The sequence below is a fragment of the Scardinius erythrophthalmus genome, assembly GCF_964197995.2.
Source record: "Scardinius erythrophthalmus genome assembly, chromosome: 7".
In the NCBI taxonomy this organism is placed as follows: Eukaryota; Metazoa; Chordata; class Actinopteri; order Cypriniformes; family Leuciscidae; genus Scardinius; species Scardinius erythrophthalmus.
The window spans coordinates 44,875,504-44,947,592 of NC_138227.1; positions in this window are offsets into that span (position 1 = coordinate 44,875,504).

The following is a 72,089-nucleotide window of genomic DNA, read 5'->3' on the forward strand; positions in this document are numbered from 1 at the left end:
CTAACTCGAGCCAGTCCGGGCTCCTCGTCCGCGGCAGGCAGGTCTTCTGCCTCGGCTGCTCTTCGCTATAATGCGGCTTGTAAAGGTAGCCACAAACACCTGATTCAAGCATCAGACTTCCGAAATCCTCTTCTTCTATATCATATTGAGCACTCTCCTCCGCTATTGTCATAACTTTACATCTGTCTCCACAGCGCCTGTTAGCTTAGCTTCAAACAAGATGGAGGATATTGCTTTCAGTTTCAGAGAGTAAAGTCCCACCCACTGATCTGTAATAGGTCTGTAGCGTGAGCGGGTCCCGCCCCCTGGGAAAGATGAGGATCTAGTGCTTGTAGTCTCAACAGAAATCCCCCCTCTTACACTTCCTCCTACAGTGACGCAAAATGACGATTTTTGCGTCAGTGTGGGAGGAAGTGTAAGAGGTAAATAACGGATTTCTCCCGTCTCAGGGGAAAATGAGAGAGTGTTGCACGACCATTCAATAGTATGACTGGGTTTCTAACAATGCAAAGCTTAGTGCAAATGGGTGAAGTGTCCCTTTAATGTTCCACATTTATTGTATGTCATTATGTCAGTATCTGTATTTGCTTTCTACCATGTACAAATAAAAATATCACTGAAAGTTTGCTGTGCAATTGTAACAATGAGCACTCAAACACACCAAACCAACAATTACTAAAAACACACACAAAAACTGATTTTGCACGGGCATTTTGCAGTAGTTGTTTAAAGGTGCATTAAGCAACTTTTCATGTTAAAAATACCCGTTTTTCTAACCCATACATGCTTAAACAATTGCCTGATGGGCTGAATGAGCCCTTCTATGATCTCTGCGATTGCCTCTATAATCCTGTACAGTAAAATAAATAAGAGGGATTCGGGACGGAATCGACTGGGCGTGACGTCATGCGCGTTCACGCTCACCTAGCTATGTCTGGCAGGTTTGTGTATTCGCCGCCATTATCCGCATCACTGAAGACAACTCAAGCGACTTTGGCAAAAGTAGAAGATGGATTCAAAGAGACCGGCTTCTAGTAAAAAAAAAAAAAAAAGATCATTCTCTGGTTTCTCCGGCTCTCTGCACTGGCGCCTGCACAAACTCGCTAGATCGGAAATCCAACATGGCGGCCATATGCAACTAGCCCATTTCTCTAGTGTTCTTGGAACATGAACTAGTGAATCATGGAGCTGTAATCTGTGCTAATAAAACAGATGTTTCTAATCAATATTTGTTGTTTGCAGAAAAACTGACAAAAGTGAAGAACATCTTCAGGAAAGAACTGAAGGCTGTGAAACAGTCCATCCAAACCCTCAAAGACAAACTGTGTCCTCTTGTGGCTGAGCAGGAATCACAGGTTCATCCAGGCACATCCAGCGAAGAGCCGCCAGCTGGCACAGATGCAGATGGTGAGTCTCACACACACACTGAGTGAGCACAGCTGGCCACTCCCCCTCTCACACACACACTGAGTGAGCACAGCTGGCCACTCCCCCTCTCACACACACACTGAGTGAGCACAGCTGGCCACTCCCCCTCTCACACTGCGCACTGAGTGAGCACAGCTGGCCACTCCCCCTCTCACACACACACTGAGTGAGCACAGCTGGCCACTCCCCCTCTCACACACACACTGAGTGAGCACAGCTGGCCACTCCCCCTCTCACACACACACACTGAGTGAGCACAGCTGGCCACTCCCCCTCTCACACACACACTGAGTGAGCACAGCTGGCCACTCCCCCTCTCACACACACACACTGAGTGAGCACAGCTGGCCACTCCCCCTCTCACACACACACTGAGTGAGCACAGCTGGCCACTCCCCCTCTCACACACACACACTGAGTGAGCACAGCTGGCCACTCCCCCTCTCACACACACACTGAGTGAGCACAGCTGGCCACTCCCCCTCTCACACACACACACTGAGTGAGCACAGCTGGCCACTCCCCCTCTCACACACACACTGAGTGAGCACAGCTGGCCACTCCCCCTCTCACACACACACACTGAGTGAGCACAGCTGGCCACTCCCCCTCTCACACACACACTGAGTGAGCACAGCTGGCCACTCCCCCTCTCACACACACACACACTGAGTGAGCACAGCTGGCCACTCCCCCTCTCACACACACACTGAGTGAGCACAGCTGGCCACTCCCCCTCTCACACACACACTGAGTGAGCACAGCTGGCCACTCCCCCTCTCACACACACACTGAGTGAGCACAGCTGGCCACTCCCCCTCTCACACACACACTGAGTGAGCACAGCTGGCCACTCCCCCTCTCACACACACACTGAGTGAGCACAGCTGGCCACTCCCCCTCTCACACTGCGCACTGAGTGAGCACAGCTGGCCACTCCCCCTCTCACACACACACTGAGTGAGCACAGCTGGCCACTCCCCCTCTCACACACACACTGAGTGAGCACAGCTGGCCACTCCCCCTCTCACACACACACACTGAGTGAGCACAGCTGGCCACTCCCCCTCTCACACACACACTGAGTGAGCACAGCTGGCCACTCCCCCTCTCACACACACACTGAGTGAGCACAGCTGGCCACTCCCCCTCTCACACACACACTGAGTGAGCACAGCTGGCCACTCCCCCTCTCACACACACACTGAGTGAGCACAGCTGGCCACTCCCCCTCTCACACACACACACTGAGTGAGCACAGCTGGCCACTCCCCCTCTCACACACACACTGAGTGAGCACAGCTGGCCACTCCCCCTCTCACACACACACACACACTGAGTGAGCACAGCTGGCCACTCCCCCTCTCACACACACACTGAGTGAGCACAGCTGGCCACTCCCCCTCTCACACACACACACTGAGTGAGCACAGCTGGCCACTCCCCCTCTCACACTGCGCACTGAGTGAGCACAGCTGGCCACTCCCCCTCTCACACACACACTGAGTGAGCACAGCTGGCCACTCCCCCTCTCACACACACACTGAGTGAGCACAGCTGGCCACTCCCCCTCTCACACTGACACTGAAGGCTTGTTCGACTTCATGCAGCTCTGCGCAGACCGATCGGCGGCTGACTTAAAGCAGTGCATGCCGGTTAGAAATTTTGTCCGACTTGATACAGCGCCGACGCCACGTGACTGTGACGTATGCCATCAAAGTACCGCGAGAGCGATTCGAGAGTAGCCGGAGAACTCAGCCAGCGCAGCTTCTCAAGAGCGGCTGCACTGGGCTGCAGGAGGGCTGATGACGACACAGCTGTTCCACCATTGGCCGGATTCACTGCATGACAACGATCACGTGTGTTTCGTGTTTATTCGAAAACCTTTAGTTCCTCTAAAGCTCTCAAATCAGTTTATTATAACAGTGAACACTCTTTTCATGTTGTTGTCATGTTATATTGTGTCATGTTTATCAAATTAAAACTGCTTAAAAAACGTAGACTCCACTTCATTGATAGTAGCTTATGTTGAACTTTATTCTTGTTCAAACAGACGCTGGATGAAGCAGTAGGCTACATAAAGTATTGAATTAAAATGTCTCTGAAACATCTGTGCATTATTTGGCAAATATTGCATTTATTTCACTGCAGCTGTGGTAAAGTATGCAAACACCACGTGAGCGGTCACTACGGGAACCAGAAAGTGTCCGACTTCACGTCTCCGTTTGCAGCTCCTCCCCGCCTGCACGCGGCTACTCTCGCCGATCGGGTGCATCCAGCCGCAGCCGATGTCGAACACACCTTTTGTGAGCACAGCTGGCCACTCCCCCTCTCACACACACACTGAGTGAGCACAGCTGGCCACTCCCCCTCTCACACACACACTGAGTGAGCACAGCTGGCCACTCCCCCTCTCACACACACACTTAGTGAGCACAGCTGGCCACTCCCCCTCTCACACTGACACTGAGTGAGCACAGCTGGCCACTCCCCCTCTCACACACACACACACTGAGTGAGCACAGCTGGCCACTCCCCCTCTCACACACACACTTAGTGAGCACAGCTGGCCACTCCCCCTCTCACACACACACTTAGTGAGCACAGCTGGCCACTCCCCCTCTCACACACACACTGAGTGAGCACAGCTGGCCACTCCCCCTCTCACACTGACACTGAGTGAGCACATCTGGCCACTCCCCCTCTCACACACACACTGAGTGAGCACAGCTGGCCACTCCCCCTCTCACACACACACTGAGTGAGCACAGCTGGCCACTCCTCCTCTCACACACACACTGAGTGAGCACAGCTGGCCACTCCTCCTCTCACACACACACTGAGTGAGCACAGCTGGCCACTCCCCCTCTCACACACACACTGAGTGAGCACAGCTGGCCACTCCCCCTCTCACACACACACTGAGTGAGCACAGCTGGCCACTCCCCCTCTCACACACACACTGAGTGAGCACAGCCCAGGACCAGAGACAGAGAGGGTCGACGAGAGCAGAGGAGCTTAACCCTCTGGAGTCTGAGCGGTTTTCTGGGCCCTTGAGATGTTCTGACATGCCCTGACATTTGTGCTTTTTTCAGTTGCTTATAAACATATTAATGGCAAAGGTGTAAATTCACTCTATAAAGCACAAACAGGGCTACCATAATATGTGAGCCACGTGTATGTACATGTTTTAATTTTTGAGAGAATAATGTTTATGCGTGGATATTGAAAAAACTAAAAACTAAAATTTCTGAAATAAGGCCACAAAACACATAGTAAATATGTGTCAATAAGACTTTTGACCAATGGATGTCGTCGCCTATAGTTTTTTCTTCAAAATTATGTGAAAATAGTCTTGCTTTATCGTTCAAATAAAACCATACATTGATTTAAATTGATGTAAAACAGGTTTTGCTTGGAAAGCCAATATGCGAGGGGGCGTGAACAAGGAGTGGTTTTCACCTGAATTACCACCCACTCTGCATAATGATGAGCCATTCACACAGGTGTGAAACTGGCTGAGCCACAATGCTTGGACAAAAGATATTTAGAAGAAGACTTATATTGACCATTTAAGATTTTGCTTACATCTATCTTGTACATATGTTGTGCTATTTTATTAAAAAGGTAATAAAAAACAATAATTACAATTTCAACAATATTTCAAGTGTACTCTTTCTTTGTAAAAAAAGAGAAAGATTATAGGCCTACATTTTATCTATGTATTCATTACTTTGAAAATAGCCAACATTGGAACAGCTAACATCTTAGTTGATGACTTTATTTTTGACAAAAATATTAGGCTATTTTATATATAGAAATTGCTAAACAAAAGCTTATTTGACGAGGCAGTATATTCTACAGTAAAAACTGTACCCAAATCTACTAAACAAAATGTTGTCTTTCATATTTCGCCTGACTGTAAAGTTGTTTTCATGAAATATTAGGGCATATAAATGTTAATTTGCAGTTTACGTTGCTTATACAAATAGCCAACATTTTATTTCAACATATTTCAGTCGATTTTTACTCATCTCAGTATAGCAATACAGTTTGCTAAAACATCATCATTCGTTGACGATAGGCTTATTTACTTTAAATCCAGGAAAGTTGTTAATGAAAAAATTATTAAAATTAAGATACAATTGATACAAAACGAAATTCGTTTTAAAGAAAGGATTTGTACTTTCTGTTTTGAGGTCTCTGTGAAAGTTTGAAAGTCTTTTAGTGTTTTTTTTTTTTAGAGCTCGCGTCCATAATGGAGAAAAAACAGAGCGCATGCCGTTCATTCGTCAATAAACAGAAACCCGAGAAGGAAAAACTTACTAGTATTCCTCAGCTCCTATTCCTCGTATTCCTCATTATTCCTCACAGCGCTGCAAGACGGTGTAAGCAAGTAATGTTCTGAATAAACTTGTGTTTTGGTTTTCTCGAGCTGATGGGGGCGTTCACAGGATTGCGCGGATTACCTCAGCCATTTGCGTTTGAATAGCGCACGCTCTCCGTGGGCGGAGTCACATTACATTTGAATTAGCTCTAATTAGGTCGACTGGAATCGCTCTCTTTTAATACAGATTTCACAAGATGAGAATATTTGTTTTTTATATAAATTACTTCATTTAAAAGAAGAGATTTCAAGCTGCATAAAGACATATATCACGTGTATGTGTGAGAAGTATTCACTGAGTTATGGTTCATTTTCGGACGCGTTTCAGAATGGACTACACGAACAGAGAGAAGGCAGAACTCGCTTCGTGTTTATTTTTCTTTATTTGTCGAAAAGCACAACACTATGTTTTTATTGTGAGTATACACAAAAATAATACACATTTAACAGAATCGATTGATGTATAGAACTCCTATGGAAAATCAAAGTCAACAGAGTATTCATGAGTTTCTTTTACACTGATAAAAAAAAAGCGAGCTGGTATCGCCGGCGATACCGTCGACCTCAGGGGGTTAAGTAGCGTTTTCTCTGAGTTCCCTGTGTATCCTGCTCCCTGAAGCGTATAGTTTAATGTTCCACATGTATTTTATGTCATTATGTCAGTATCAGTATTTGCTTTCTACCATGTACAAATAAAAATGTCACTGAACTTTTGCTGTGCAATTGTAACAATGAGCACTCAAACACACCAAACCAACAATTACTAAAAACACACACAAAAACTTTTGCACGGGCATTTTGCAGTAGTTGTTTAAAACAACTATTAAAGATCATTCTCTGGTTTCTCCGGCTCTCTGCACTGGCGCCTGCACAAACTCGCTAGATCGGAAATCCAACATGGCGGCCATATGCAACTAGCCCATTTCTCTAGTGTTCTTGGAACATGAACTAGTGAATCATTGAGCTGTAATCTGTGCTAATAAGACAGATGTTTCTAATCAATATTTGTTGTTTGCAGAAAAACTGACAAAAGTGAAGAACATCTTCAGGAAAGAACTGAAGGCTGTGAAACAGTCCATCCAAACCCTCAAAGACAAACTGTGTCCTCTTGTGGCTGAGCAGGAATCACAGGTTCATCCAGGCACATCCAGCGCAGAGCCGCCAGCCGGCACAGATGCAGATGGTGAGTCTTCAGTTATTACCACCCTGATTCATGGCCATTTCAGCCTGATGTTTCTGGTGTTAGTCTTCATTTTTCCTTCTCTACTCCTGTTGGCTCCTCAAATATGCAGTAAAAAAAATGTAAACACACATAAAAAAAACATATTTATGTAGTGAAGTCTGATATTTGAGAAGCATCACTAACTTGGTCAATTCTTTCTCTGCTTAAAAAAACAAACATTTTTACTGAACTGTACTGTAATTGTGTCTTATGGTGTGACATAACAAAAAACTAAGAAAAACAATACTCCTAATAATATACAAATAACTGGCCACTCCCCCTCTCACACACACACTGAGTGAGCACAGCTGGCCACTCCCCCTCTCACACACACACTGAGTGAGCACAGCTGGCCACTCCCCCTCTCACACTGCGCACTGAGTGAGCACAGCTGGCCACTCCCCCTCTCACACACACACTGAGTGAGCACAGCTGGCCACTCCCCCTCTCACACACACACTGAGTGAGCACAGCTGGCCACTCCCCCTCTCACACACACACACTGAGTGAGCACAGCTGGCCACTCCCCCTCTCACACACACACTGAGTGAGCACAGCTGGCCACTCCCCCTCTCACACACACACACTGAGTGAGCACAGCTGGCCACTCCCCCTCTCACACACACACTGAGTGAGCACAGCTGGCCACTCCCCCTCTCACACACACACACTGAGTGAGCACAGCTGGCCACTCCCCCTCTCACACACACACTGAGTGAGCACAGCTGGCCACTCCCCCTCTCACACACACACACTGAGTGAGCACAGCTGGCCACTCCCCCTCTCACACACACACTGAGTGAGCACAGCTGGCCACTCCCCCTCTCACACACACACACTGAGTGAGCACAGCTGGCCACTCCCCCTCTCACACACACACTGAGTGAGCACAGCTGGCCACTCCCCCTCTCACACACACACACACACTGAGTGAGCACAGCTGGCCACTCCCCCTCTCACACACACACTGAGTGAGCACAGCTGGCCACTCCCCCTCTCACACACACACTGAGTGAGCACAGCTGGCCACTCCCCCTCTCACACACACACTGAGTGAGCACAGCTGGCCACTCCCCCTCTCACACACACACTGAGTGAGCACAGCTGGCCACTCCCCCTCTCACACACACACTGAGTGAGCACAGCTGGCCACTCCCCCTCTCACACTGCGCACTGAGTGAGCACAGCTGGCCACTCCCCCTCTCACACACACACTGAGTGAGCACAGCTGGCCACTCCCCCTCTCACACACACACTGAGTGAGCACAGCTGGCCACTCCCCCTCTCACACACACACACTGAGTGAGCACAGCTGGCCACTCCCCCTCTCACACACACACTGAGTGAGCACAGCTGGCCACTCCCCCTCTCACACACACACTGAGTGAGCACAGCTGGCCACTCCCCCTCTCACACACACACTGAGTGAGCACAGCTGGCCACTCCCCCTCTCACACACACACTGAGTGAGCACAGCTGGCCACTCCCCCTCTCACACACACACACTGAGTGAGCACAGCTGGCCACTCCCCCTCTCACACACACACTGAGTGAGCACAGCTGGCCACTCCCCCTCTCACACACACACACTGAGTGAGCACAGCTGGCCACTCCCCCTCTCACACACACACTGAGTGAGCACAGCTGGCCACTCCCCCTCTCACACACACACACTGAGTGAGCACAGCTGGCCACTCCCCCTCTCACACTGCGCACTGAGTGAGCACAGCTGGCCACTCCCCCTCTCACACACACACTGAGTGAGCACAGCTGGCCACTCCCCCTCTCACACACACACTGAGTGAGCACAGCTGGCCACTCCCCCTCTCACACACACACTGAGTGAGCACAGCTGGCCACTCCCCCTCTCACACTGACACTGAAGGCTTGTTCGACTTCATGCAGCTCTGCGCAGACCGATCGGCGGCTGACTTAAAGCAGTGCATGCCGGTTAGAAATTTTGTCCGACTTGATACAGCGCCGACGCCACGTGACTGTGACGTATGCCATCAAAGTACCGCGAGAGCGATTCGAGAGTAGCCGGAGAACTCAGCCAGCGCAGCTTCTCAAGAGCGGCTGCACTGGGCTGCAGGAGGGCTGATGACGACACAGCTGTTCCACCATTGGCCGGATTCACTGCATGACAACGATCACGTGTGTTTCGTGTTTATTCGAAAACCTTTAGTTCCTCTAAAGCTCTCAAATCAGTTTATTATAACAGTGAACACTCTTTTCATGTTGTTGTCATGTTATATTGTGTCATGTTTATCAAATTAAAACTGCTTAAAAAACGTAGACTCCACTTCATTGATAGTAGCTTATGTTGAACTTTATTCTTGTTCAAACAGACGCTGGATGAAGCAGTAGGCTACATAAAGTATTGAATTAAAATGTCTTTGAAACATCTGTGCATTATTTGGCAAATATTGCATTTATTTCACTGCAGCTGTGGTAAAGTATGCAAACACCACGTGAGCGGTCACTACGGGAACCAGAAAGTGTCCGACTTCACGTCTCCGTTTGCAGCTCCTCCCCGCCTGCACGCGGCTACTCTCGCCGATCGGGTGCATCCAGCCGCAGCCGATGTCGAACACACCTTTTGTGAGCACAGCTGGCCACTCCCCCTCTCACACACACACTGAGTGAGCACAGCTGGCCACTCCCCCTCTCACACACACACTGAGTGAGCACAGCTGGCCACTCCCCCTCTCACACACACACTTAGTGAGCACAGCTGGCCACTCCCCCTCTCACACTGACACTGAGTGAGCACAGCTGGCCACTCCCCCTCTCACACACACACACACTGAGTGAGCACAGCTGGCCACTCCCCCTCTCACACACACACTTAGTGAGCACAGCTGGCCACTCCCCCTCTCACACACACACTTAGTGAGCACAGCTGGCCACTCCCCCTCTCACACACACACTGAGTGAGCACAGCTGGCCACTCCCCCTCTCACACTGACACTGAGTGAGCACATCTGGCCACTCCCCCTCTCACACACACACTGAGTGAGCACAGCTGGCCACTCCCCCTCTCACACACACACTGAGTGAGCACAGCTGGCCACTCCTCCTCTCACACACACACTGAGTGAGCACAGCTGGCCACTCCTCCTCTCACACACACACTGAGTGAGCACAGCTGGCCACTCCCCCTCTCACACACACACTGAGTGAGCACAGCTGGCCACTCCCCCTCTCACACACACACTGAGTGAGCACAGCCCAGGACCAGAGACAGAGAGGGTCGACGAGAGCAGAGGAGCTTAAGTAGCGTTTTCTCTGAGTTCCCTGTGTATCCTGCTCCCTGAAGCGTATAGTTTAATGTTCCACATGTATTTTATGTCATTATGTCAGTATCAGTATTTGCTTTCTACCATGTACAAATAAAAATGTCACTGAACTTTTGCTGTGCAATTGTAACAATGAGCACTCAAACACACCAAACCAACAATTACTAAAAACACACACAAAAACTTTTGCACGGGCATTTTGCAGTAGTTGTTTAAAACAACTATTAAAGATCATTCTCTGGTTTCTCCGGCTCTCTGCACTGGCGCCTGCACAAACTCGCTAGATCGGAAATCCAACATGGCGGCCATATGCAACTATCCCATTTCTCTAGTGTTCTTGGAACATGAACTAGTGAATCATTGAGCTGTAATCTGTGCTAATAAGACAGATGTTTCTAATCAATATTTGTTGTTTGCAGAAAAACTGACAAAAGTGAAGAACATCTTCAGGAAAGAACTGAAGGCTGTGAAACAGTCCATCCAAACCCTCAAAGACAAACTGTGTCCTCTTGTGGCTGAGCAGGAATCACAGGTTCATCCAGGCACATCCAGCGCAGAGCCGCCAGCCGGCACAGATGCAGATGGTGAGTCTTCAGTTATTACCACCCTGATTCATGGCCATTTCAGCCTGATGTTTCTGGTGTTAGTCTTCATTTTTCCTTCTCTACTCCTGTTGGCTCCTCAAATATGCAGTAAAAAAAATGTAAACACACATAAAAAAAACATATTTATGTAGTGAAGTCTGATATTTGAGAAGCATCACTAACTTGGTCAATTCTTTCTCTGCTTAAAAAAACAAACATTTTTACTGAACTGTACTGTAATTGTGTCTTATGGTGTGACATAACAAAAAACTAAGAAAAACAATACTCCTAATAATATACAAATAACTGGCCACTCCCCCTCTCACACACACACTGAGTGAGCACAGCTGGCCACTCCCCCTCTCACACACACACTGAGTGAGCACAGCTGGCCACTCCCCCTCTCACACACACACTTAGTGAGCACAGCTGGCCACTCCCCCTCTCACACACACACTGAGTGAGCACAGCTGGCCACTCCCCCTCTCACACACACACACTGAGTGAGCACAGCTGGCCACTCCCCCTCTCACACACACACTGAGTGAGCACAGCTGGCCACTCCCCCTCTCACACACACACTGAGTGAGCACAGCTGGCCACTCCCCCTCTCACACACACACTTAGTGAGCACAGCTGGCCACTCCCCCTCTCACACACACACTGAGTGAGCACATCTGGCCCCTCCCCCTCTCACACACACACTGAGTGAGCACATCTGGCCCCTCCCCCTCTCACACACACACTGAGTGAGCACAGCTGGCCACTCCCCCTCTCACACACACACTTAGTGAGCACAGCTGGCCACTCCCCCTCTCACACACACACTGAGTGAGCACATCTGGCCACTCCCCCTCTCACACACACACTGAGTGAGCACAGCTGGCCACTCCCCCTCTCACACACACACTGAGTGAGCACAGCTGACCACTCCCCCTCTCACACACACACTGAGTGAGCACAGCTGGCCACTCCCCCTCTCACACACACACTGAGTGAGCACAGCTGGCCACTCCCCCTCTCACACACACACTTAGTGAGCACAGCTGGCCACTCCCCCTCTCACACACACACTGAGTGAGCACAGCTGGCCACTCCCCCTCTCACACACACACACTGAGTGAGCACAGCTGGCCACTCCCCCTCTCACACACACACTGAGTGAGCACAGCTGGCCACTCCCCCTCTCACACACACACTGAGTGAGCACAGCTGGCCACTCCCCCTCTCACACACACACTGAGTGAGCACAGCTGGCCACTCCCCCTCTCACACACACACTTGGTGAGCACAGCTGGCCACTCCCCCTCTCACACACACACTGAGTGAGCACAGCTGGCCACTCCCCCTCTCACACACACACTGAGTGAGCACAGCTGACCACTCCCCCTCTCACACACACACTGAGTGAGCACAGCTGGCCACTCCCCCTCTCACACACACACTGAGTGAGCACAGCTGGCCACTCCCCCTCTCACACACACACTGAGTGAGCACAGCTGGCCACTCCCCCTCTCACACACACACTGAGTGAGCACAGCTGACCACTCCCCCTCTCACACACACACTGAGTGAGCACAGCTGGCCACTCCCCCTCTCACACACACACTGAGTGAGCACAGCTGGCCACTCCCCCTCTCACACACACACTGAGTGAGCACAGCTGGCCACTCCCCCTCTCACACACACACTTGGTGAGCACAGCTGGCCACTCCCCCTCTCACACACACACTGAGTGAGCACAGCTGGCCACTCCCCCTCTCACACACACACTGAGTGAGCACAGCTGGCCACTCCCCCTCTCACACACACACTGAGTGAGCACAGCTGGCCACTCCCCCTCTCACACACACACTGAGTGAGCACAGCTGACCACTCCCCCTCTCACACACACACTGAGTGAGCACAGCTGACCACTCCCCCTCTCACACACACACTGAGTGAGCACAGCTGGCCACTCCCCCTCTCACACACACACTGAGTGAGCACAGCTGGCCACTCCCCCTCTCACACACACACTGAGTGAGCACAGCTGGCCACTCCCCCTCTCACACACACACTGAGTGAGCACAGCCCAGGACCAGAGACAGAGAGGGTCGAAGAGAGCAGAGGAGCTTAAGGGCCAATCTCATTTCTCTGTCTTACCCCTTCCCCTACCCCTTTGTCTGCGTCTTCCCCTTGCCCTTCGATACCGAGTGAAGGGGGGTAGGGGGAAGAACGTTTCTCTAAGAAATGAGACACCACTCGATTACCGTTTGCGTCATCTTCCCTTTCCGCTAGCTGGCTGCTGCTAACGTTACGTCAACAGAGGCGATACGCGTTGACATAAACAAACGAAGATGCCGTCGTCTCGGGTTGTGATATCGATTGCCTGGTCTCTCTTTATCTTTGCACGCTTGTGTGCCATCAGTCAAAGACATTGTTTAATTGTATTTAACAGCGACGCCGGCGACACCATAAGCAAAACATTAGCAAACGGCAAATAGCGCATAGCTGCTAGCTAGCGGTTAACTAGTGATTCAAAACAAAAACATTACAATTAAAACCGCTTGAACGTTTTATTAAAGGTATCATAAAACACGAGTGTCATTAAACTGCTGAAAATACATACATTTGTGCGACTCACTTCTGAGAAATTCCTACCCCTCTCTTTCAAGTGTGGTCCTCCGCAGACTTCGTTTCAAGGGCTATGTAGCCCTACGCCTTGGCCCTAGCCCTTAGTCAAAATGAGAATTGGGACACCACTTCCACTCACATGAACGCGCAAAACCGAGGGGAAGGGGTAAGAGTAAGGGTTAAGACAGAGAAATGAGACGCAGCCTTAGTAGCGTTTTCTCTGAGTTCCCTGTGTATCCTGCTCCCTGAAGCGTATAGTTTAATGTTCCACATGTATTTTATGTCATTATGTCAGTATCAGTATTTGCTTTCTACCATGTACAAATAAAAATGTCACTGAACTTTTGCTGTGCAATTGTAACAATGAGCACTCAAACACACCAAACCAACAATTACTAAAAACACACACAAAAACTGATTTTGCACACAAAAACTTTTGCACGGGCATTTTGCAGTAGTTGTTTAAAACAACTATTAAAGATCATTCTCTGGTTTCTCCGGCTCTCTGCACTAGCGTCTGCACAAACTCGCTAGATCGGAAATCCAACATGGCGGCCATATGCAACTAGCCCATTTCTCTAGTGCTCTTGAAACATGAACTAGTGAATCATTGAGCTGTAATCTGTGCTAATAAGACAGATGTTTCTAATCAATATTTGTTGTTTGCAGAAAAACTGACAAAAGTGAAGAACATCTTCAGGAAAGAACTGAAGGCTGTGAAACAGTCCGTCCAAACCCTCAAAGACAAACTGTGTCCTCTTGTGGCTGAGCAGGAATCACAGGTTCATCCAGGCACATCCAGCGCAGAGCCGCCAGCCGGCACAGATGCAGATGGTGAGTCTTCAGTTATTACCACCCTGATTCATGGCCATTTCAGCCTGATGTTTCTGGTGTTAGTCTTCATTTTTCCTTCTCTACTCCTGTTGGCTCCTCAAATATGCAGTAAAAAAAATGTAAACACACGTAAAAAAACATATTTATGTAGTGAAGTCTGATATTTGAGAAGCATCACTAACTTGGTCAATTCTTTCTCTGTTTAAAAAAACAAACATTTTTACTGAACTGTACTGTAAATGTGTCTTATGGTGTGACATAACAAAAAACTAAGAAAAACAATACTCCTAATAATATACAAATAGCATGAGAGAGATTTATCTTCATTGTTAGACACTTATTTTCATATAGTGTTTATGTAGTGTAGGAATGGATTATGACACATGGTTGTGCCCTGGGCATGGATGTGTCTAAAGGGTTCCTGTCATAGTTTTAACAAATATGCCTTGCATAATTTGTAGAACATTTTTTTTATTAAAACATGATAACATTTTTATTATAATTATAACAAAATATATTAAAATATCTTCCACTTAAAAAAATAATAGCACCACGTTACATAAAACAACAAATTATAACGAATAGGCCGTAACGTTTGCCAGCTCTGGGAGAGACTGCGACATCAAACATATATTATCATCTATCTATAAATTACAGAAACGTCAGTCTGTCTGTGTGTCTGTATGTCTGTGTGTCTGTCAGTCTGTCTGTCTGTCTGTCTGTATGTCTGTGTGTCTGTGTGTGTGTGTGTCTGTCTGTTATTCGCATATCTCTCGAACCGTTAGTCCGATGGATTTCAGACTTGACAGGTGTCTCGCTACGGGCACGAGTAAGTGCAGTGCCAAGTTTGACTTTGTTTGGATGAGAAATGCAAAAGATATCGTTAAAAATACCAGTAAAAGTCAAGTCAAGTCAATTCAAGTTTATTTATAGCGCTTTTCACAACATAGGTTGTATCAAAGCAGCTTCACGGTAATAAATAAAAAAACAATACATCAATGTTTGTTTATAGTGGAACGTCCACGTTTGGTAATGCTGATCAATGGTATCGTTGATTGATTAATTAAATTAAATATCCCCAAATATTAAAAGAAGCCCCAAGAAGTAGGGCTGCACGATTAATCGAAAAAAAATCACGATCTCGATTCAAACATAAATGCGATCTCATTTCTTAATGATGGCGATTCACTTCCGTGTATTTCTTTTTCCATGTATTATTTTATTTTATTTTATGATAATAATAATAATATTCAAGTTGTACCGCAAAAGTGTGTGTTCAGTGCTGTTCGCGAGTGTCACGAGTCACCCCAGCAATCAACTACCGTCTACGTTTCTGTGGTAAATTGTAACCTACAGCTCCGGCACTGGGATTCAAGCAGCTTGTTTAAGGTAATGGCGAAAATCATTTTAGAACAGCAGCGAAAATGTAAAAGTAGGCTATATAAACTTTAATATATCCTTTTATTGAAACGGGTGCTTTGCTGTGCTTTTACTTTCACTTTTGCCACAGAGACCCTTTTATGTCCTATAAATGTGTCGTATGTTTGATAATCCGCGCAGATTTCAGTTGATGATTCTGTTTAAAGTTATTAATAACAAATCATGAATGAAAGATAAAGAAAAGAGCAGAATGTGCATTATATTGAAAAGAAATATTAAAAGCCCGATAAGTCGCGAAAGAGAACTGAATTATACTGACTGGATGCTGTGCGCGCACTCCGAGCGCAACGCGGACAAGCATAGTAGCCTTTGTCCTCGGTTGCGTGCCTAAATGGCCAAATAAACACAAATGTATAAAACTGCCAAGTCGAGTATTCCCGTACACACAGTAGATAAGTACTATGTACATCAAACCCCCCGCAAGGTAACACCACTAATCTCTACAATCACCTCAAACGTCACCACAAAATACAGTATGAGTTAGCCATGAAAGACAAGGGAGCCACACCTCAAAATACCACTAGTGTTCTTGGCCAAGAACCTTTAAGGTTCTGTGCCAATTGGAGCAAAAAGCACAGGTTCTTTATTATTGTAATGTTCTCTTATGTTCAACAACATAAAGCTATTAAAATTATTCACTTTAAGGGGTCTAAAATAAAGAAAAGAGACAATTTTTTGTTACTCCTGCACTTTATTATACCTGATGTCCTTTGTTTTTTTTTTTGTTTGTTTTTTTGTACTTGAGTGCAATACATTTTGGTTAAAAAAAAAGAGAATCGTGTAAGAGAATCGTGATCTCAATTCCCATGGAGAAAAATCGTGATTCACATTTTACCAAGAATCGTGCAGCCCTACCAAGAAGGTTGTGGTTTAAAAATAAACATTCTGACATAAACACTCAGTCAGCTACACTGTTTACTTCTGCATATTATAGTTTGGTTCCAAACCGTGATAAATCCATTTTGATTAATTTGAGTAAAAATGTGCTTTCTTTACCAAGAAAGTGGCAAGATGAAAACCACTATTTTCTGTTTCAAACTTTCACATAGCATCTTTAGGTTAAAATAACAGAAAATAATTTAAATCCAGATTTTGATTTTCAAAGATCTATTATAAAACCGGATTATTTCCCCCCAAAAATGCTATAAATTCATGACACTTTTTTTTTTCAAAATGCAATTAATCCATTGAATCAATATAAAAGTATAAAAGTTATTTTTTATTTTTGATATTTTTTGACGGCGATCAGCTCACAAAAACTGATTTTGCACGGGCACTTTGCACTGCTCCCTGAATCGACGCGCTTATTCATTTGTGGATGTAAACTGAATCTGTAAGTCAGCTATGCTGTTTACTTCTGTATATTATATATCATTCTGGTGCGCTTAACGTTATCGCTACTGCGTAATAGTAGCCTATGCTATTCACCAACTAAACATATCCTATTCAGTGCGTTCACGGGCATCATTTGTAGTAGCCTATTCACTTTGTGAGTTCACTGTGTGCTTTCTTCCATGCACAAATAAAAATGTCACTGAACTTTTGCTGTGTAATTGTAACAATGAGCACTCAAACACACCAAACCAACAATTACTAAAAACACACACAAAAACTGATTTTGCACGAGCATTCGCATATCTCTCGAACCGTTAGTCCGATGGATTTCAAACTTGACAGGTGTCTCGCTACGGGCACGAGTAAGTGCAGTGCCAAGTTTGATGTTTTTTGGATGAGAAATGCAAAAGATATTGTTAAAAATATCAGTAAAAGAAGCACTTAGAAGGTTGTGGTTTAAAAATAAACATTCTGACATAAACACTCTGTCAGCTACACTGTTTACTTCTGAATATTATATTTTATTCACGGCCATCATTTGTGGTAACCTATTTACAAACTGTTTGCTCAAGCGTAGCATTTTTTCGGAGTTCACTGTGTAGCCTCTGTAAGTCACCTGCGCCGTTTACTTCTGTATATTATATCTATCTATAAATTACGGGAACGTCTTTCTGTCTGTGTGTGAGTGTGTGTTATTCGCATTTATACCATGGGCTGTTTAAATACTCGATTCTGATTGGCTGGAAGGTGTGCAGTAAAACCGTTTAATGCACAGGTAGTTCCAGTCAGTTTGATTACAGTTTCGAATTTAATCCGCTACATTGGTAACCATAGTAACACAGATACACTTGCAAGCAGAGTGAGAGACGCATATGAAAACGTTTAGGTAGGCTAAATGGATGATTTTTGCATATCGTTTAATTTGTATGGTGAATATGGCAACTCTGAGAAATGGGCCCAGGCACAAGACGAAATAGAAGACTTGGAGAAGACGTTGAATGACAAAAAGCGGCACAAAGAATTAACAATAAATAAATGACATGATTAGTTCAAATAAAGATTGCCTTGTCACTGTCAGTGTTGCCTGTCATTCATAAATAATTGTAATAAATCCATTAAAGAATCATTAAGTTAGCTATATGCTTAAGCAACGAGGGGACTGTAGCTGCTAGACTTTAAAGAAGAGATCGACACACACAGGTAACGTTAACTCGCGCACGCATCTCTCTCTCTCTCTCTCTCTCTCTCTCTCTCTCTCTCTCTCTCTCTGTTCCTTCTCCTTCAGTTCTCTGTCTCTCTCTTTTAATAATGAATTTAAATAAATGTGAATTCATTCAAATAAAAGCAATCCGATGGCTCTACTTTATTTAAAGCGGACGGAGTGCAAGAACTGACGAGCCTAAACTTAAGAAATAACCGTCATTTCTACACGTCTGTTAAAAAATTACACTGTAAACATCAGTTACAGCTTTAACTTATTTTTAACTTGGCAAATAACCAAGGTATAAGCGGGATAATCCACGGCTAGCCATGCATTAAAGGATTTTAATGCACGACGTAGAGGCGAAGAATCACCCGACGCGAAGCGGAGGGTGGTTGCCTCTACGAAGTGCATTAAAATCCTTGGGATTATCCCTTACATCTCTCGAACCATTCATGAGTAAGTGCAGTGCCAAGTTTGATGTTGTTTGGATTAGAAATGCAAAATATATTGTTAAATATATCGCTAAAAGAAGCACACACTGGCTTTTGCCGCTGTAACGAGGTTTGTTGGTACGGGAAGAAGGAGGCGGGAACCGGCGAACATTCAACATATTTTAATAAATAAATCCACAAATACAAAAATGAAAGTAAAAGCCAGCAGCCCCTCACGGACGACTGCTGGCAACACAAACAGAAACAAAACATGAACTAAAACACAGGCCTGTCCTCTCTCGCTCTTCACTGTCGTCGCTCCTCCTTTATGCCTCCGCTCCTCCGTGAGAGATGCGAGACCGGTGCGTCTCACAGGTGTAGCTCATCACAATTACGCCACCGATCTCGCGCCGTCCTCCCACGGCCCTCGACCTCGTCCTGCTCGCCACATACCCCCATCGCCCCTCGCAGGCCGGGGGGTACCACCGAGGCTGCGCCTACTCCCCCTCCCCCCCTCCCCGGGGGGACCGATCACGGCGGCTGCGGTACCTGGGGGTATGGACAGACGAGGCGAGAGTACAGGAGACGGAAGCATGAGGAGCGACAGAGACGAGAGAGGGGAGAGAGGAAAAAAAAAAATTCTTGATCCGGTTCCCGGACACACTGCCGCTCGGTCCTCAACCAGCTGAGAGTCACTCGCGGTGCCATGCGATGGTACTGGACATTCGTTGGGGGACGGCTCGACGCCCTTCCGCCTCCTGGCGGCCGGCGGTGACTCCTCTCGAGGGCAGCCGGCAGCGAGTTTCCCGTTCCCTGCTCCGCCCCCATCATGGCCGACGGCAACAGGCTCCGGCCCACGGCGAACGGGAGCGACTCCTCCGCTCCCTCTTGACGGCAGCCACCCCTCCTCGATCCAGGAGCACGGTGTCGAGCTCTCTGTCCCACCAGATCTTCCATCGCTCCAGCACCATCGCCTCGGGCAGCAATCGGCGGCCGACGCTCCCTCGTGCTGCCCGACCTCCTCAGCACCGCGATTCCTCCCAGCAGCGAGGGCTCTCCGACAGCGTGTCCCTCCCTCTTCCCGGGTTTCGGCACCAGTGTAACGAGGTTTGTTGGTACGGGAAGAAGGAGGCGGGAACCGGCGAACATTCAACATATTTTAATAAATAAATCCACAAATACAAAAATGAAAGTAAAAGCCAGCAGCCCCTCACGGACGACTGCTGGCAACACAAACAGAAACAAAACATGAACTAAAACACAGGCCTGTCCTCTCTCGCTCTTCACTGTCGTCGCTCCTCCTTTATGCCTCCGCTCCTCCGTGAGAGATGCGAGACCGGTGCGTCTCACAGGTGTAGCTCATCACAATTACGCCACCGATCTCGCGCCGTCCTCCCACGGCCCTCGACCTCGTCCTGCTCGCCACAGCCGCTCTAGCCGCTAGCCGCTCCCCCTCTCACACACACACTGAGTGAGCACAGCTGGCCACTCCCCCTCTCACACACACACTGAGTGAGCACAGCTGGCCACTCCACCTCTCACACACACACTGAGTGAGCACCGCTGGCCACTCCCCCTCTCACACTGACACTGAGTGAGCACAGCTGGCCACTCCCCCTCTCACACACACACTGAGTGAGCACAGCTGGCCACTCCCCCTCTCACACTGCACACTGAGTGAGCACAGCTGGCCACTCCCCCTCTCACACACACACTGAGTGAGCACAGCTGGCCACTCCCCCTCTCACACTGCACACTGAGTGAGCACAGCTGGCCACTCCCCCTCTCACACTGCACACTGAGTGAGCACAGCTGGCCACTCCCCCTCTCACACACACACTGAGTGAGCACAGCTGGCCACTCCCCCTCTCACACTGCACACTGAGTGAGCACAGCTGGCCACTCCCCCTCTCACACACACACACTGAGTGAGCACAGCTGGCCACTCCCCCTCTCACACTGACACTGAGTGAGCACAGCTGGCCACTCCCCCTCTCACACACACACTGAGTGAGCACAGAGTGAGCACAGCTGGCCACTCCCCCTCTCACACACACACTGAGTGAGCACAGCTGGCCACTCCCCCTCTCACACACACACTGAGTGAGCACAGCTGGCCACTCCCCCTCTCACACACACACTGAGTGAGCACAGCTGGCCACTCCCCCTCTCACACTGACACTGAGTGAGCACAGCTGGCCACTCCCCCTCTCACACACACACTGAGTGAGCACAGCTGGCCACTCCCCCTCTCACACTGACACTGAGTGAGCACAGCTGGCCACTCCCCCTCTCACACTGACACTGAGTGAGCACAGCTGGCCACTCCCCCTCTCACACACACACTGAGTGAGCACAGCTGGCCACTCCTCCTCTCACACACACACTGAGTGAGCACAGCTGGCCACTCCCCCTCTCACACACACACTGAGTGAGCACAGCTGGCCACTCCCCCTCTCACACTGACACTGAGTGAGCACAGCTGGCCACTCCCCCTCTCACACACACACTGAGTGAGCACAGCTGGCCACTCCCCCTCTCACACTGACACTGAGTGAGCACAGCTGGCCACTCCCCCTCTCACACACACACTGAGTGAGCACAGCTGGCCACTCCCCCTCTCACACACACACTGAGTGAGCACAGCTGGCCACTCCCCCTCTCACACTGACACTGAGTGAGCACAGCTGGCCACTCCCCCTCTCACACACACACTGAGTGAGCACAGCTGGCCACTCCCCCTCTCACACACACACTGAGTGAGCACAGCTGGCCACTCCCCCTCTCACACACACACTGAGTGAGCACAGCTGGCCACTCCCCCTCTCACACACACACTGAGTGAGCACAGCTGGCCACTCCCCCTCTCACACTGACACTGAGTGAGCACAGCTGGCCACTCCCCCTCTCACACACACACTGAGTGAGCACAGCTGGCCACTCCCCCTCTCACACTGACACTGAGTGAGCACAGCTGGCCACTCCCCCTCTCACACACACACTGAGTGAGCACAGCTGGCCACTCCCCCTCTCACACACACACTGAGTGAGCACAGCTGGCCACTCCCCCTCTCCCCCTCTCACACTGACACTGAGTGAGCACAGCTGGCCACTCCCCTAGGGGTGTGACGATAACCGCATCACCGCAATATCGCGTTGATGAGATGCCTACTGCGGTGTGAGGTCATCACCGCAGGTTGTTTTTTTTTTTTTTTTGCTGAAAGTTACAGGAGTGCATATGGTGTGTGATATGAACTATAAACACATTAATATTTTGCTTTATAATTTACTGTATTCTGCGAGTCCCATTTTCAAGGGTTTCTGGAGAAAAAAAAACGCTTCCTGTGCAAGGGAGGGAGTCGAGGGACAGTCCGTTAAACATAGCCTAAGGGGGATTTATTTTTTTGTGTGTGTCTGATTATTATTAATTAACTGCATGGTTTTGTGATGTTTACAGATAATGTTCAATTAAATACAAACAAACACAGGAATAAAAGACAAGCATAACGTAAACAGTTGGAGTTAGATTTTAATTGCAAGTAGCGATCTCTCTTATATGGTATAGGAAATAACAGTTGACGGCGCTAGCCGAATGATTAAAAAAATAGCCACGAATCTATGTCTAAGCCAAATACTGTGTCGCCTTTGAGGCAGGTGACAATTAAGGGGAAGCCGGTGAATTTGGACAAGGCGCACAAAAGTATCCGTCTCGTGAGGAAATACCACATCTTAGAAAAATTAACCATCCTGTGGCGTTTGCAGGACTTAAGTGCAGCACACCTACCTTAGGTCGGCGACACACTGGCTGCGTGGTGTGTCCGTTTTTATTTCAGCTCCCGTTGTTAACAGGTTAGAGCTTGAGAGCGTGAGACGCGCTTCTCAGTTGCGGCACGAGCCGGGCGGAAAACGCGTGCATGCCAGAAATAGAACCAACGCCTATTTTTCACGCGACACGCAAGCCTGTTGGAAGCGTTTCCTGGCAAAATATAATAGGAAAAGATGTTTGTATGTCATTTTGACATATTAATAAATAACATTTTGATGTTTGAAAGTTAAGGTTTTGACATAAATGTAGATATAAATGTAATTAAAAAAAATTATCGATTTTCAAATATTGCACCTGTCAATACAGAACGAAATATCCTGTAGCCTATTTTGCCGTCAATACTGCCGAGTGCCGACGCTGTCTTTGCTGCTATATATTTATGTTTAACATTAAGTAGCCTAGGCCTTCCACAACTCTCTCCCCATATGTCGAATATATCACCAATGAGGCGTATATGTCACCTAGCAGCAGCAGCGCTGTTTCTGGTGTGCAAAGACATAGAAAAAGACACGCAACAGAAACGCCACACTCACACCACACAGCCAGTGTGTCGCCGGCCTTAAGACTACCTAATTAATAGTTAATTATTAATATTTACAATTTAATATAAATGTTAATTTGTTTATTTTTTAAATAAAGAATACTGCTTTATGATTATTCATTTCCATTGTCATTTACAAGCTACATGCGGTCTTGATCGCGTCTGCAGTGTGTGATGCGGCCGCGGGTGGTTTTTTTTTTGGGGGGGGGGGGGGGGGGTTGGGGGGTCGGTTAACCGCCAAACCGCGATATTTGTTGCTTCTTCACCGCGGTAAGAAAAAATCCCATACCGTCACAGCCCTACACTCCCCCTCTCACACACACACTGAGTGAGCACAGCTGACCACTCCCCCTCTCACACACACACTGAGTGAGCACAGCTGGCCACTCCCCCTCTCACACACACACTGAGTGAGCACAGCTGGCCACTCCCCCTCTCACACACACACTGAGTGAGCACAGCTGGCCACTCCCCCTCTCACACTGACACTGAGTGAGCACAGCTGGCCACTCCCCCTCTCACACACACACTGAGTGAGCACAGCTGGCCACTCCCCCTCTCACACACACACTGAGTGAGCACAGCTGGCCACTCCCCCTCTCACACACACACTGAGTGAGCACAGCCCAGGACCAGAGACAGAGAGGGTCGAAGAGAGCAGAGGAGCTTAAGTAGCGTTTTCTCTGAGTTCCCTGTGTATCCTGCTCCCTGAAGCGTATAGTTTAATGTTCCACATGTATTTTATGTCATTATGTCAGTATCAGTATTTGCTTTCTACCATGTACAAATAAAAATGTCACTGAACTTTTGCTGTGCAATTGTAACAATGAGCACTCAAACACACCAAACCAACAATTACTAAAAACACACACAAAAACTTTTGCACACAAAAACTTTTGCACGGGCATTTTGCAGTAGTTGTTTAAAACAACTATTAAAGATCATTCTCTGGTTTCTCCGGCTCTCTGCACTGGCGCCTGCACAAACTCGCTAGATCGGAAATCCAACATGGCGGCCATATGCAACTAGCCCATTTCTCTAGTATTCTTGGAACATGAACTAGTGAATCATTTAGCTGTAATCTGTGCTAATAAGACAGATGTTTCTAATCAATATTTGTTGTTTGCAGAAAAACTGACAAAAGTGAAGAACATCTTCAGGAAAGAATTGAAGGCTGTGAAACAGTCCGTCCAAACCCTCAAAGACAAACTGTGTCCTCTTGTGGCTGAGCAGGATTCACAGGTTCATCCAGGCACATCCAGCGCAGAGCCGCCAGCCGGCACAGATGCAGATGGTGAGTCTTCAGTTATTACCACCCTGATTCATGGCCATTTCAGCCTGGGGCCGGTTTCACAAAGCTATTTTAGACCGGTCTATAGTCTTAGACAAGTCTAAAATGTGCTCATAGACTAGTCTAATGCAAGTTAGACTGTTTCACAAAAATAAAGACTGACTTAATTTATACCAAAAACATCAGACACCTTACCCCCAGGCTAACTTAGGTCTAAAGGCCCGTTCACACCAAGGACGATAACTATAAAGATAACGATCGGATGTTGGTGTGGACGCATATATAGTTATCTTTATCGTTATCTTTATAGTTATCGTGCTTGGTGTGAACGGGCCTTAAGACTCTATGTTACCTTGGCAACCAACAGTAACAATCAGTTACATTACAAACAGCCAAAAGACAAGGGAAAATGGCTCATAATTTAAACATTTCTTCTTGTTACTACATTCTCCGCTAAATTTCCCAAGTAAAATGTCCTTGTAACTGTTATACTCCTCCAACAAACATATATTTTCCACTGGGGTAAACGTACTCGGTTACTAACGTTACCTCGGTTCTCTCAAGAAGAGGGAACGAGTACTGCGTAATATCTTACGCAAGGGGAAAAACTCTTTTCCACGAGATATTGAAGCCAAAAATTATCCTTAATTTTGTAATATTGTAAAACGCGTTGCGGCAGCATGCAGACATAGGCGAGACATCTTGCGCACCCATTGGCTGCTCTGCAGCAACAAAGCGGGAACCTCTAGGTTATAAAACCTTATAAATGTAGACGGGGAGGCCCAGCCTGCCGCCATACAGATATCTTGCAAGGTAATCCCACTAGACCAAGCCCATGACGAGGCCATGCCTCTTGTGGAGTGCGCTCTGACACCTAACGGGCACCAAGCCTTTAGAGGCGTAAGCCAGCGCTATAGACGAATCCGGCGAAACTACCGGAAGTAAGCGGGCGCCATTACTGAGCTGTTGCTGGGTAGCGTTGCGCCATTGCCTCCTATTGGTTTGGTTGCGTCCACTGGAATAAACAGCCCGCGATTTACGACTGTCACTAACGTTACATCTACAACTTTACTACTCTTCCTCTGCAGAGTTATTTGAACAGTATAAGTGTTGTTAATGGTCTGTGAAAATCGGACCGGTCCTTTAAGAACTATGTATTTATCATCTGGTAGAGTGTGCATTATTTGACCAACCCATACGGAGCTCAGATAATTTTTATCCCTCTATCAGTGGCATTTTGTTGATCATCGGATGCCAGGCGAAGGAGAAAATACTCTTGAATACCTTTAAAACAACCGAAGGGGCGCGTTGGGGCAGTAGTGACATTACTGTATTTGCTTGACTGTGACTCTCACTCTGAGAACCAACAACGCTAGCAGTTAGCTGTACCTTACCCTTTCCTTTTGAAATGTGAAAATTAGATAAATAATGGTCACAAATGAAAAACATGAATTCGTTTATTTGATATCATTTATTTATTGTTGCCAAATGGACAGATCTTTTAATAGTTTCCTCGTTAGCTTGCCTAGCTAGCATAGTTATTGCCAAGCTATTTTCATAAATAATCTGTAAGATCGTTTGTACCTTCGTCTGTGACTGGAGGCCACTGTCTAACATCATCAACCCAACAAGTCATACTGCCTGGCTGTAGCTGTCATCGAGGGTGCGTTTGCGTTATCACGGAGGTTTGTTTACATACTAGTAACAGCTCAGTAATGGCGTCGCCACAAGATGGCAGCCTACACAGAACGCTCGCCGGATTCGTCTATAGCATCAACTATCCATCTGGATAGACTCTGTTTCGACACGGCTAGTCCCTTAGAACGTCCGTTGAACGAGACAAAGAGCTGCTCTGTCTGTCTGAAGACAGACGAGCGTGACACATAAGCCCTTAATGCCCTGACCGGGCAAAGGAGGCTGGCGTCCTTCTCCTCGTTAGAGACCGGCAGGGCAGACAGGGAAATCACCTGAGCCCTGAACGGTGTGTTGAGGGATTTAGGAACGTACCCGTGCCTCGGTTTGAGTATGACCTTTGAGTCATTTGGCCCAAACTCCATACATGTCGCGCTCACTGAGAGCGCTTGTAAGTCCCCTTTACGCTTTACTGAAGCGAAAGCCAGGAGAAACACTGTCTTGCAAGACAAGTGTTTGATATCTATTGATTGGATCGGCTCGAATGGGGCACCTTTCATGGCCCTCAAGACCATAGAAAGGTCCCAAACGGGAACTGAGGGGGGTCTGGGAGGATTTAACCTCTTAGCTCCCCTAAGGAAGCGAATGACCAGATCGTTCCTTCCAAGTGACTGGCCAAGCGTCGATTTAGTAAACGCTGCTATGGCCACCACGTAAACCTTGAGCGTGGATGGGGTTCTGCCCTTATCCAGTAGCTCTTGCAGGAAGGACAAACCTCCGTCACCCCACAGTCTGGGGTGATATGCCACTGGCTGTGTACCAGCTAGAGAACACATACCATTTTGAGGAATAGAGCCGTCTCATAGAGGGGGCCCTAGCCTGCATGATCGTGTTTAACACTCCCTCTGGGAGGTTAGCAGGTACCCGTTGATGGCCCACGCATTTAGGGACCAAAAGCTCCGGGCAAGGATGCCAGATCGAGCCCTTTGTCCTAGAGAGGAGGTTTTCCTGAGACGCAAACAGGTCTACCTTCGCTCTGCCGAATGTTTTCCACAGCAGTTGGACTGTCTGCGGGTGTAAAGACCATTCCCCTGCCGGAATATTGTTCCTGGACAGTCTGTCTGGTCCCATATTCAGGTGACCCGGCATGTGCGCTGCTCTCAGCGAGCGCAGATTGTGCTGAGCCCAGACCAGGAGGTGTTCCATCAGCCTGTAAAGGGTTCGGGACCTGATACCTCCTTGGTGATTTATATAGGCCACCACTGACATGTTGTCCGAACGGACCAGGACGTGGTGTCCTTTTATTTGGGTAAAAAAACGCCTCAACGCGTTGTCGACTGCCATCATTTCTTGGCAGTTTATGTGTAGAAGCCTTTCCCGTTCTGACCACTGGCCGAAGAACGGTCTGCCCTTTAGCAGCGCTCCCCATCCCGAGGTGGAGGCATCCGTAGACACTACCTTCGCACTCGAGGAAGTCCCCAGGTTTACACCTGACCGGTACCAATCGGTCGCTGTCCAAAGTTTCAGAGCTGAGATGCATTTCTGATCGACCTTGAGGCGTAAGAGACCGGAGGTCCACGCTCGACTCCGGTACTTGCGTTTTTAGCTAGAACTGCAGCGGGCGCATGCGAAGCAGACCCAGCTGAAGCACCAGAGATGCTGAAGCCATAAGACCCAGCATCTTCTGAAACTTTTTGACCGTGACTAAATTGCCGTAGCGAAAAGTTTTCGTCATGCGCTGAATACTCAGTCTGTGCTGTGGCGACAGCTGTGCTGTCATGGACAGCGAGTCCAGTTCTGTGCCCAGAAAGAATATTTTCTGACTGGGAGACAGCGAACTCTTCGCCCAATTGACTTTGAGACCTAGATTCTCGAGATGATCGTGTAATATGGTCCTGTGTTTTATGAGCTCTGAGTGTGATCGAGCTAGAACCAGCCAATCGCCAAATGGCAGGACTGTGTATTGATATGCCTGGCCCTCGAAGGATTTTGAATCTCAAAATCGCCTGTGACGTGACGCTATTTGTATTTGAAAATACGTGTCCTTCAGATCTATTGACATAAACCAGTCCCCTGGGCGAATTTGCGAGAGGATTTTCCTGGTTGTGAGCATTCTGAACCGTCGTTTCAGAAGTGCTTTGTTCAGCTGTCTTAGATCTAAAATGGGTCTGAGACCCCCATCTTTTTTCAGTACCAGAAAATATCTGCTGTACATGCCCCCTTCGTTCTGAGCTTGTGATAAGGGTTCTATGGCCCCTTTTCTCAATAGCTTCGCTATTTCAGCTCGAAGTAGGTGTGCTACCTCCTTTTTCACCGTAGTTTCGGTTCGCGCCGCGTACGTCGTGCGAACTGTAGTGAATAGCCTCTTTTTATAATGTTCAGCACCCATTCTGATACCCCGGGAAGCTTTGCCCATGCGTTCGCATGAATAGCTAGGGGTAGAATGATATCTGGGCTCTGGCCGCGACCAGGGTTTCCGTTGTCCAGTAATTGCCGGACATTGGCCGGAAAAAAAATGAAATGTCCGACAAAATTAAATCTCTCCGGTCAAATTGTCTGATTAAAATTGCCTAATAATCCCGCCCCCTTAACACAATCTGAATTTGAGAATAAGCCTAAAATGTATAAAGCAAAAATACACCGACCTTTGGCTATGTTATAAAGGAAAAGGCTCTACCGTTTGAAAGCTATAGCGGCGCCAGGATTTTGATTGTAGGTGGGCCTCCAGAAAACTGGATAAGCCAAAAATAAAAATAAAAACGGGTTCCATCTCCATTTCAGCGCTTTTCTGGACACTGAGGACAGTTATTCTATAGTTATTCTATAACTAAAATTATAGGCCTATTAGTTTATTAACAGCAACAACAGCTGTAAAGATGAAGTTGACGATCGCCATCTCCGTAGTGAACGCGCCTATAGAGAGAAATGCACATCATGGATTAGGCTACATAATCAGAGAGTAGCCTATTTATTTTCGTTTTAAATTTAAAAAGACATTTCAAGCTTTCTTAAGATATATTTCATGTATGTAAGGCCTACGCTGAGTTTCGTTAAATTAGGATGAGATGCGCTCCTGTTCACGAGCAATGCAAGTGGGCGCCGTCATGTAGGCCTATCGTCTGCTATATTAAAAATTATTATTATTATATTAAATTTAGGCAATTGGTTGATAAAAAAATATTAAAATTAAGATACAATTTATACAAAACGAAATTCACTTCAAAAAAGGCTTTCTACAAAACAAAAAACTTAATTAAGTGGTCAAGATCATGTCTGACCCGCTCCATGTCTCTCGATATTGCGCATACTATCTTACTCGTGCGGTTCACTTTTCATAATCCACATAAATTAAAAAATAACATTATAATATTTTAACAAATATTAAACTAAACTAAATGAGCTTATTTAATGGCTACAACACATATAGTAGACCTAGACTCTCTATTTGTACAAATTGCTGCACATTAATTTTATTCTGAATTTTGCACACATAAGTTGAAAGGCATTTGTTTGTGCATGCATAGCAAAACATATCTGCAACATTTATCAAGTTCACTGATAATTACGCGTGCCATTATTAATTATTATCTTAATGAATAATGAAACAAGGACAAAGTTGTTTGTTTAGAATGGAATGGATCGCAAATAGATCCGAATGAAGAAATGTACAAAACCATAGTAGAAAATGGGTCTCAAGTGTTCCTGCAGAGAGGGGGTTCTCGCTGCAGAATCGGATCAAGACGAAGCAGCGAAGTCGCCTTGCGGAAAACAAGGTTACGCGGTTTATGCGCATTGCAAGTTGTGGAGAGACACTGGGAAGTTCGCTTGAGTAAAAACAATAGGCTTCAGATGTATGTGGTATGATGTACCACATACATCTGTAAATGTAAATGTATGTGGGGAAGGGGGATTGCTTTGTTAAACTATGAATGTGAAACCATAGTAAAAACAATTGGTGTTGATTGACACCAATCGGACGTTCATTTTTTTTTACGTCTATTTAAAAGTTAGGCTAATAAACATGTTGCATTCGGCCTGATTATGTCATTTTTTAAGTTACTTAGCCTGCCTCCAGTTTTCCTCAACTTGACTAATTAAGAGGCGATATTTGACCGGCATATTATCAAGATGTCCGGAAAACAAAACCTCTGCCGGTCACTTTGAACGGCACCATTTTTTCCTAGCGGAAACTCTGGCCGCGACATAGTGGCGAACGGGGAGCACCGGTATGCTGTAACATAAACGCTGTGCTTGCAGTGTGTGAGGCCGCTCTGCTCTCCTAAAGCGGTTCGCTGAGAGAGCGCGAGCGGGGCGAACCCCATAGGGCTTGTCATGTCTGTGAGTGAATAGGGGCGCGGGACAGCGGGCACATTCATAACACTGAAAACACTGTCTGTTTGGGCAGACTATATGTGTGTTGGTTTCGTTTTTACAGAAACCGTGAGACATGCAGTGTGTAGTGTTTGTGGGCACGGGGTCGTGGGCACATTCACTACATCTGGTGCACAATCGACATGGGTCAATTTTATTTGTGCGAGCCGCGTGTGGCGGTCTGTGCTTGTGTGTAGGAATGAGCACTGGGTTGTGGTCATTTTTACTACACTCATAACACCATCGGCTGTGGCCGGAATACCAGAAAATATACTCTTATGGGATTTATCTGGGTTGCCGTAAAAACGGCGTTTGTGTGCAGGCAAGCGGGCTGCGTTACCGACTTGTTTACTGCAGAATACACTGGAGCAGTCGCATTTACTGGAACTGAACGAGCGAGAAGTTTTGGTGGAAGTCCGGCCGCAGCGGGACTTGAACACCATCGTTTCCCTAGACTGGCTAGGAAGACTTTGTGTTGCCATAGAAACAGTGTTTGGGTGCAGGCGAGCGGGTTGTACAACACGCTCGTTGGCTGCAAAATACACATCTGCAGTCGCCTTTTTAAGGGAACTGACAGAACGAAAGCATTGACTTGTCTATCTGCCGGTAGACCCGGGATTCGAACACGGGTCTCTCGTGCGTAAGCCTAAGATTCCACCACTGAGCCACAGGGGGAGGGAACACATAAGCTTTCAGTTAGCACGAGCATATAAGAGAGCGTCAATATGTTTGCTTCGCCGTTTGTTTGCAGACGTGCGTGTATTATAACAGGCTCGTTTGCTGCAATATTGATATTTCCAGTCGCCTGAGCTTAAGAGGGGACTGACAAATATCAAGTCAAGTCAAGTATATTTGTATAGCGCTTTTCACAATACAGATTGTATCAAAGCAGCTTCACGGTATTAAATTAAAATAATACAACAAGGTTCGTTTCTAGTGGAATTTATTGATTGATAAAATAAAATTAAATATCCCCAAAATATCCCCTCATAATGTGTGAGAAATGGAGGTTAGTCCGGCCTCGGCATTAGGCATTAGCTCGCTGAGGGCAGCCGCACGAGAGCTGCGTGATCCTCACCAGGAAAAGGGGTGTCTTGAAAAAGACGGCTCTTTTAGTGCAATGAGAGTACACAACACACATACCCAAAGACACAGTAGCAAAGAAAAGGATATAATGCCGGAAAGCGTTAGCAGGAACGGCGACTGAAGGCTGCGAGTTGTCGACCAGCGGCTTCAGGTGCAAAGGCTCGTCCTGCAGAAGGCTTATCAGACGGCGCGGCTTCTTCCTCTCAGGATCCAGCGATGCGTGAGCTTCGCTTAAAGAGATGAAAAATCAGTGGAATCAGCCTGTCGAGCTATGTTTATAGGTTCACGCCACGTGAGTTTCGGCAGGACGTGATGCAGTGGCGCGAAGGCCCCCATTGGATCACGTCACGGGGGCCTCTCTCGATAGGCTGCTGCAGTTGCCGCAGAGCAGCCAATGGGTGCGTGAGCCGTCTCGCCTATGTCTGCATGCTGCCGCAATGCATTTTACAATATTACAAAATTAAGGATAATTTTTGGCTTCAATATCTCGTGGAAAAGAGTTTTTCCCCTAGCATAAGATATTACACAGTACGAGAGAACCTCTCGTAAGAGAACTGCACTGAGCAGTTGAATGTGCTTACTCGATCCGCCATGTTTTTTGTTTTGAAAAGTGTCTTATTTTACCCAGAATGCATTGCAGTGTAGTCCTACTTAAGATAGTCAGTCTTTAGTGCTTTGTGCAATGGTCTGATTTAGATGTCTATCTGAAGTCTGACTATCTACTATATCTAAGCCATAGTCAAAGTCTATCTTTGTGAAACCGGCCCCTGATGTTTCTGGTGTTAGTCTTCATTTTTCCTTCTCTACTCCTGTTGGCTCCTCAAATATGCAGTAAAAAAAAAAATTTAAACACCATTTAACCATTTAAAAAAAAAACAAAAAAAAAAACAACAAAATATATTTATGTAGTGAAGTCTGATGTTTTAGAAACATCACTAACTTTTGAATTCAATTCAATCAGCACACCCATAGACACAGAAATGGGTCTAAATGCATTTGCTATTTAAACAACGTGGCACAGGACCTGAAAATGATAACTGCGTCGGGCTGAAACTAACAAAAAACACTTGCGCCGCGTCTGGCGCTGTGTTGCGCCGGGTGTATGATAGGGCCCTTGAGCTTAAGCTAATCTTAGACTAAAATTCATGTTTGAGCTGTTTTAACTGAAAGCATATCTTAAAATATTTATTTGGTCTCAAGACACACACCAGTTATGTTTCTAAAGCATCAATACTCAATACTTCAGTGTCACTTGATCCTTCAGAAATCGTTTTAATATGATGATTTGATGCTCAAGGAACATATATGATTATTATCAATGTTGAGAACATTGCGTTTTGCTGATAAGTATTTTTGTGTAAAGCGCTTTAACAGTTTAAACAGTTTTCTTTTTCCAGGATTCATTGTTAAACAGACCCCAGACCTATAAACGGTAGTAAATGGGGTCAGTAAGAATTTTCTTTTGAGAAATTAATATTTTTATTCAGCAAGGAGGCATTAAATTGACCATTAGTTTGAGTAAAGATTTCTGTTTCAATCAAATGCAGTTTTTTTTTTTTTTTTTTTTTTACTTTGTTCATCAAAGAATCCTGGAAATAAAACAGCAGCACAACTGTTTTCAACATTGATAATAATCATTTATGTTTCTTGAGCATCAGCTCATCATATTAGAATGATTTCTGAAGGATCATGTGACACTGAAGACTGGAGTAATGATGCTGGAAATTCAGCTTTGATAACTGGAATAAATTACAGTTTACAATATATTCACACAGAAAACAGGTTTTTTTTTATATTATTTCACAATTGTATTGTTTTTACTGTATTTTTTATCAAATACGTGCAGTCTTGGTGAGCATTTATTGAAGAGGCTTCTTTCAAAACATAAAAAATTACAGCAACACCAAACCTTTGAATATTAGTGTATGTTTAAGGCTTTACTTAACCTGTTAACTGTCACGGGCCCACCGGTGGGCCCAAATTCATTACATATTTAAAACAGTAATATCCTATACTAAACCTAAACTAATCTTGACATACTATATATCATTTGAAAGCTTACAATCTCTAGTTTTCATATTTGGTGACTGATTTTCAAAATAAATTACAGAGGAGCCGTAATTTATCAATTTGCAACAAGACAATTTTCATATTCCTAAGGCGTGTTCAGACCTTTATTTTGAAATAGCAAGGAACATTTTTATGTGATTCTTAGAGGTTGAATTCATATCAAAATCTGCCAAACTTCCCATATTACTTCTGAATAGAATGTCTACTTCATAAATTGTATGAAAATTGTGGAAATAATGGTTCAGATGATCACTCAAACCACATATGGAAATAGAGGCGTCCTTATATGGGCAGTAATGGAGTCTAGTTGTCACCTAGTGAAAATGTTTGGTACTGCGCCCAAACAAAATCTTACTGAAAGCTCATTTTTTGAGATATCAACCTAAATTTTGAAACACAACTTGTTCAGATTTTTTACTTTGATTTCTTTGCAGTTTTAGAGTCATCCAGGTTTTAAAAATATATATTTTATATAAAATATGAATAATTATTTTTTTTACATTTTACATTTCCATAAACTCAAACTGCTATAACTTTTTTCTGTTTCACTTTCTTAATTTATTTCACTTCTACAAAAATCTGCCAAATGTCTTCTTTAAAACAAGGCCAATTGTATGTCTATACTCCAAAGCATTCTTTAATTACAACCATTTAAGTTCGAAATGTGCATTTTCATGTCTTCTCAAAAAAAGGGGGGTGACAGTTAACAGGTGTTCTCCGACAGGAGATCCGCTCCAACTCTGCTCCGCTTTAGTTTTTAAATGCGACTCGACTGTTAAAACAAGCACACCCATTAAAACACGTCACAGTCACGCAGCATTTACAAACATAAACAACTAGAATTAGAACATTACAAGAATAAAAATCTCATTAATATTAAATCTTGAATTTAAAACTCATTTTGTAGTTCTTCATTTGACCCGTTCATACAGTTGGTACTCAACCAGAATAATACTTTTTACCGCTAAAAGGCGCTACAATCACAGACTTTGAAAAGTCTTCATTTAATCTATTGCGTAATCTGAAGCGGTTCATTGAGAACTTGTAGCAGATCAATTCAAGTGAAACATTGCAGTTAAATAAATTCTTAATCCCAAAGCTGAAATTACAGTACAAATTTAGAACTGAAACAAATGTAGGCCTCTATTATCGCATCAAATTTAAGCAAAGTAGGCTAAACGTTAACATTGTGTGCCCAGTTTTTCTATAGCTAGAAAGGCAATGCATAGAAAGGTTGCTTACTTTGCTTAATACTGGACAGTATTTGCGGCGAGTTTTTCAAATCCTTGCATTCAAATACAGTTTTAATGATGATTAAAATATTAAACTGTAACACTAAACATCGCAAATTGCATCATGGTTTATCGTCAAACTGGTGACACCCTCAAACAAGAGTGAGCATGGAAACCCCTTGTAAATCTTTAGCAACCCCAAGTGGGGGTCGTGAACCCCAGGTTGGAAAAAACACTGTGCTAGCCCGGCATGCGCGTTCATTAATCAGTCCCTGCTTGTTGGACATTTTCAATAAACACGAGACAAGCTTTGTTGTCATCCTTTCAAAACTGCTGAAAACCACACCATTTTAAGATGAGTGATGATTATATCTCCCTTATTGCAATACTCAACTGTTCTTTAAGATATTTTGAGATAAAAACACATATTCTTTTATGCCAGGTCCCTCCAAGATGGAGCAAAGGCCCGACACAAATCCTGTGGATCATGAGATGATAATGTGCCTGCCAGGACAGGTCTGTGAAGATCTGTGTGTGCCAGGTCCATCCAAGATTGAGGAAACACAGCATGCAGATCCTGTCGATCCTGAGCTGCCGCCTGTGCTAGAGTCCTCCAGTTGTGATCTGGATGACAGTGAGTCATTATTACCTTTGTTTCATGATATTTCTGCCATCTGTTATTTTGTACTTTTCTGCTAGGCTATAATTCTGATCCTCTGACATCACGTAAAGTAACTTCTTGTAGCTGATTTGCAGCAGATCAGAAATCAAAAGATTGAAGTCTTTTAAGATGGATATTTTATTTTTATTTGATATATTTCTGTGCTATATTTTATTTTTAATTTTAGTTATATTTAGATATTTGTAAATTTACAGTAGGCTTAATTGGTCAGGAAAAAAGACATTGTTATGTTCATGCACCATGAGTCCGAGTAATTTACTCTTCATGGACAGTGTATTTATTGAAAGTGTGTGTCATTCACCTGATTTAAACATGCATGCATTTTTAAAGTAATTTACTCATGGAATAGTAATATAGATCTTAGTATTATTTTAAGTGATGTATCATTTTCTTTAAAAAACTATTAAAGATCATTCTCTGGTTTCTCCGGCTCTCTGCACTAGCGTCTGCACAAACTCGCTAGATCGGAAATCCAACATGGCGGCCATATGCAACTAGCCCATTTCTCTAGTGCTCTTGAAACATGAACTAGTGAATCATTGAGTTGTAATCTGTGCTAATAAAACAGATGTTTCTAATCAATATTTGTTGTTTGCAGAAAAACTGACAAAAGTGATGAACATCTTCAGGAGAGAATTGAAGGCTGTGAAACAGTCCATCCAAACCCTCAAAAAGTCTTGGTTACGTATGTAAACCTCGTTCCCTGAAGGAGGGAATGGAGATGTAGTCGACTGATTGGGATTACGCTAAGGGAGCCTGTCATCATTGGCGTGTGAGCTTTGCATCCACGCTCAACCTGCAGCACGGGTATAAATACGGAAGTGGATGCACGCAGCACTTGTCTTTCTCTTCTGAGCCGATCGGTCTTCATGACGGTGTCTCTGAAGAGTGTCGATTCATTCGACGAGTGAGTGTGTCGGTGCTTCTTCTGGAAGTCTCTCCCGGTGCTGGTGGTTCTACAGCGTGAGTGCAGCAGGTCGCAAGCCTTCTGAGCTCTCAACTGCTGTCAGCAGCACTCCTGTTTGTGTTTGGGGATCTCTTATTCCGGTATGGAGATGGATTCGGTCAAACACATCTCCTGAGAAGAGCATGCTTTGGTCGGTGTTGTCAAGAAGTGAGAAAGGGTCCCACTGAAACCTTTCAGAGGCTCCTGGGGCGTATGGCAGACGAGGTCAGTGGCACCTCACTGCAGTACACAAGATCCAGGGGGCGGAATTGGATCCAGATATAAGGGGTGGAGATTGGTAGGTTTAGGGGTGGGTTTAGGGATCAGGGGGTGGAGATGGGTAGGTTTAGGGGTGGGTTTAGGGATCAGGGGGTGGAGATGGGTAGGTTTAGGGATGGGTTTAGGGATCAGGGGGTGGAGATGGGTAGGTTTAGGGGTGGGTTTAGGGATCAGGGGGTGGAGATGGGTAGGTTTAGGGATGGGTTTAGGGATCAGGGGGTGGAGATGGGTAGGTTTAGGTATATGTAAGGTGGGAGGAGTTGGATCTGGATCCAACTCCTCCCCCTGGATTTCGTGTTCTGCAGTGAGGACCATCTCGACGCAGCTGCAATAGAACGGCTTCCTCCACATGAAGACCGCTTCAGCACTGGCTTCATGGCCGAGTCCCGAGGTGGCCGTGGACGAGCGGCTGAGGGGCCATGTACAACGGGCATGCAGTAACGGGGGTCTGGGCGGGCCTCCGACTGCATTGGTATCAACTGCCTCGAGTTGCTAGCATTACACCTTGCTTTGAGACACCGCAAAATGCCGCTGTTCAGCAAGCATGTACTGGTCTGTACAGACAACATTACGACCGTTGCGCTACGCTTCCCTTGCATGTTGCAACTCACCCGCCACCTCCTCCTATGAAGTCAGAGGCTTCTGAGGTCGCTTCATCCCCTTTAAGTTTCGGTCTGCTAAATCATGCCACCAACGAGGCTTAAAGTGGATGAAGCGACCTCAGAAGCTTCTTACTCCATAGGAGGAGGTGGCGGGCGAGTTGCGATGTGAGGGAAGCGTAGCGCAATGGTCGCAATGTTGTTAGCGGCCCCTAAGTATATAACTATTGATCGTTTAACTTTTAACTATTGAACATTTAACTATCAAACTAACTTTAATTGGACAATAACTGTATTCTAGAGCTGCTATAAAGCCAAATCAATCTCTGTTACTTTAATTTCCTATTATCAATGTAAAGCCGCTTTGGAACAATCTACATTGTTAAAAGCGCTAAATAAATTAAGATGTCTTGACTTGACTGAGCAGCGGCATTTTGCGGCGTCTCAAAGCAGTTGATGCCAATGTAGTCGGAGGCCCGCCCAGACCCCCGTTACTGCATGGCCGTTGTACGTGGCCCCTTAGCCGGTGTTGGTGGACACTTGTTCTCGGGGCGGCTGGTCCAGAGAAACAAAAGGTCTGATCACGGGCTGAGGGTTTGGCGGCAGGCCAAGGTGATTGTCACTCGGAGCGTGCCACTCGGCCACGGACACCTCGGGACTCGGCCATGAAGCCAGTGCTGAAGCGGTCTTCATGTGGAGGAAGCCGTTCTATTGCGTCTGCATCTGCCATACGCCCCAGGAGCTTCTGAAAGGTTTCAGTGGGACCCTTTCTCACTTCTTAACGGCACCGACCAAAGCATGCTCTTCTCAGGAGATGTGTTGGACCGAATCCATCTCTATACCGGAATAAGAGATCCCCAAACACAAACAGGAATGCTGTTAACAGCAGTTAAGAGCTCAGAAGGCTTGCGACCACCGCTGCACTTACGCTGCAGAACCACCAGCACCGGGAGAGACTTCCAGAAGAAGCACCGACACACTCATTCGTCGAATGAATCGACACTCTTCAGAGACACCGTCATGAAGACTGATCGGCTCCAAAGAGAAAGACAAGTGGTGCGTGCATCCACTTCCGTATTTATACCCGCGCTGCAGGGCAGAGCGTGGATGCAAAGGTCGCACGCCAATGTGTGCATTGGCTCGTTTTATCAATACTCGAAGATGACAGACTCCCTAAGCGTGAGCAGGAATCACAGGTTCATCCAGACACATCCAGCATAGAGCCGCCAGCTGGCACAGATGCGCTCGAGTCCGAGCCGACAGATGGTGAGTCTTCAGTTATTACCACCCTGATTTATGGCCATTTCAGCCTGGGGCCAGTTTCACAAAGCTATTTTAGACCGGTCTGTAGTCTTTGACAAGTCTAAAATGTGCTCATAACTAGTCTAATGCAAGTTAGACTGTTTCACAAAAATAAAGACGGGCTTAATTTAGACCTAAAAAATTTGACACCTTACCCCCAGGCTAACTTAGGTCTAAGACTCTATGTTACTTTGGCAACCAGCAGTAACAATCAGTTACATTACAAACAGCCAAAAGACAAGGGAAAATGGCTCATAATTTAAACATTTCTTCTTGTTAATACATTCTCCGCTAAATTTCCCAAGTAAAATGTCCTTGTAACTGTTATACTCCTCCAACAAACACATATTTTCCACTGGGGTAAACTGCACTGAGCGGTTGAATGTGCTTACTCGATCCGCCATGTTTTTTGTTTTGAAAAGTGTCTTATTTTACCCAGAATGCATTGCAGTGTAGTCCTACTTAAGATAGTCAGAGTCTTAAGTGCTTTGTGCAGCGGTCTGATTTAGATGTCTATCTGAAGTCTGACTATCTACTATATCTAAGCCATAGTCAAAGTCTATCTTTGTGAAACCGGCCCCTGATGTTTCTGGTGTTAGTCTTCATTTTTCCTTCTCTACTCCTGTTGGCTCCTCAAATATGCAGTAAAAAAAAATTTTTTAAACATCATTTAAAAAAAAAACAACAACAACATAATATTTATGTAGTGAAGTCTGATGTTTTAGAAACATCACTAACTTTCTGAATTCAATTCAATCAGCACACCCATAGACACAGAAATGGGTCCAAATGCATTTGCTATTTAAACAACGTGGCACAGGACGTGAAAATGATAACTGCGTCGGGCTGAAACTAACAAAAAACACTCGCGCCGTGCCGCGCCTGGTGTTGTGTTGCGCTGAGTGGTATGATAGGGCCCTTGAGCTTAAGCTAATCTTAGACTAAAATTCATGTTTGAGCTGTTTTAACTGAAAGCATATCTTAAAATATTTCAGTGGCATTTTTTTGTCTCAAAATACGCACCAGTAAAGCTACTTAAATGTCCTAATTGAATTAAGGCCTAATCCTGGCTTAAACTATGCCCTGTCTGTGAAACCGGGCCAATGATTACAATATAAGGAAAATATCTGGCAGTTTTGTATATGTCCATCCATAGTTGTCTCTAGGCATCACGGTATCAACGGACAGGGAACTCCATTGATTTCATTTGTTTGCCTTATGCATCAGATCAAGACGCATTTAATTCTCTGCATTTGCATAATAAATTATATATACTTCTATATTTTGGAGCAAGTAACCCCACTCCTACCCTAAATCTACCCACTTCTCAACAATATAAATCGCGCAACAGGCAAATAAAAATACAGTTACATGTATTTATTGCAAAAACTGACCAAAAACACTAAGGGCCCTATTTTAACGATCTGAAATGCAAGTGTCAAAGCGCAAAGCACAAGTAACTTTGTGGGCGGGTCTTGGCGCTGTTGCTATTTTCCCAGAGGGATAAATGACTCTTGCAAATCTAAAATTGGTTGGTCTGAAGTAGCTTCATTATTCATAGGTGTGGTTTGGGCGTAACGTGAAATAAACCAATCAGAGCATCATCTCACATTCCCTTTAAGAGCAGACGCGCTTTTTCTAAAGCGGATTCCTATTATAACGGCGGATTTGCCAGGCGCGCGCCAGGAGCGGTTCGACAGCCAAGGAGAGCAACGCTCTCGTCAGGGACGTTGGGGATGGAGAAACCCACCCAAATTAACTTCGGCTAAAAAGGTGTATGATAATTTGGGTAAATGTGTAAGCTAGATGTATGCTTTTATAATAAATTGTCTATCTATCTATCTATCTATCTATCTATCTATCTATCTATCTATCTATCTATCTATCTATCTATCTATCTATCTATCTATCTATCGTAATAATGTATGATTTGCAAAAATGAAAACTGCTGCTTCTGTGTAGATGAGAGAATCAAAGTGTATGCACTTTGTGCACACGCTACATTGATTATGGCCAAGCATGTGCCCTTAAAATAGCATATGAATAACATGCGCAATGCGCCACTGACTTTAAACTATTTTTTCCTGGTTAGTGGTGCAATTGTTTTCTAAACCTGCAAAATAGCATGAAGGAACGTTTGCACCAGAACACGCCTCCTTTTTTGCGCTGAACCGCCCAGGGAGCGCAAGTTCATTCCCTAGTTTAGCGACGTGCTTCTGTGGAGGGAAAAGCGCGCTTTGCGCAAGTGCAAAATAGGAATGATACATGCGTCGGTGTACAAAGTCAATTGCGCTGGGTGCAAGATAGGGCCCTATATTTAAACATGCATGCATTTAAATGTCATTTACTCATGGAATAGTAATATAGATCTTAGTATTATTTTAACCCTCTGGAGTCTGAGCGGTTTTCTGGGCCCTTGAGATGTTCTGACATGCTCTTACATTTGTGCTTTTTTCAGTTGCTTATAAACATATTAATGGCAAAGGTGTAAATTCACTCTATAAAGCACAAACAGGGCTACCATAATATGTGAGCCACGTGTATGTACATGTTTTAATTTTTGAGAGAATAATGTTTATGCGTGGATATTGAAAAAACTAAAAACTAAAATTTCTGAAATAAGGCCACAAAACACATAGTAAATATGTGTCAATAAGACTTTTGACCAATGGATGTCGTCGCCTATAGTTTTTTCTTCAAAATTATGTGAAAATAGTCTTGCTTTATCGTTCAAATAAAACCATACATTGATTTAAATTGATGTAAAACAGGTTTTGCTTGGAAAGCCAATATGCGAGGGGGCGTGAACGAGGAGTGGTTTTCACCTGAATTACCACCCACTCTGCATAATGATGAGCCATTCACACAGGTGTGAAACTGGCTGAGCCACAATGCTTGGACAAAAGATATTTAGAAGAAGACTTATATTGACCATTTAAGATTTTGCTTACATCTATCTTGTACATATGTTGTGCTATTTTATTAAAAAGGTTACAATTACAACAATAATTACAATTTCAACAATATTTCAAGTGTACGCTTTCTTTGTAAAAAAAGAGAAAGATTATAGGCCTACATTTTATCTATGTATTCATTACTTTGAATATAGCCAACATTGGAACAGCTAACATCTTAGTTGATGACTTTATTTTTGACAAAAATATTAGGCTATTTTATATATAGAAATTGCTAAACAAAAGCTTATTTGACGAGGCAGTATATTCTACAGTAAAAACTGTACCCAAATCTACTAAACAAAATGTTGTCTTTCATATTTCGCCTGACTGTAAAGTTGTTTTCATGAAATATTAGGGCATATAAATGTTAATTTGCAGTTTACGTTGCTTATACAAATAGCCAACATTTTATTTCAACATATTTCAGTCGATTTTTACTCATCTCAGTATAGCAATACAGTTTGCTAAAACATCATCATTCGTTGACGATAGGCTTATTTACTTTAAATCCAGGAAAGTTGTTAATGAAAAAATTATTAAAATTAAGATACAATTGATACAAAACGAAATTCGTTTTAAAGAAAGGATTTGTACTTTCTGTTTTGAGGTCTCTGTGAAAGTTTGAAAGTCTTTTAGTGTTTTTTTTTTTAGAGCTCGCGTCCATAATGGAGAAAAAACAGAGCGCATGCCGTTCATTCGTCAATAAACAGAAACCCGAGAAGGAAAAACTTACTAGTATTCCTCAGCTCGTATTCCTCGTATTCCTCATTATTCCTCACAGCGCTGCAAGACGGTGTAAGCAAGTAATGTTCTGAATAAACTTGTGTTTTGGTTTTCTCGAGCTGATGGGGGCGTTCACAGGATTGCGCGGATTACCTCAGCCATTTGCGTTTGAATAGCGCACGCTCTCCGTGGGCGGAGTCACATTACATTTGAATTAGCTCTAATTAGGTCGACTGGAATCGCTCTCTTTTAATACAGATTTCACAAGATGAGAATATTTGTTTTTTATATAAATTACTTCATTTAAAAGAAGAGATTTCAAGCTTCATAAAGACATATATCACTTGTATGTGTGAGAAGTATTCACTGAGTTATGGTTCATTTTCGGACGCGTTTCAGAATGGACTACACGGACAGAGAGAAGGCAGAACTCGCTTCGTGTTAATTTTTCTTTATTTGTCGAAAAGCACAACACTATGTTTTTATTGTGAGTATACACAAAAATAATACACATTTAACAGAATCGATTGATGTATGGAACTCCTATGGAAAATCAAAGTCAACAGAGTATTCATAAGTTTCTTTTACACTGATAAAAAAAAAGCGAGCTGGTATCGCCGGCGATACCGTCGACCTCAGGGGGTTAAGTGATGTATCATTTTCTTTAAACAACTATTAAAGATCATTCTCTGGTTTCTCCGGCTCTCTGCACTAGCGTCTGCACAAACTCGCTAGATCGGAAATCCAACATGGCGGCCATATCCAACTAGCCCATTTCTCTAGTGTTCTTGAAACATGAACTAGTGAATCATTGAGTTGTAATCTGTGCTAATAAGACAGATGTTTCTAATCAATATTTGTTGTTTGCAGAAAAACTGACAAATGGGAGGAACATCTTCAGGAAAGAATTGAAGGCTCGGAAACAGTCCATCCAAACCCTCAAAACGTATGTAAACCTCGTTCCCTGAAGGAGGGAATGGAGATGTAGTCGACTGATTGGGATCACGCTTAGGGAGCCTGTCATCATTGGCGTGTGAGCTTTGCATCCACGCTCGCCCTGCAGCGCGGGTATAAATACGGAAGTGGATGCACGCAGCACTTGTCTTTCTCTTCTGAGCCGATCGGTCTTCATGACGGTGTCTCTGAAGAGTGTTGATTCATTCGACGAGTGAGTGTGTCGGTGCTTCTTCTGGAAGTCTCTCCCGGTGCTGGTGGTTCTACAGCGTGAGTGCAGCAGGTCGCAGGCCTTCTGAGCTCTCAACTGCTGTCAGCAGCACTCCTGTTTGTGTTTGGGGATCTCTTATTCCGGTATGGAGATGGATTCGGTCAAACACATCTCCTGAGAAGAGCATGCTTTGGTCGGTGTCGTCAAGAAGTGAGAAAGGGTCCCACTGAAACCTTTTTTAGAGGCTCCTGGGGCGTATGGCAGACGCAGCCAGTAGCACCTCACTGCAGTACACGAGATCCAGGGGGCGGAATTGGATCCAGATATAAGGGGTGGAGATTGGTAGGTTTAGGGGTGGGTTTAGGGATCAGGGGGTGGAGATGGGTAGGTTTAGGGATGGGTTTAGGGATCAGGGGGTGGAGATGGGTAGGTTTAGGGATGGGTTTAGGGATCAGGGGGTGGAGATGGGTAGGTTTAGGGATGGGTTTAGGGATCAGGGGGTGGAGATGGGTAGGTTTAGGGGTGGGTTTAGGGATCAGGGGGTGGAGATGGGTAGGTTTAGGGATGGGTTTAGGGATCAGGGGGTGGAGATGGGTAGGTTTAGGTATATGTAAGGTGGGAGGAGTTGGATCTGGATCCAACTCCCCCCCCCTGGATTTCGTGTTCTGCAGTGAGGACCATCTCGACGCAGCTGCAATAGAACGGCTTCCTCCACATGAAGACCGCTTCAGCACTGGCTTCATGGCCGAGTCCCGAGGTGGCCGTGGACGAGCGGCTGAGGGGCCACGTACAACGGGCATGCAGTAACGGGGGTCTGGGCGGGCCTCCGACTGCATTGGTATCAACTGCCTCGAGTTGCTAGCATTACACCTTGCTTTGAGACACCGCAAAATGCCGCTGCTCAGCAAGCATGTACTGGTCTGTATAGACAACATTACGACCGTTGCGCTACGCTTCCCTTGCATGTTGCAACTCACCCGCCACCTCCTCCTATGAAGTCAGAGGGTTCTGAGGTCGCTTCATCCCCTTTAAGTTTCGGTCTGCTAAATCGTGCCACCAACGAGGCTTAAAGTGGATGAAGCGACCTCAGAAGCTTCTTACTCCATAGGAGGAGGTGGCGGGCGAGTTGCGATGTGAGGGAAGCGTAGCGCAATGGTCGCAATGTTGTTAGCGGCCCCTAAGTATATAACTATTGATCGTTTAACTTTTAACTATTGAACATTTAACTATCAAACTAACTTTAATTGGACAATAACTGTATTCTAGAGCTGCTATAAAGCCAAAACAATCTCTGTTACTTTAATTTCCTATTATCAATGTAAAGCTGCTTTGGAACAATCTACATTGTTAAAAGCGCTATATAAATTAAGATGTCTTGACTTGACTGAGCAGCGGCATTTTGCGGCGTCTCAAAGCAGTTGATGCCAATGCAGTCAAAGGCCCGCCCAGACCCCCGTTACTGCATGGCCGTTGTACGTGGCCCCTTAGCCGGTGTTGGTGGACACTTGTTCTCGGGGCGGCTGGTCCAGAGAAACAAAAGGTCTGGTCACGGGCTGAGGGTTTGGCGGCAGGCCAAGGTGATTGTCACTCGGAGCGTGCCACTCGGCCACGGACACCTCGGGACTCGGCCATGAAGCCAGTGCTGAAGCGGTCTTCATGTGGAGGAAGCCGTTCTATTGCGTCTGCGTCTGCCATACGCCCCAGGAGCTTCTGAAAGGTTTCAGTGGGACCCTTTCTCACTTCTTAACGGCACCGACCAAAGCATGCTCTTCTCAGGAGATGTGTTGGACCGAATCCATCTCTATACCGGAATAAGAGATCCCCAAACACAAACAGGAATGCTGTTAACAGCAGTTAAGAGCTCAGAAGGCTTGCGACCACCGCTGCACTTACGCTGCAGAACCACCAGCACCGGGAGAGACTTCCAGAAGAAGCACCGACACACTCATTCGTCGAATGAATCGACACTCTTCAGAGACACCGTCATGAAGACTGATCGGCTCCAAAGAGAAAGACAAGTGGTGCGTGCATCCACTTCCGTATTTATACCCGCGCTGCAGGGCAGAGCGTGGATGCAAAGGTCGCACGCCAATGTGTGCATTGGCTCGTTTTATCAATACTCGAAGATGACAGACTCCCTAAGCGTGAGCAGGAATCACAGGTTCATCCAGACACATCCAGCATAGAGCCGCCAGCTGGCACAGATGCGCTCGAGTCCGAGCCGACAGATGGTGAGTCTTCAGTTATTACCACCCTGATTTATGGCCATTTCAGCCTGGGGCCAGTTTCACAAAGCTATTTTAGACCGGTCTGTAGTCTTTGACAAGTCTAAAATGTGCTCATAACTAGTCTAATGCAAGTTAGACTGTTTCACAAAAATAAAGACGGGCTTAATTTAGACCTAAAAAATTTGACACCTTACCCCCAGGCTAACTTAGGTCTAAGACTCTATGTTACTTTGGCAACCAGCAGTAACAATCAGTTACATTACAAACAGCCAAAAGACAAGGGAAAATGGCTCATAATTTAAACATTTCTTCTTGTTAATACATTCTCCGCTAAATTTCCCAAGTAAAATGTCCTTGTAACTGTTATACTCCTCCAACAAACACATATTTTCCACTGGGGTAAACTGCACTGAGCGGTTGAATGTGCTTACTCGATCCGCCATGTTTTTTGTTTTGAAAAGTGTCTTATTTTACCCAGAATGCATTGCAGTGTAGTCCTACTTAAGATAGTCAGAGTCTTAAGTGCTTTGTGCAGCGGTCTGATTTAGATGTCTATCTGAAGTCTGACTATCTACTATATCTAAGCCATAGTCAAAGTCTATCTTTGTGAAACCGGCCCCTGATGTTTCTGGTGTTAGTCTTCATTTTTCCTTCTCTACTCCTGTTGGCTCCTCAAATATGCAGTAAAAAAAAATTTTTTAAACATCATTTAAAAAAAAAACAACAACAACATAATATTTATGTAGTGAAGTCTGATGTTTTAGAAACATCACTAACTTTCTGAATTCAATTCAATCAGCACACCCATAGACACAGAAATGGGTCCAAATGCATTTGCTATTTAAACAACGTGGCACAGGACGTGAAAATGATAACTGCGTCGGGCTGAAACTAACAAAAAACACTCGCGCCGTGCCGCGCCTGGTGTTGTGTTGCGCCGAGTGGTATGATAGGGCCCTTGAGCTTAAGCTAATCTTAGACTAAAATTCATGTTTGAGCTGTTTTAACTGAAAGCATATCTTAAAATATTTCAGTGGCATTTTTTTGTCTCAAAATACGCACCAGTAAAGCTACTTAAATGTCCTAATTGAATTAAGGCCTAATCCTGGCTTAAACTATGCCCTGTCTGTGAAACCGGGCCAATGATTACAATATAAGGAAAATATCTGGCAGTTTTGTATATGTCCATCCATAGTTGTCTCTAGGCATCACGGTATCAACGGACAGGGAACTCCATTGATTTCATTTGTTTGCCTTATGCATCAGATCAAGACGCATTTAATTCTCTGCATTTGCATAATAAATTATTTATACTTCTATATTTTGGAGCAAGTAACCCCACTCCTACCCTAAATCTACCCACTTCTCAACAATATAAATCGCGCAACAGGCAAATAAAAATACAGTTACATGTATTTATTGCAAAAACTGACCAAAAACACTAAGGGCCCTATTTTAACGATCTGAAATGCAAGTGTCAAAGCGCAAAGCACAAGTAACTTTGTGGGCGGGTCTTGGCGCTGTTGCTATTTTCCCAGAGGGATAAATGACTCTTGCAAATCTAAAATTGGTTGGTCTGAAGTAGCTTCATTATTCATAGGTGTGGTTTGGGCGTAACGTGAAATAAACCAATCAGAGCATCATCTCACATTCCCTTTAAGAGCAGACGCGCTTTTTCTAAAGCGGATTCCTATTATAACGGCGGATTTGCCAGGCGCGCGCCAGGAGCGGTTCGACAGCCAAGGAGAGCAACGCTCTCGTCAGGGACGTTGGGGATGGAGAAACCCACCCAAATTAACTTCGGCTAAAAAGGTGTATGATAATTTGGGTAAATGTGTAAGCTAGATGTATGCTTTTATAATAAATTGTCTATCTATCTATCTATCTATCTATCTATCTATCTATCTATCTATCTATCTATCTATCTATCTATCGTAATAATGTATGATTTGCAAAAATGAAAACTGCTGCTTCTGTGTAGATGAGAGAATCAAAGTGTATGCGCTTTGTGCACACGCTACATTGATTATGGCCAAGCATGTGCCCTTAAAATAGCATATGAATAACATGCGCAACGCGCCACTGACTTTAAACTATTTTTTCCTGGTTAGTGGTGCAATTGTTTTCTAAACCTGCAAAATAGCATGAAGGAACGTTTGCACCAGAACACGCCTCCTTTTTTGCGCTGAACCGCCCAGGGAGCGCAAGTTCATTCCCTAGTTTAGCGACGTGCTTCTGTGGAGGGAAAAGCGCGCTTTGCGCAAGTGCAAAATAGGAATGATACATGCGTCGGTGTACAAAGTCAATTGCGCTGGGTGCAAGATAGGGCCCTATATTTAAACATGCATGCATTTAAATGTCATTTACTCATGGAATAGTAATATAGATCTTAGTATTATTTTAACCCTCTGGAGTCTGAGCGGTTTTCTGGGCCCTTGAGATGTTCTGACATGCTCTTACATTTGTGCTTTTTTCAGTTGCTTATAAACATATTAATGGCAAAGGTGTAAATTCACTCTATAAAGCACAAACAGGGCTACCATAATATGTGAGCCACGTGTATGTACGTTTTAATTTTTGAGAGAATAATGTTTATGCGTGGATATTGAAAAAACTAAAAACTAAAATTTCTGAAATAAGGCCACAAAACACATAGTAAATATGTGTCAATAAGACTTTTGACCAATGGATGTCGTCGCCTATAGTTTTTTCTTCAAAATTATGTGAAAATAGTCTTGCTTTATCGTTCAAATAAAACCATACATTGATTTAAATTGATGTAAAACAGGTTTTGCTTGGAAAGCCAATATGCGAGGGGGCGTGAACGAGGAGTGGTTTTCACCTGAATTACCACCCACTCTGCATAATGATGAGCCATTCACACAGGTGTGAAACTGGCTGAGCCACAATGCTTGGACAAAAGATATTTAGAAGAAGACTTATATTGACCATTTAAGATTTTGCTTACATCTATCTTGTACATATGTTGTGCTATTTTATTAAAAAGGTTACAATTACAACAATAATTACAATTTCAACAATATTTCAAGTGTACGCTTTCTTTGTAAAAAAAGAGAAAGATTATAGGCCTACATTTTATCTATGTATTCATTACTTTGAATATAGCCAACATTGGAACAGCTAACATCTTAGTTGATGACTTTATTTTTGACAAAAATATTAGGCTATTTTATATATAGAAATTGCTAAACAAAAGCTTATTTGACGAGGCAGTATATTCTACAGTAAAAACTGTACCCAAATCTACTAAACAAAATGTTGTCTTTCATATTTCGCCTGACTGTAAAGTTGTTTTCATGAAATATTAGGGCATATAAATGTTAATTTGCAGTTTACGTTGCTTATACAAATAGCCAACATTTTATTTCAACATATTTCAGTCGATTTTTACTCATCTCAGTATAGCAATACAGTTTGCTAAAACATCATCATTCGTTGACGATAGGCTTATTTACTTTAAATCCAGGAAAGTTGTTAATGAAAAAATTATTAAAATTAAGATACAATTGATACAAAACGAAATTCGTTTTAAAGAAAGGATTTGTACTTTCTGTTTTGAGGTCTCTGTGAAAGTTTGAAAGTCTTTTAGTGTTTTTTTTTTTAGAGCTCGCGTCCATAATGGAGAAAAAAACAGAGCGCATGCCGTTCATTCGTCAATAAACAGAAACCCGAGAAGGAAAAACTTACTAGTATTCCTCAGCTCGTATTCCTCGTATTCCTCATTATTCCTCACAGCGCTGCAAGACGGTGTAAGCAAGTAATGTTCTGAATAAACTTGTGTTTTGGTTTTCTCGAGCTGATGGGGGCGTTCACAGGATTGCGCGGATTACCTCAGCCATTTGCGTTTGAATAGCGCACGCTCTCCGTGGGCGGAGTCACATTACATTTGAATTAGCTCTAATTAGGTCGACTGGAATCGCTCTCTTTTAATACAGATTTCACAAGATGAGAATATTTGTTTTTTATATAAATTACTTCATTTAAAAGAAGAGATTTCAAGCTTCATAAAGACATATATCACTTGTATGTGTGAGAAGTATTCACTGAGTTATGGTTCATTTTCGGACGCGTTTCAGAATGGACTACACGGACAGAGAGAAGGCAGAACTCGCTTCGTGTTAATTTTTCTTTATTTGTCGAAAAGCACAACACTATGTTTTTATTGTGAGTATACACAAAAATAATACACATTTAACAGAATCGATTGATGTATGGAACTCCTATGGAAAATCAAAGTCAACAGAGTATTCATGAGTTTCTTTTACACTGTTAAAAAAAAAGCGAGCTGGTATCGCCGGCGATACCGTCGACCTCAGGGGGTTAAGTGATGTATCATTTTCTTTAAACAACTATTAAAGATCATTCTCTGGTTTCTCCGGCTCTCTGCACTAGCGTCTGCACAAACTCGCTAGATCGGAAATCCAACATGGCGGCCATATCCAACTAGCCCATTTCTCTAGTGTTCTTGAAACATGAACTAGTGAATCATTGAGTTGTAATCTGTGCTAATAAAACAGATGTTTCTAATCAATATTTGTTGTTTGCAGAAAAACAGGCAAATGGGAGGAACATCTTCAGGAAAGAATTGAAGGCTCGGAAACAGTCCATCCAAACCCTCAAAACGTATGTAAACCTCGTTCCCTGAAGGAGGGAATGGAGATGTAGTCGACTGATTGGGATCACGCTTAGGGAGCCTGTCATCATTGGCGTGTGAGCTTTGCATCCACGCTCGCCCTGCAGCGCGGGTATAAATACGGAAGTGGATGCACGCAGCACTTGTCTTTCTCTTCTGAGCCGATCGGTCTTCATGACGGTGTCTCTGAAGAGTGTTGATCATTCGACGAGTGAGTGTGTCGGTGCTTCTTCTGGAAGTCTCTCCCGGTGCTGGTGGTTCTACAGCGTGAGTGCAGCAGGTCGCAGGCCTTCTGAGCTCTCAACTGCTGTCAGCAGCACTCCTGTTTGTGTTTGGGGATCTCTTATTCCGGTATGGAGATGGATTCGGTCAAACACATCTCCTGAGAAGAGCATGCTTTGGTCGGTGTCGTCAAGAAGTGAGAAAGGGTCCCACTGAAACCTTTTTTAGAGGCTCCTGGGGCGTATGGCAGACGCAGCCAGTAGCACCTCACTGCAGTACACTAGATCCAGGGGGCGGAATTGGATCCAGATATAAGGGGTGGAGATTGGTAGGTTTAGGGGTGGGTTTAGGGATCAGGGGGTGGAGATGGGTAGGTTTAGGGATGGGTTTAGGGATCAGGGGGTGGAGATGGGTAGGTTTAGGGATGGGTTTAGGGATCAGGGGGTGGAGATGGGTAGGTTTAGGGATGGGTTTAGGGATCAGGGGGTGGAGATGGGTAGGTTTAGGGGTGGGTTTAGGGATCAGGGGGTGGAGATGGGTAGGTTTAGGGATGGGTTTAGGGATCAGGGGGTGGAGATGGGTAGGTTTAGGTATATGTAAGGTGGGAGGAGTTGGATCTGGATCCAACTCCCCCCCCCTGGATTTCGTGTTCTGCAGTGAGGACCATCTCGACGCAGCTGCAATAGAACGGCTTCCTCCACATGAAGACCGCTTCAGCACTGGCTTCATGGCCGAGTCCCGAGGTGGCCGTGGACGAGCGGCTGAGGGGCCACGTACAACGGGCATGCAGTAACGGGGGTCTGGGCGGGCCTCCGACTGCATTGGTATCAACTGCCTCGAGTTGCTAGCATTACACCTTGCTTTGAGACACCGCAAAATGCCGCTGCTCAGCAAGCATGTACTGGTCTGTATAGACAACATTACGACCGTTGCGCTACGCTTCCCTTGCATGTTGCAACTCACCCGCCACCTCCTCCTATGAAGTCAGAGGGTTCTGAGGTCGCTTCATCCCCTTTAAGTTTCGGTCTGCTAAATCGTGCCACCAACGAGGCTTAAAGTGGATGAAGCGACCTCAGAAGCTTCTTACTCCATAGGAGGAGGTGGCGGGCGAGTTGCGATGTGAGGGAAGCGTAGCGCAATGGTCGCAATGTTGTTAGCGGCCCCTAAGTATATAACTATTGATCGTTTAACTTTTAACTATTGAACATTTAACTATCAAACTAACTTTAATTGGACAATAACTGTATTCTAGAGCTGCTATAAAGCCAAAACAATCTCTGTTACTTTAATTTCCTATTATCAATGTAAAGCTGCTTTGGAACAATCTACATTGTTAAAAGCGCTATATAAATTAAGATGTCTTGACTTGACTGAGCAGCGGCATTTTGCGGCGTCTCAAAGCAGTTGATGCCAATGCAGTCAAAGGCCCGCCCAGACCCCCGTTACTGCATGGCCGTTGTACGTGGCCCCTTAGCCGGTGTTGGTGGACACTTGTTCTCGGGGCGGCTGGTCCAGAGAAACAAAAGGTCTGGTCACGGGCTGAGGGTTTGGCGGCAGGCCAAGGTGATTGTCACTCGGAGCGTGCCACTCGGCCACGGACACCTCGGGACTCGGCCATGAAGCCAGTGCTGAAGCGGTCTTCATGTGGAGGAAGCCGTTCTATTGCGTCTGCGTCTGCCATACGCCCCAGGAGCTTCTGAAAGGTTTCAGTGGGACCCTTTCTCACTTCTTAACGGCACCGACCAAAGCATGCTCTTCTCAGGAGATGTGTTGGACCGAATCCATCTCTATACCGGAATAAGAGATCCCCAAACACAAACAGGAATGCTGTTAACAGCAGTTAAGAGCTCAGAAGGCTTGCGACCACCGCTGCACTTACGCTGCAGAACCACCAGCACCGGGAGAGACTTCCAGAAGAAGCACCGACACACTCACTCGTCGAATGAATCGACACTCTTCAGAGACACCGTCATGAAGACTGATCGGCTCCAAAGAGAAAGACAAGTGGTGCGTGCATCCACTTCCGTGTTTATACCCGCGCTGCAGGACGGAGCGTGGATGCAAAGGTCGCACGCCAATGTGTGCATTGGCTCGTTTTATCAATACTCGAAGATGACAGACTCCCTAAGCGTGAGCAGGAATCACAGGTTCATCCAGACACATCCAGCATAGAGCCGCCTGCTGGCACAGATGCGCTCGAGTCCGAGCCGACAGATGGTGAGTCTTTAGTTATTACCACCCTGATTTATGGCCATTTCAGCCTGGGGCCAGTTTCACAAAGCTATTTTAGACCGGTCTGTAGTCTTTGACAAGTCTAAAATGTGCTCATAGACTAGTCTAATGCAAGTTAGACTGTTTCACAAAAATAAAGACTGGCTTAATTTAGACCTAAAAAAATTGACACCTTACCCCCAGGCTAACTTAGGTCTAAGACTCTATGTTACCTTGGCAACCAGCTGTAACAATCAGTTACATTACAAACAGCCAAAAGACAAGGGAAAATGGCTCATAATTTAAACATTTCTTCTTGTTACTACATTCTCCGCTAAATTTCCCAAGTAAAATGTCCTTGTAACTGTTATATTCCTCCAACAAACACATATTTTCCACTGGGGTAAACTGCACTGAGCGGTTGAATGTGCTTACTCGATCCGCCATGTTTTTTGTTTTGAAAAGTGTCTTATTTTACCCAGAATGCATTGCAGTGTAGTCCTACTTAAGATAGTCAGAGTCTTAAGTGCTTTGTGCAGCGGTCTGATTTAGATGTCTATCTGAAGTCTGACTATCTACTATATCTAAGCCATAGTCAAAGTCTATCTTTGTGAAACCGGCCCCTGATGTTTCTGGTGTTAGTCTTCATTTTTCCTTCTCTACTCCTGTTGGCTCCTCAAATATGCAGTAAAAAAAAATTTTTTAAACATCATTTAAAAAAAAAACAACAACAACATAATATTTATGTAGTGAAGTCTGATGTTTTAGAAACATCACTAACTTTCTGAATTCAATTCAATCAGCACACCCATAGACACAGAAATGGGTCCAAATGCATTTGCTAAACAACGTGGCACAGGACGTGAAAATGATAACTGCGTCGGGCTGAAACTAACAAAAAACACTCGCGCCGTGCCGCGCCTGGTGTTGTGTTGCGCCGAGTGGTATGATAGGGCCCTTGAGCTTAAGCTAATCTTAGACTAAAATTCATGTTTGAGCTGTTTTAACTGAAAGCATATCTTAAAATATTTCAGTGGCATTTTTTTGTCTCAAAATACGCACCAGTAAAGCTTCTTAAATGTCCTAATTGAATTAAGGCCTAATTCTGGCTTAAACTATGCCCTGTCTGTGAAACCGGGCCAATGATTACAATATAAGGAAAATATCTGGCAGTTTTGTATATGTCCATCCATAGTTGTCTCTAGGCATCACGGTATCAACGGACAGGGAACTCCATTGATTTCATTTGTTTGCCTTATGCATCAGATCAAGACGCATTTAATTCTCTGCATTTGCATAATAAATTATTTATACTTCTATATTTTGGAGCAAGTAACCCCACTCCTACCCTAAATCTACCCACTTCTCAACAATATAAATCGCGCAACAGGCAAATAAAAATACAGTTACATGTATTTATTGCAAAAACTGACCAAAAACACTAAGGGCCCTATTTTAACGATCTGAAATGCAAGTGTCAAAGCGCAAAGCACAAGTAACTTTGTGGGCGGGTCTTGGCGCTGTTGCTATTTTCCCAGAGGGATAAATGACTCTTGCGCCAGGCGAAAATCTAAAATTGGTTGGTCTGAAGTAGCTTCATTATTCATAGGTGTGGTTTGGGCGTAAGGTGAAATAAACCAATCAGAGCATCATCTCACATTCCCTTTAAGAGCAGACGCGCTTTTTCTAAAGCGGATTCCTATTATAACGGCGGATTTGCCAGGCGCGCGCCAGGAGCGGTTCGACAGCCAAGGAGAGCAACGCTCTCGTCAGGGACGTTGGGGATGGAGAAACCCACCCAAATTAACTTCGGCTAAAAAGGTGTATGATAATTTGGGTAAATGTGTAAGCTAGATGTATGCTTTTATAATAAATTGTCTATCTATCTATCTATCTATCTATCGTAATAATGTATGATTTGCAAAAATGAAAACTGCTGCTTCTGTGTAGATGAGAGAATCAAAGTGTATGCGCTTTGTGCACACGCTACATTGATTATGGCCAAGCATGTGCCCTTAAAATAGCATATGAATAACATGCGCAACGCGCCACTGACTTTAAACTATTTTTTCCTGGTTAGTGGTGCAATTGTTTTCTAAACCTGCAAAATAGCATGAAGGAACGTTTGCACCAGAACACGCCTCCTTTTTTGCGCTGAACCGCCCAGGGAGCGCAAGTTCATTCCCTAGTTTAGCGACGTGCTTCTGTGGAGGGAAAAGCGCGCTTTGCGCAAGTGCAAAATAGGAATGATACATGCGTCGGTGTACAAAGTCAATTGCGCTGGGTGCAAGATAGGGCCCTATATTTAAACATGCATGCATTTAACCCTCTGGAGTCTGAGCGGTTTTCTGGGCCCTTGAGATGTTCTGACATGCCCTGACATTTGTGCTTTTTTCAGTTGCTTATAAACATATTAATGGCAAAGGTGTAAATTCACTCTATAAAGCACAAACAGGGCTACCATAATATGTGAGCCACGTGTATGTACATGTTTTAATTTTTGAGAGAATAATGTTTATGCGTGGATATTGAAAAAACTAAAAACTAAAATTTCTGAAATAAGGCCACAAAACACATAGTAAATATGTGTCAATAAGACTTTTGACCAATGGATGTCGTCGCCTATAGTTTTTTCTTCAAAATTATGTGAAAATAGTCTTGCTTTATCGTTCAAATAAAACCATACATTGATTTAAATTGATGTAAAACAGGTTTTGCTTGGAAAGCCAATATGCGAGGGGGCGTGAACGAGGAGTGGTTTTCACCTGAATTACCACCCACTCTGCATAATGATGAGCCATTCACACAGGTGTGAAACTGGCTGAGCCACAATGCTTGGACAAAAGATATTTAGAAGAAGACTTATATTGACCATTTAAGATTTTGCTTACATCTATCTTGTACATATGTTGTGCTATTTTATTAAAAAGGTTACAATTACAACAATAATTACAATTTCAACAATATTTCAAGTGTACGCTTTCTTTGTAAAAAAAGAGAAAGATTATAGGCCTACATTTTATCTATGTATTCATTACTTTGAATATAGCCAACATTGGAACAGCTAACATCTTAGTTGATGACTTTATTTTTGACAAAAATATTAGGCTATTTTATATATAGAAATTGCTAAACAAAAGCTTATTTGACGAGGCAGTATATTCTACAGTAAAAACTGTACCCAAATCTACTAAACAAAATGTTGTCTTTCATATTTCGCCTGACTGTAAAGTTGTTTTCATGAAATATTAGGGCATATAAATGTTAATTTGCAGTTTACGTTGCTTATACAAATAGCCAACATTTTATTTCAACATATTTCAGTCGATTTTTACTCATCTCAGTATAGCAATACAGTTTGCTAAAACATCATCATTCGTTGACGATAGGCTTATTTACTTTAAATCCAGGAAAGTTGTTAATGAAAAAATTATTAAAATTAAGATACAATTGATACAAAACGAAATTCGTTTTAAAGAAAGGATTTGTACTTTCTGTTTTGAGGTCTCTGTGAAAGTTTGAAAGTCTTTTAGTGTTTTTTTTTTAGAGCTCGCGTCCATAATGGAGAAAAAACAGAGCGCATGCCGTTCATTCGTCAATAAACAGAAACCCGAGAAGGAAAAACTTACTAGTATTCCTCAGCTCCTATTCCTCGTATTCCTCATTATTCCTCACAGCGCTGCAAGACGGTGTAAGCAAGTAATGTTCTGAATAAACTTGTGTTTTGGTTTTCTCGAGCTGATGGGGGCGTTCACAGGATTGCGCGGATTACCTCAGCCATTTGCGTTTGAATAGCGTGCGCTCTCCGTGGGCGGAGTCACATTACATTTGAATTAGCTCTAATTAGGTCGACTGGAATCGCTCTCTTTTAATACAGATTTCACAAGATGAGAATATTTGTTTTTTATATAAATTACTTCATTTAAAAGAAGAGATTTCAAGCTTCATAAAGACATATATCACGTGTATGTGTGAGAAGTATTCACTGAGTTATGGTTCATTTTCGGACGCGTTTCAGAATGGACTACACGGACAGAGAGAAGGCAGAACTCGCTTCGTGTTTATTTTTCTTTATTTGTCGAAAAGCACAACACTATGTTTTTATTGTGAGTATACACAAAAATAATACACATTTAACAGAATCGATTGATGTATGGAACTCCTATGGAAAATCAAAGTCAACAGAGTATTCATGAGTTTCTTTTACACTGATAAAAAAAAAGCGAGCTGGTATCGCCGGCGATACCGTCGACCTCAGGGGGTTAAATGTCATTTACTCATGGAATAGTAATATAGATCTTAGTATTATTTTAAGTGATGTATCATTTTCTTTAAACAACTATTAAAGATCATTCTCTGGTTTCTCCGGCTCTCTGCACTAGCATCTGCACAAACTCGCTAGATCGGAAATCCAACATGGCGGCCATATGCAACTAGCCCATTTCTCTAGTGTTCTTGAAACATGAACTAGTGAATCATGGAGTTGTAATCTGTGCTAATAAGACAGATGTTTCTAATCAATATTTGTTGTTTGCAGAAAAACAGGCAAATGGGAGGAACATCTTCAGGAAAGAATTGAAGGCTCGGAAACAGTCCATCCAAACCCTCAAAACGTATGTAAACCTCGTTCCCTGAAGGAGGGAATGGAGATGTAGTCGACTGACTGGGATCACGCTTAGGGAGCCTGTCATCATTGGCGTGTGAGCTTTGCATCCACGCTTGCCCTGCAGCGCGGGTATAAATACGGAAGTGGATGCACGCAGCACTTGTCTTTCTCTTCTGAGCCGATCGGTCTTCATGACGGTGTCTCTGAAGAGTGTTGATTCATTCGACGAGTGAGTGTGTCGGTGCTTCTTCTGGAAGTCTCTCCCGGTGCTGGTGGTTCTACAGCGTGAGTGCAGCAGGTCGCAGGCCTTCTGAGCTCTCAACTGCTGTCAGCAGCACTCCTGTTTGTGTTTGGGGATCTCTTATTCCGGTATGGAGATGGATTCGGTCAAACACATCTCCTGAGAAGAGCATGCTTTGGTCGGTGTTGTCAAGAAGTGAGAAAGGGTCCCACTGAAACCTTTTTTAGAGGCTCCTGGGGCGTATGGCAGACGCAGCCAGTAGCACCTCACTGCAGTACACAAGATCCAGGGGGCGGAATTGGATCCAGATATAAGGGGTGGAGATTGGTAGGTTTAGGGGTGGGTTTTGGGATCAGGGGGTAGAGATGGGTAGGTTTAGGGATGGGTTTAGGGATCAGGGGGTGGAGATGGGTAGGTTTAGGGATGGGTTTAGGGATCAGGGGGTGGAGATGGGTAGGTTTAGGGGTGGGTTTAGGGATCAGGGGGTGGAGATGGGTAGGTTTAGGGATGGGTTTAGGGATCAGGGGGTGAAGATGGGTAGGTTTAGGTATATGTAAGGTGGGAGAAGTTGGATCTGGATCCAACTCCTCCCCCTGGATTTCGTGTTCTGCAGTGAGGACCATCTCGACGCAGCTGCAATAGAACGGCTTCCTCCACATGAAGACCGCTTCAGCACTGGCTTCATGGCCGAGTCCCAAGGTTTCCGTGGACGAGCGGCTGAGGGGCCACGTACAACAGGCATGCAGTAACGGGGGTCTGGGCGGGCCTCCGACTGCATTGGTATCAACTGCCTCGAGTTGCTAGCATTACACCTTGCTTTGAGACGCCGCAAAATGCCGCTGCTCAGCAAGCATGTACTGGTCTGTACAGACAACATTACGACCGTTGCGCTACGCTTCCCTTGCATGTTGCAACTCACCCGCCACCTCCTCCTATGAAGTCAGAGGCTTCTGAGGTCGCTCCATCCCCTTTAAGTTTCAGTCTGCTAAATCGTGCCACCAACGAGGCTTAAAGTGGATGAAGCGACCTCAGAAGCTTCTTACTCCATAAGAGGAGGTGGCGGGCGAGTTGCGATGTGAGGGAAGCGTAGCGCAATGGTCGCAATGTTGTTAGCGGCCCCTAAGTATATAACTATTGATCGTTTAACTTTTAACTATTGAACATTTAACTATCAAACTAACTTTAGTTGGACAATAAATGTATTCTAGAGCTGCTATAAAGCCAAAACAATCTCTGTTACTTTAATTTCCTATTATCAATGTAAAGCCGCTTTGGAACAATCTATATTGTTAAAAGCGCTATATAAATTAAGATGACTTGATTGACTGAGCAGCGGCATTTTGCGACGTCTCAAAGCAGTTGATGCCAATGCAGTCAAAGGCCCGCCCAGACCCCCGTTACTGCATGGCCGTTGTACGTGGCCCCTTAGCTGGTGTTGGTGGACACTTGTTCTCGGGGCGGCTGGTCCAGAGAAACAAAAGGTCTGATCACGGGCTGAGGGTTTGGCGGCAGGCCAAGGTGATTGTCACTCGGAGCGTGCCACTCGGCCACGGACACCTCGGGACTCGGCCATGAAGCCAGTGCTGAAGCGGTCTTCATGTGGAGGAAGCCGTTCTATTGCGTCTGCGTCTGCCATACGCCCCAGGAGCTTCTGAAAGGTTTCAGTGGGACCCTTTCTCACTTCTTAACGGCACCGACCAAAGCATGCTCTTCTCAGGAGATGTGTTGGACCGAATCCATCTCTATACCGGAATAAGAGATCCCCAAACACAAACAGGAATGCTGTTAACAGCAGTTAAGAGCTCAGAAGGCTTGCGACCACCGCTGCACTTACGCTGCAGAACCACCAGCACCGGGAGAGACTTCCAGAAGAAGCACCGACACACTCACTCGTCGAATGAATCGACACTCTTCAGAGACACCGTCATGAAGACTGATCGGCTCCAAAGAGAAAGACAAGTGGTGCATGCATCCACTTCCGTATTTATACCCGCGCTGCAGGACGGAGCGTGGATGCAAAGGTCACACGCCAATGTGTGCATTGGCTCGTTTTATCAATACTCGAAGATGACAGACTCCCTAAGCGTGAGCAGGAATCACAGGTTCATCCAGACACATCCAGCATAGAGCCGCCAGCTGGCACAGATGCGCTCGAGTCCGAGCCGACAGATGGTGAGTCTTCAGTTATTACCACCCTGATTTATGGCCATTTCAGCCTGGGGCCAGTTTCACAAAGCTATTTTAGACCGGTCTGTAGTCTTTGACAAGTCTAAAATGTGCTCATAGACTAGTCTAATGCAAGTTAGACTGTTTCACAAAAATAAAGACGGGCTTAATTTAGACCTAAAAAATTTGACACCTTACCCCCAGGCTAACTTAGGTCTAAGACTCTATGTTACCTTGGCAACCAGCAGTAACAATCAGTTACATTACAAACAGCCAAAAGACAAGGGAAAATGGCTCATAATTTAAACATTTCTTCTTGTTACTACATTCTCCGCTAAATTTCCCAAGTAAAATGTCCTTGTAACTGTTATACTCCTCCAACAAACACATATTTTCCACTGGGGTAAACTGCACTGAGCGGTTGAATGTGCTTACTCGATCCGCCATGTTTTTTGTTTTGAAAAGTGTCTTATTTTACCCAGAATGCTTTGCAGTGTAGTCCTACTTAAGATAGTCAGAGTCTTAAGTGCTTTGTGCAGCGGTCTGATTTAGATGTCTATCTGAAGTCTGACTATCTACTATATCTAAGCCATAGTCAAAGTCTATCTTTGTGAAACCGGCCCCTGATGTTTCTGGTGTTAGTCTTCATTTTTCCTTCTCTACTCCTGTTGGCTCCTCAAATATGTAGTAAAAAAAAAAAAAATGTAAACATCATTTAAAAAAAACAACAACAACAACATATATTTATGTAGTGAAGTCTGATGTTTTAGAAACATCACTAACTTTCTGAATTCAATTCAATCAGCACACCCATAGACACAGAAATGGGTCCAAATTAGGGGTGGTGAAAAAAATCGATTATTGATTAATCGCGAGTATGTTATGGACGAGTATGAATCGATTATCAAATTTTCAAAAATCGATTTTTTATAAAAAAAAAAAAAAAAAAAATCCACTCTGCGTGCATTTAGAGCATGTTATGTTATGAGAGGCGAATCACAACTACTTCAGAAAACCCAGCACAGTATAGGAACTACCAGGCAGTGACGTATGTGTACGCTGAAATAAAAAGTATTTCACCTCAGAAAAACGGACGTTCCTGTCCTGTCAGCCGTTATACTGTACTCGTAGCGCACACTCTTCAATTGCACGCGCAAATGCGGAGGGGCGCGCCGTGTATCGCTTCACTGTATAGTGCAAAGTGCAAAGGAAACTACGAGCATGCAACGTTGTTACGTTGTAAATTAGTAAGTCATGAAATAAAAGTAAAATACCAATAAATCACGTTACTGGTACGTCGTGTGTTAGCTGAGAAGGATTTGCATGCAGGCATGATTTTCATTCTATTCACCAGGAGCAGTTTCCATGTTTCATTAACAGTTCTTGTTAGTATTGTGTATTCACCATGGTAACTGTCGTTTCAATATTAACGCCAAAATGCCACTTTATTTTCACTTTGTGTTATTTTTTATATTTGTAAAATACTGTGGTGGCTCATACCAACATTGTATTAAAAGCTAGTTTGGTTCAACTTGATGAGTCACAACACAATGTGATGTATTCATTTCTGTGTTCTACAGAACATAAGCTACATACAAATAATTCTGAAGTTATAACTACACGACACAGAAAGTGCTTTGAGTTGTTACTCAATAAAAGAGTTAAGTAATTCAGCAGCTGACTTTTTTTAATACTGCAATCACTTAGTGTATTTTTGTTTACTGTTGTGAACTGGAAAATCAATAATCGCTAATCGAAAATCGTTAATAATCGGAAATCGACTGTAATCGAATCGGGACTTCAATAATCGTAATCGAATCGAATCGGGAAATCAGACAGATTAACCACCCCTAGTCCAAATGCATTTGCTATTTAAACAACGTGGCACAGGACGTGAAAATGATAACTGCATCGGGCTGAAACTAGCGCAAAGCACAAGTAACTTTGTGGGCGGGTCTTGGCGCTGTTGCTATTTTCTCAGCGGGATAAATGACTCTTGCGCCAGGCGCAAATCTAAAATGGGTTGGTCTGAAGTAGCTTCATTATTCATAGGTGTGGTTTGGGCGTAACGTGAAATAAACCAATCAGAGCATCATCTCACATTCCCTTTAAGAGCAGACGCGCTTTTTCTAAAGCGGATTCCTATTATAACGGCGGATTTGCCAGGCGCGCGCCAGGAGCGGTTCGACAGCAAAGAAGGAGAGCAACGCTCTCGTCAGGGACGTTGGGGATGGAGAAACCCACCCAAATTAACTTCGGCTAAAAAGGTGTATGATAATTTGGGTAAATGTGTAAGCTAGATGTATGCTTTTATAATAAATTGTCTATCTATCTATCTATCTATCTATCTATCTATCTATCTATCTATCTATCTATCTATCTATCTATCTATCTATCTATCTATCTATCTATCTATCTATCTATCTACCTATCTATCGTAATAATGTATGATTTGCAAAAATGAAAACTGCTGCTTCTGTGTAGATGAGAGAATCAAAGTGTATGCGCTTTGTGCACACGCTACATTGATTATGGCCAAGCATGCGCCCTTAAAATAGCATATGAATAACATGCGCAATGCGCCACTGACTTTAAACTATTTTTTCCTGGTTAGTGGTGCAATTGTTTTCTAAACCTGCAAAATAGCATGAAGGAACGTTTGCGCCAGAACACGCCTCCTTTTTTGCGCTGAACCGCCCAGGGAGCGCAAGTTCATTCCCTAGTTTAGCGACGTGCTTCTGTGGAAGGAAAAGCGCGCTTTGCGCAAGTGCAAAATAGGAATGATACATGCGTCGGTGTACAAAGTCAATTGCGCTGGGTGCAAGATAGGGCCCTATATTTAAACATGCATGCATTTAAATGTCATTTACTCATGGAATAGTAATATGGATCTTAGTATTATTTTAAGTGATGTATCATTTTCTTTAAACAACTATTAAAGATCATTCTCTGGTTTCTCCGGCTCTCTGCACTAGCGTCTGCACAAACTCGCTAGATCGGAAATCCAACATGGCGGCCATATGCAACTAGCCCATTTCTCTAGTGCTCTTGAAACATGAACTAGTGAATCATTGAGTTGTAATCTGTGCTAATAAAACAGATGTTTCTAATCAATATTTGTTGTTTGCAGAAAAACAAGCAAATGGGAGGAACATCTTCAGGAAAGAATTGAAGGCTCGGAAACAGTCCATCCAAACCCTCAAAACGTATGTAAACCTCGTTCCCTGAAGGAGGGAATGGAGATGTAGTCGACTGATCGGGATTACGCTTAGGGAGCCTGTCATCATTGGCGTGTGAGCTTTGCATCCACGCTCGCCCTGCAGCGCGGGTATAAATACGGAAGTGGATGCACGCAGCACTTGTCTTTCTCTTCTGAGCCGATCGGTCTTCATGACGGTGTCTCTGAAGAGTGTTGATCATTCGACGAGTGAGTGTGTCGGTGCTTCTTCTGGAAGTCTCTCCCGGTGCTGGTGGTTCTACAGCGTGAGTGCAGCAGGTCGCAAGCCTTCTGAGCTCTCAACTGCTGTCAGCAGCACTCCTGTTTGTGTTTGGGGATCTCTTATTCCGGTATGGAGATGGATTCGGTCAAACACATCTCCTGAGAAGAGCATGCTTTGGTCGGTGTCGTCAAGAAGTGAGAAAGGGTCCCACTGAAACCTTTTTTAGAGGCTCCTGGGGCGTATGGCAGACGCAGCCAGTAGCACCTCACTGCAGTACACGAGATCCAGGGGGCGGAATTGGATCCAGATATAAGGGGTGGAGATTGGTAGGTTTAGGGGTGGGTTTAGGGATCAGGGGGTGGAGATGGGTAGGTTTAGGGGTGGGTTTAGGGATCAGGGGGTGGAGATGGGTAGGTTTAGGGATGGGTTTAGGGATCAGGGGGTGGAGATGGGTAGGTTTAGGGGTGGGTTTAGGGATCAGGGGGTGGAGATGGGTAGGTTTAGGGATGGGTTTAGGGATCAGGGGGTGGAGATGGGTAGGTTTAGGTATATGTAAGGTGGGAGAAGTTGGATCTGGATCCAACTCCTCCCCCTGGATTTCGTGTTCTGCAGTGAGGACCATCTCGACGCAGCTGCAATAGAACGGCTTCCTCCACATGAAGACCGCTTCAGCACTGGCTTCATGGCCGAGTCCCAAGGTGACCGTGGACGAGCGGCTGAGGGGCCACGTACAACGGGCATGCAGTAACGGGGGTCTGGGCGGGCCTCCGACTGCATTGGTATCAACTGCCTCGAGTTGCTAGCATTACACCTTGCTTTGAGACGCCGCAAAATGCCGCTGCTCAGCAAGCATGTACTGGTCTGTACAGACAACATTACGACCGTTGCGCTATGCTTCCCTTGCATGTTGCAACTCACCCGCCACCTCCTCCTATGAAGTCAGAGGCTTCTGAGGTCGCTCCATCCCCTTTAAGTTTCAGTCTGCTAAATCGTGCCACCAACGAGGCTTAAAGTGGATGAAGCGACCTCAGAAGCTTCTTACTCCATAAGAGGAGGTGGCGGGCGAGTTGCGATGTGAGGGAAGCGTAGCGCAATGGTCGCAATGTTGTTAGCGGCCCCTAAGTATATAACTATTGATCGTTTAACTTTTAACTATTGAACATTTAACTATCAAACTAACTTTAGTTGGACAATAACTGTATTCTAGAGCTGCTATAAAGCCAAAACAATCTCTGTTACTTTAATTTCCTATTATCAATGTAAAGCCGCTTTGGAACAATCTATATTGTTAAAAGCGCTATATAAATTAAGATGACTTGACTTGACTGAGCAGCGGCATTTTGCGGCGTCTCAAAGCAGTTGATGCCAATGCAGTCAAAGGCCCGCCCAGACCCCCGTTACTGCATGGCCGTTGTACGTGGCCCCTTAGCTGGTGTTGGTGGACACTTGTTCTCGGGGCGGCTGGTCCAGAGAAACAAAAGGTCTGATCACGGGCTGAGGGTTTGGCGGCAGGCCAAGGTGATTGTCACTCGGAGCGTGCCACTCGGCCACGGACACCTCGGGACTCGGCCATGAAGCCAGTGCTGAAGCGGTCTTCATGTGGAGGAAGCCGTTCTATTGCGTCTGCGTCTGCCATACGCCCCAGGAGCTTCTGAAAGGTTTCAGTGGGACCCTTTCTCACTTCTTAACGGCACCGACCAAAGCATGCTCTTCTCAGGAGATGTGTTGGACCGAATCCATCTCTATACCGGAATAAGAGATCCCCAAACACAAACAGGAATGCTGTTAACAGCAGTTAAGAGCTCAGAAGGCTTGCGACCACCGCTGCACTTACGCTGCAGAACCACCAGCACCGGGAGAGACTTCCAGAAGAAGCACCGACACACTCACTCGTCGAATGAATCGACACTCTTCAGAGACACCGTCATGAAGACTGATCGGCTCCAAAGAGAAAGACAAGTGGTGCGTGCATCCACTTCCGTATTTATACCCGCGCTGCAGGACGGAGCGTGGATGCAAAGGTTGCACGCCAATGTGTGCATTGGCTCGTTTTATCAATACTCGAAGATGACAGACTCCCTAAGCGTGAGCAGGAATCACAGGTTCATCCAGACACATCCAGCATAGAGCCGCCAGCTGGCACAGATGCGCTCGAGTCCGAGCCGACAGATGGTGAGTCTTCAGTTATTACCACCCTGATTTATGGCCATTTCAGCCTGGGGCCAGTTTCACAAAGCTATTTTAGACCGGTCTGTAGTCTTTGACAAGTCTAAAATGTGCTCATAACTAGTCTAATGCAAGTTAGACTGTTTCACAAAAATAAAGACGGGCTTAATTTAGACCTAAAAATTTTGACACCTTACCCCCAGGCTAACTTAGGTCTAAGACTCTATGTTACCTTGGCAACCAGCAGTAACAATCAGTTACATTACAAACAGCCAAAAGACAAGGGAAAATGGCTCATAATTTAAACATTTCTTCTTGTTACTACATTCTCCGCTAAATTTCCCAAGTAAAATGTCCTTGTAACTGTTATACTCCTCCAACAAACACATATTTTCCACTGGGGTAAACTGCACTGAGCGGTTGAATGTGCTTACTCGATCCGCCATGTTTTTTGTTTTGAAAAGTGTCTTATTTTACCCAGAATGCATTGCAGTGTAGTCCTACTTAAGATAGTCAGAGTCTTAAGTGCTTTGTGCAGCGGTCTGATTTAGATGTCTATCTGAAGTCTGACTATCTACTATATCTAAGCCATAGTCAAAGTCTATCTTTGTGAAACCGGCCCCTGATGTTTCTGGTGTTAGTCTTCATTTTTCCTTCTCTACTCCTGTTGGCTCCTCAAATATGCAGTAAAAAAAAAAAATTTAAACATCATTTAAAAAAAAAAAAAAACATAATATTTATGTAGTGAAGTCTGATGTTTTAGAAACATCACTAACTTTCTGAATTCAATTCAATCAGCACACCCATAGACACAGAAATGGGTCCAAATGCATTTGCTATTTAAACAACGTGGCACAGGACCTGAAAATGATAACTGCGTCGGGCTGAAACTAACAAAAAAACACTTCGGCCGCGTCTGCCTCTGTGTTGCGCCAAGTGTATGATAGGGCCCTTGAGCTTAAGCTAATCTTAGACTAAAATTCATGTTTGAGCTGTTTTAACTGAAAGCATATCTTAAAATTTTTCAGTGGCATTTTTTGTCTCAAAATACGCACCAGTAAAGCTACTTAAATGTCCTAATTGAACTAAGGCCTAATCCTGGCTTAAACTAAGCCCTGTCTGTGAAACCGGGCCAATGATTACAATATAAGGAAAATATCTGGCAGTTTTGTATATGTCCATCTATAGTTGTCTCTAGGCATCACGGTATCAACGGACAGGGAACTCCATTGATTTCATTTGTTTGCCTTATGCATCAGATCAAGACGCATTTAATTCTCTGAATTTGCATATTAAATTATTTATACTTCTATATTTTGGAGCAAGTAACCCCACTCCTACCCTAAATCTACCCACTTCTCAACAATATAAATCGCGCAACAGGCAAATAAAAATACAGTCACAGGTATTTATTGCAAAAACTGACCAAAAACACTAAATTTAAACATGCATGTATTTAAATGTCATTTACTCATGGAATAGTAATATGGATCTTAGTATTATTTTAAGTGATGTATCATTTTCTTTAAACAACTATTAAAGATCATTCTCTGGTTTCTCCGGCTCTCTGCACTAGCGTCTGCACAAACTCGCTAGATCGGAAATCCAACATGGCGGCCATATGCAACTAGCCCATTTCTCTAGTGCTCTTGAAACATGAACTAGTGAATCAGTGAGTTGTAATCTGTGCTAATAAAACAGATGTTTCTAATCAATATTTGTTGTTTGCAGAAAAACAAGCAAATGGGAGGAACATCTTCAGGAAAGAATTGAAGGCTCGGAAACAGTCCATCCAAACCCTCAAAACGTATGTAAACCTCGTTCCCTGAAGGAGGGAATGGAGATGTAGTCGACTGATCAGGATTACGCTTAGGGAGCCTGTCATCATTGGCGTGTGAGCTTTGCATCCACGCTCGCCCTGCAGCGCGGGTATAAATACGGAAGTGGATGCACGCAGCACTTGTCTTTCTCTTCTGAGCCGATCGGTCTTCATGACGGTGTCTCTGAAGAGTGTTGATCATTCGACGAGTGAGTGTGTCGGTGCTTCTTCTGGAAGTCTCTCCCGGTGCTGGTGGTTCTACAGCGTGAGTGCAGCAGGTCGCAAGCCTTCTGAGCTCTCAACTGCTGTCAGCAGCACTCCTGTTTGTGTTTGGGGATCTCTTATTCCGGTATGGAGATGGATTCGGTCAAACACATCTCCTGAGAAGAGCATGCTTTGGTCGGTGTCGTTAAGAAGTGAGAAAGGGTCCCACTGAAACCTTTCAGAGGCTCCTGGGGCGTATGGCAGACGCAGCCAGTAGCACCTCACTGCAGTACACAAGATCCAGGGGGCGGAATTGGATCCAGATATAAGGGGTGGAGATTGGTAGGTTTAGGGGTGGGTTTAGGGATCAGGGGGTGGAGATGGGTAGGTTTAGGGGTGGGTTTAGGGATCAGGGGGTGGAGATGGGTAGGTTTAGGGATGGGTTTAGGGATCAGGGGGTGGAGATGGGTAGGTTTAGGGGTGGGTTTAGGGATCAGGGGGTGGAGATGGGTAGGTTTAGGGATGGGTTTAGGGATCAGGGGGTGGAGATGGGTAGGTTTAGGTATATGTAAGGTGGGAGAAGTTGGATCTGGATCCAACTCCTCCCCCTGGATTTCGTGTTCTGCAGTGAGGACCATCTCGACGCAGCTGCAATAGAACGGCTTCCTCCACATGAAGACCGCTTCAGCACTGGCTTCATGGCCGAGTCCCAAGGTGACCGTGGACGAGCGGCTGAGGGGCCACGTACAACGGGCATGCAGTAATGGGGGTCTGGGCGGGCCTCCGACTGCATTGGTATCAACTGCCTCGAGTTGCTAGCATTACACCTTGCTTTGAGACGCCGCAAAATGCCGCTGCTCAGCAAGCATGTACTGGTCTGTACAGACAACATTACGACCGTTGCGCTACGCTTCCCTTGCATGTTGCAACTCACCCGCCACCTCCTCCTATGAAGTCAGAGGCTTCTGAGGTCGCTCCATCCCCTTTAAGTTTCAGTCTGCTAAATCGTGCCACCAACGAGGCTTAAAGTGGATGAAGCGACCTCAGAAGCTTCTTACTCCATAAGAGGAGGTGGCGGGCGAGTTGCGATGTGAGGGAAGCGTAGCGCAATGGTCGCAATGTTGTTAGCGGCCCCTAAGTATATAACTATTGATCGTTTAACTTTTAACTATTGAACATTTAACTATCAAACTAACTTTAGTTGGACAATAACTGTATTCTAGAGCTGCTATAAAGCCAAAACAATCTCTGTTACTTTAATTTCCTATTATCAATGTAAAGCCGCTTTGGAACAATCTATATTGTTAAAAGCGCTATATAAATTAAGATGACTTGACTTGACTGAGCAGCGGCATTTTGCGGCGTCTCAAAGCAGTTGATGCCAATGCAGTCAAAGGCCCGCCCAGACCCCCGTTACTGCATGGCCGTTGTACGTGGCCCCTTAGCTGGTGTTGGTGGACACTTGTTCTCGGGGCGGCTGGTCCAGAGAAACAAAAGGTCTGATCACGGGCTGAGGGTTTGGCGGCAGGCCAAGGTGATTGTCACTCGGAGCGTGCCACTCGGCCACGGACACCTCGGGACTCGGCCATGAAGCCAGTGCTGAAGTGGTCTTCATGTGGAGGAAGCCGTTCTATTGCGTCTGCGTCTGCCATACGCCCCAGGAGCTTCTGAAAGGTTTCAGTGGGACCCTTTCTCACTTCTTAACGGCACCGACCAAAGCATGCTCTTCTCAGGAGATGTGTTGGACCGAATCCATCTCTATACCGGAATAAGAGATCCCCAAACACAAACAGGAATGCTGTTAACAGCAGTTAAGAGCTCAGAAGGCTTGCGACCACCGCTGCACTTACGCTGCAGAACCACCAGCACCGGGAGAGACTTCCAGAAGAAGCACCGACACACTCACTCGTCGAATGAATCGACACTCTTCAGAGACACCGTCATGAAGACTGATCGGCTCCAAAGAGAAAGACAAGTGGTGCGTGCATACACTTCCGTATTTATACCCGCGCTGCAGGACGGAGCGTGGATGCAAAGGTCGCACGCCAATGTGTGCATTGGCTCGTTTTATCAATACTCGAAGATGACAGACTCCCTAAGCATGAGCAGGAATCACAGGTTCACCCAGACACATCCAGCATAGAGCCGCCAGCTGGCACAGATGCGCTCGAGTCCGAGCCGACAGATGGTGAGTCTTCAGTTATTACCACCCTGATTTATGGCCATTTCAGCCTGGGGCCAGTTTCACAAAGCTATTTTAGACCGGTCTGTAGTCTTTGACAAGTCTAAAATGTGCTCATAACTAGTCTAATGCAAGTTAGACTGTTTCACAAAAATAAAGACGGGCTTAATTTAGACCTAAAAAATTTGACACCTTACCCCCAGGCTAACTTAGGTCTAAGACTCTATGTTACCTTGGCAACCAGCAGTAACAATCAGTTACATTACAAACAGCCAAAAGACAAGGGAAAATGGCTCATAATTTAAACATTTCTTCTTGTTACTACATTCTCCGCTAAATTTCCCAAGTAAAATGTCCTTGTAACTGTTATACTCCTCCAACAAACACATATTTTCCACTGGGGTAAACTGCACTGAGCGGTTGAATGTGCTTACTCGCTCCGCCATGTTTTTTGTTTTGAAAAGTGTCTTATTTTACCCAGAATGCATTGCAGTGTAGTCCTACTTAAGATAGTCAGAGTCTTAAGTGCTTTGTGCAGCGGTCTGATTTAGATGTCTATCTGAAGTCTGACTATCTACTATATCTAAGCCATAGTCAAAGTCTATCTTTGTGAAACCGGCCCCTGATGTTTCTGGTGTTAGTCTTCATTTTTCCTTCTCTACTCCTGTTGGCTCCTCAAATATGCAGTAAAAAAAAAAAATTTAAACATCATTTTAAAAAAAAAAAAACATAATATTTATGTAGTGAAGTCTGATGTTTTAGAAACATCACTAACTTTCTGAATTCAATTCAATCAGCACACCCATAGACACAGAAATGGGTCCAAATGCATTTGCTATTTAAACAACGTGGCACAGGACCTGAAAATGATAACTGCGTCGGGCTGAAACTAACAAAAAAACACTTCGGCCGCGTCTGCCTCTGTGTTGCGCCAAGTGTATGATAGGGCCCTTGAGCTTAAGCTAATCTTAGACTAAAATTCATGTTTGAGCTGTTTTAACTGAAAGCATATCTTAAAATTTTTCAGTGGCATTTTTTGTCTCAAAATACGCACCAGTAAAGCTACTTAAATGTCCTAATTGAACTAAGGCCTAATCCTGGCTTAAACTAAGCCCTGTCTGTGAAACCGGGCCAATGATTACAATATAAGGAAAATATCTGGCAGTTTTGTATATGTCCATCTATAGTTGTCTCTAGGCATCACGGTATCAACGGACAGGGAACTCCATTGATTTCATTTGTTTGCCTTATGCATCAGATCAAGACGCATTTAATTCTCTGAATTTGCATATTAAATTATTTATACTTCTATATTTTGGAGCAAGTAACCCCACTCCTACCCTAAATCTACCCACTTCTCAACAATATAAATCGCGCAACAGGCAAATAAAAATACAGTCACAGGTATTTATTGCAAAAACTGACCAAAAACACTAAATTTAAACATGCATGTATTTAAATGTCATTTACTCATGGAATAGTAATATGGATCTTAGTATTATTTTAAGTGATGTATCATTTTCTTTAAACAACTATTAAAGATCATTCTCTGGTTTCTCCGGCTCTCTGCACTAGCGTCTGCACAAACTCGCTAGATCGGAAATCCAACATGGCGGCCATATGCAACTAGCCCATTTCTCTAGTGCTCTTGAAACATGAACTAGTGAATCATTGAGTTGTAATCTGTGCTAATAAAACAGATGTTTCTAATCAATATTTGTTGTTTGCAGAAAAACAAGCAAATGGGAGGAACATCTTCAGGAAAGAATTGAAGGCTCGGAAACAGTCCATCCAAACCCTCAAAACGTATGTAAACCTCGTTCCCTGAAGGAGGGAATGGAGATGTAGTCGACTGATCGGGATTACGCTTAGGGAGCCTGTCATCATTGGCGTGTGAGCTTTGCATCCACGCTCGCCCTGCAGCGCGGGTATAAATACGGAAGTGGATGCACGCAGCACTTGTCTTTCTCTTCTGAGCCGATCGGTCTTCATGACGGTGTCTCTGAAGAGTGTTGATCATTCGACGAGTGAGTGTGTCGGTGCTTCTTCTGGAAGTCTCTCCCGGTGCTGGTGGTTCTACAGTGTGAGTGCAGCAGGTCGCAAGCCTTCTGAGCTCTCAACTGCTGTCAGCAGCACTCCTGTTTGTGTTTGGGGATCTCTTATTCCGGTATGGAGATGGATTCGGTCAAACACATCTCCTGAGAAGAGCATGCTTTGGTCGGTGTCGTCAAGAAGTGAGAAAGGGTCCCACTGAAACCTTTCAGAGGCTCCTGGGGCGTATGGCAGACGCAGCCAGTAGCACCTCACTGCAGTACACAAGATCCAGGGGGCGGAATTGGATCCAGATATAAGGGGTGGAGATTGGTAGGTTTAGGGGTGGGTTTAGGGATCAGGGGGTGGAGATGGGTAGGTTTAGGGATCAGGGGGTGGAGATGGGTAGGTTTAGGGGTGGGTTTAGGGATCAGGGG